Genomic DNA, 72,089 nt, shown 5'->3' with positions numbered 1-72,089 from the left:
GGATTTTAATTGTACTATTAACTATAAAATTGACTCCACCGGGCAAAGTAAACACAAAAGAATGTATAAAGTTAGAACAGCTATTTTAGAATTAGCTAGATTGAATAATGTTAGAGACATATGGAGATCAAAATATCCACTTCAGGCAGGTTATACATATTACTCTGTACCGCATAGATCTTGTTCAAGAATCGATATGATTTGGGCCTCAGAACAAATTTTAGATAATTGCCGGATTGATATTTGCCCTAAAGTTACCTCCGACCACAACCCACTATTACTTGAGGTTATGTTTCAAGACCAAACTAAAGAAACACGCAAATTTACTTTCCCGAGACATTTATTAACAGATACAAGATTTTCAACCTTACTTAAGCAACATATTGAGGAGTTTATCTCTATTAATATTAATACGGCTAACATTAACATGGTATGGGACTCATGTAAATGTAGTATCAGAGGTTTCGCCCAGCAGTATATATATTTAGGCAAAATGCTGAGATTCGCCATGAGAAGAAACAAATAATAGACGAGATACGAAATATGGAAATAAGCTTGGCAGAGGCAACTAAATATGCAAAGAATAACATTGAGAGTATTAGGCTAAAGTTGGCGAAATTACAAGCAGGTTTATTAAAAACATTGAGAGAAAGATACACTTCACAACTACAAAATATAAATTCAGACAATATGAGGGTGGCGATCGCATTGGGAAATTACTGGCCTTTAAAACCGCGGATAGGAAAGCGAAAACAAAAATCAAAGAAATAGTAGGGAATGACTTAAATACATATGACAGAACGGATCAAATATTAAACCAGTTTGTTAAATTTTACCAACAATTGTACACTCCAGAGACATCACCTGCAAAATCAGCAATAACACAATATTTAGAAAAACACTTAACCGCATCCCAAATATTTAGTACTGAAACAATTGAACAACTCAATTCTGTAATAACACTAGACGAAATAAAACGGGCCATAGATAGTTTACCATCTGGGAAAGCGGTCGGAGAAGATAGTTTACCAGGCGAACTTTATAAACTTTGCGCACAAGAATTACTACCTCTATTAGAGAAAGTGATAAACTCAATTAGCTTCTCTAAAAAGGCACCTCCTTCATGGAAAATAGCGAAAATAATATTTTTTTTGAAAAAAGGGAAACCAGAAAAAGAATGTGGGTCTTATCGACCGATTTCCTTACTCAACACTGATGTTAAAATCTTTTCTAAGATACTGGCAAATCGGCTTGCCCCTAGTATGCCTTCTATTGTTAATTTACAACAGCACGGTTTTGTTATGGGAAGGGATACTACTACACACGTTAATACTTCAATAATTGCCTTTGATGTGGCTGAAGGTACACACACCCCACTCGGTATGATTTTGTTAGACGCAGAAAAGGCTTTTGACCGAGTGGGGTGGGATTATCTGTGGGAAGTGTTAATGAAATTGGGGCTTTCCGGGTCTTACCTGGATTGGGTTATGTCCCTTTATGACGAACCTTTAGCTTTGATTAGTTATGGAGATTATGGAGATAAAGAATCAGCGAATTTTAAAATACTAAGAGGCACGAGACAGGGCTGCCCCCTTTCCCCTTTACTTTTTGCCCTATCTTTAGAACCTTTTTTAAACGCATTAAATGACCAAGTAAACATTATTCCAGTGAGTCATGGAGGTACTGTTTTGAAATTAACGGCTTATGCTGATGACATAGCTATCTATACGAGTGATTTTAATAGAGCTATGCCAGAAATTATTAACGAAGCACAAAAATATGGCTCAATCTCAGGTTACAAATTGAACGTGAGTAAAACTCAAATTATAGCTAATTATACTCCTGATATACATATTTATGACACTTGCAGAGAAGCTACTTATTTAGGTATCAAGTTAATGGCTAAAGTAGGGAAAATATTGGAAACAAACTACGATACTTTTCTAAAAGAAACCTCCATAACTCTTAAAAAATGGCACAAAATCCCTCTTAGTCTACTAGGCCGACTAAATTTGATCAAAATGAAAATACTCCCCAAGCTACTCTATTTGTTTAGAGCTATACCATTACAACCGAACCAATTTTTTTTAAAAAAAACTAGACTCTGTCTGTAGCAGCTTTATCTGGGGATACAAAAAGGCACGCAGGGCTATAAAATTTCTGACACTACCAATTTCAAAAGGGGGACTTGTTTTTCCGGACTTTAATTTATATTTTTTGGCAACCTTTTTTTCTCGAATTCGGAGCTTATTAAAGAAAGAGGCTTGCCTATTCTTTTATCAATATTTGCTAGGTACCGACTCTAACCAATTTTTACTCCGCACACACGACCCAAATTACTATAAACGGGTGAAATTTAAGACTGCTAAACATGCTATAAATATTTGGAAGAAAATTATGCACATCAGTCAGACTTCATTTTATAATACGGAACTCAGGCTATGGGACAACCCGGGTCTTCCGGGAACTTTTTCGGATGGGACTGGGTATCGTTGGATTAATTGTGGTCTTAATACACTAGGCGACATATTTGGAAATAACGGTATGGTAGATTTTGAAACCATGAAAATATTAAATGGTGTAACAAACGATATGCTTTATCGATATCGCCAGCTGAGAGACTTTTTTATCAATAAAATGAAAATAACAACAATTACTCAGTCTGAAATTATAGAGTGCATATATTCCGATAAAACTAAATCACTTATAAAGTTGGGATATCAACTTTTAACCAAGGATAAATTCGAAAATACTACTAAAATTGCTACTAAATGGTCTCGCCGGCTAAATCGGGACATAAATTCAGAACAGATTAGTAAAGCTTTAACTCACATAAGTGATGTTGTGCACTCCTCCAACTTAAGACTGCAATCATATAGGACTATTACAGAATTATATTACACTCCAGAGAGAATATCTGCTTGGGCTCAAGGGAACCAAACATCAGACAAAATTAAATGTGTGAAGTGTAACACTTATGCTGCTGATATAGAACATATGCTCTATTCTTGCCCGGCGTATTCTAGCTTCTGGATGGGAATCATAAAACACCTTCAAGATAGTCAGATTAAGTTACCGGATTTATCCCCCCAACTGGTCTTACTTGATATATATGAGACTCACTGTCCCAACCAAGATCTCATAACAATCTTGTTAGCCTGTGCACGATTAACTATAGCAAGAGCTTGGATATCTAAGAACACTCCAACTGTTGCTGAGTGGCTAACATTGGTTATAGAAATCAGAACCATGGAACTTACACTCACAAAATATAGAGGACCAAAAACTCTAGCTAGAAAGGAAAAGATTTGGAAGCAATTTTTTGAGGTATAAAAAAAACGAAAAAAAAAAAAAAAAAAAAAACCCCGGGGTTAGTGAAGATGTATGAAGATATATGTGAACAATAATTAAATCACCATTATTTGTCTTGTGTTTACTACCTTTTTTATTACTAGGGCCGTCCGGAGGCTGTATAATTTAACCCTTGTTCTACTCTCTTCTTCTTTTTTTTTATTTTTTTTATTTACTCTGTTTCCCAATATCCTAACCCTTTAATTATAACCAATGTAAATTTATGCTTTCTAAAGATACTTGAAAATGTATTTATGTATTATGCTTTGCTTTTTTTTCGTCTCCTGCGACAATAAAAATATTTAAAAAAAAAAAAAAAAAAAAAGAGGGTCTGGAACTGTCAAGGAACCCCAATGCGCTAAGAGCACCTGCCGCGCTGCAAACAATGCCATGGCAATCTGCTTACCCCTCAATGATTTCAGTGGGAAAAACTTAGGATGGGAAAGCCCCAGCAGAGTATATTCAGGAGCACGCGGCAATTTAATCTGAAATGCTGCATCAACATCAACGATTGCTGTCCAATAGCGTACCAGTTTCGGACAGTGCCAAAGCAAATGCACCAAGGTACCAGTAAGTCCACACCCCCGCCAGCAGAGGTCTGACTTGGACCTGTCCCAACTCTTAATACGCGCTGGCGTATAATACCAGTAAGTAACCACCTTATATGCAGATTGTGCACTTGCCGTATTGGAAGCAGTGTGATGCGCTCAGTAAAAAATGTGTTCCCACTCTTTATGCGATAAGGGCCTCCCCAGTTCAGCCTCACATCTGATTTGAGCCTTTGTGCGCTGTCTCTTCGGATGTGGAGGGATCATGGAGTAAAGTTCAGATATGAGTTTACGATCATCTTTTTTACACACTAGCCATTTTTCGATGGTCGTCAGGGGGTGAGACATGAGTGCGATGTTCTCTGACCGTGCAACCCAGTGTGCAACCTGTGAGTAGTGGGAGGCATCCAACGCCGGTAGATCATAATCTTTACACAACTGAGGAAAGGGTATCTGAAAGAAACAGGTTAGTGTTAGATTCCTTACCTTAGAATATCCCCAGGCATCAGACTGGATCGGGAAAGTTTTGCGTAGCAGTACCCCTGCGCGTCGGTAGGCGTCGTCGGCGTCTCTGAGACAATAGTCGGCGTTGTTGGCGCCGGGATGACGTCGTCGGAGTACTTAGACGCCGCCCTCTCGCGCTGGCGTCAGTTCTTCTTTTTTCCGTGCCAACAAGCACAGATCCGGAAAAAGCAGTACTTCTTAGTCACTTTTTGATTAACTTTTTTGATCCTTTTTCGAGTCGGTAGACTCTTGGTGCCGATAGGGATGCCTGGGTTCAAACCCTGTGCCGATTGTAGCCGCCTGATGTCGGTTACCGACCCCCACGTCGGTGCCTATATTGTCTTGGGCCGACCACGATGACAAGTCGTGCCCCGAGTTCTGGGCCTTGACGTCGAAGGCTAGGCGGGAGTGGTCCCGTAAGTGTCTCGAGCTCCGGCAGTCGGCCCCGCACCGTTCACGGTCCCGGTCGAGGAGGAGGTCGAAGGACCGGTCACGGGGCCACAGTCATCACAGCTCGGCGAGTCGAGACCATTCGTCGGGCTCCAAATCCTCAGGTAAGAGGCACAAGAAGTCGAAGAGATGACATCGCTCTTCCAACTCCCCCGACGCCCGCGCGATGCGGCCGGGGGTTTAGGTGACACCGCCGGAGGAGATCGATGCCTTCCTCATGTCCATGAGGTCACTCTCTCCTCTGTCCGGTCCCGCTGTGGCGCCTTCGGGGCCCGCGGCCCCGTCTGGGAGCCCAAGCAGGCCAGGGGCTTCGGACACGGTGTCGTCGGGTGCTTCGGCCCTGGCGCCGTCGACGACTTAGGTCCCGACGCCGCAGGGCCCCACTGGATCCGGGTCTGGATCTGGGTCGCCGCTTGTCGACCTTACGACGCCTCCGCCGGCGCCGACCCCCAGGGTGTCACCCTCAATGCCGTCCCCGGACGACGTCGTCCTCGGTCCGGATCCGGCGTCGCTCGCCGCCGCATATGACGCTGAGGGAAGAGCAATTCTTCTATGATCCGCCCCATTCTTTGCACCTGACTCTCAGGAGATGGGAGGCGAGGAGGATTGGGAGGGGTCTAAGGATCCTCTGGCACGTGAGTGCCAGTCGTATCAGGACTGGTAAGTTGAGCTAGGGGAGAGCAGTGGTCTGGACACTTCGCCAGATACTGGATTTGTCTCCCCTCCTACCATGGCTGCAAAGTAGGGGGCTGCTTACAGCGTGGTGTTGACGAGGGTGGCCAAGGCCTTGGCTCTTGAGCTCCCCGTCGTGGCTGTGAGGACTAACCTCCTCACCGAGTTCCTTAAACCGCAGACAAGCTCTTCGGAGCCTCTACTGCCGTTTAATGAGGCCCTTACTGACGTTCTGTGGGGCACCTGGTAGGGGTCCGCTACAGGCCCCCCTGTAGATAGGAACGTGGCCAGGCGCCACCGCCCAGCCCCGGGCGACCCTAGCTTCCTGTCCACTCACCCCACCCCCGAGAGCCTGGTTATCCAGGCCATTAACTCCCAGACCGCACTCCCGACTGCTCCACCTGATCGGGAATCCAAAAGGTATGAGGAATTCGGTAAGAAGCTGTTCTCCTCACTTAGTTTGGGGTTGCGGTCGGTCAACACCGCTAGCCTTTTGGGCCGTCATACCCACTCTCTGTGGGACAAGGTCGTGGACGTGCTGCCGGGTTGCCCGGAGGAGGCCCGGGAAAAACTCGCTCAAGCCCTTGCAGAAGGGCGAGATGCAGCACGGTACTCTATTGGATGTGGGCTGGATACCACGGACTCGCTGGGCAGGGCTATTTCCACGACGGTGGCGGTTCGCTGCCACACCTGGCTGAGGTCCGCCAACTTTTTGGCTGATGTCCAGAACTCACTCATGGACATGCCATTTGATGGCCGTCGCCTCTTTGGCGACAAGGCAGACAGTGCGCTTGAGCATTTCAACGACTCCAGGGCTACGGCCAAGTCCTTGGACCTGTCAGGCCAGCACAAGCAAACTTCTGCCTTTCGCTCCTTTCGTGGCCAAGGAAGGGGCACCCCTTCACATCCTGGCAGCCACGGGCCACAGTCTAACATCCAGCACAGCGACGGACGTGGTAACCACCTTGGTGGTGCCAGGGGACAGCGGCGAGGCCAGTACACATCCACCCCCGCAGCATCCGCCTCAAAGCCTTCCTAGTCCGAGCTTTCAGGCTCATTTGACACCAGTGGGGGGCAGGGTTCGCCATCACCTCCTCCACTGGCGCGCCATCCCATCGGACAGGTTGGTGCTGTAAATCGTCCGAAGGGGCTACTCCCTCCCCTTCGAGGCGACCCCTCCAGCCATGCCACCGCAGTACCACCGCGTGTCGGGGGATCACTTGCAACTTCTGCAAGTGGAAGTTACGGCCCTCTTGGCCAAGGGGGCCATTGAGCGCGTTCCTGGGCCAGAAGTAGGGTGTGGTTGTTACTCCCACTACTTTCTGGTTCCCAAGAAGGGCAAAGGGGGCCTACGCCCTATCTTGGACCTGCGGAACGTCAACGGCTTCCTCCGGAAGGAGAAGTTCAAGATGCTGACTTTGGCTCACTTCTTAGCTGCCCTAGACCCTGGAGACTGGATGGTAGCGTTTGACTTGCAGGACGCATATTTACGCCTATTGTAAATTGATTTATAGATTAGTGACTCCATGATTGGCTGATTTGGTTTACTTGTCAGACCCTAGTACAGTGCACTGTGTGTGCCCAGGGCTTGTAAATCAAATGCTGCTGGTGAGCTTGCAGCACTGGTTGTGCCACCCACAGAAGCAGCTTGTAAAGTGTATCTGTGGCGGTGTGGAAGTAAGGGACCAGAGACCAGGTCTTGGTAGATAAGGTTTTATTTTCTTAAATTCTTTTCTAGGGCGGGTACTGAGTCTTTCTCTCGTAGTCTGAGCCGGATCCATGGTTACAGGAGGGTCCTGGAGCCAGGAGTTTTCCTTTTAGTTCCTCGTCAGGGTTCTTGACCACCGTGGAAGTGGACTCCAGCCAGGAATATATGTAGTGGAGGAGAAAGAGATAGGGTGTCAGAAATGCCGTCCTCAATCAATTTGAAGACCCAGGGAACCGGGTAGTGCGATGATCACCGCTGTACTCTTGTGTATTTACAAATAGTGCTCTTTGTCGAAAAGTGCGCGGGTGAATGGGGGAACGGGTTCAGGAGTAGTTTTCAAGGGAGAATTACACGGGAGTGAGACACCCTGTTAGAAATGGTCCTACACTGCAGGGCTTCCCCGCCTCCCTACCCAGCCCGAGAACCTAGCTCGTACCTGGTGCAGCCACGCTTCTCTGGAAACGTTGCTCGGGGCGCGTGGTGTCGTTGGCCTCCAGACTCTGTCGGGGGTTCTTCAGGAGCCGGTCTTCTTTCCTCCTCGCTGTCTTCTGCTTCTCGTCCTCGATACTCCACACCAAACACTGCTGATACGCCTTCCTCCTGTTCTCCTCCGGTATCATCACACGCCGATTGTTCCTCTTCCTCCTTCTTATCCAATAGAATCGTACTGACGTCGTGAAGGGATGGGGCTTCCTCGTACTGGGAAGCCCAGTTAAAGGCGCTGTCGTTATTTTCTTCATGCCTGTCTGAATAGAGCGGCGTGGTATCCCAGCTACACTCGTCCTGTGGGAAACGGACAGAAGGTGATTGAAGCAGACCACCATTCTTTACTGTTTTGGTCATGTATGGGCTGCGGGCTCTGTCAGTCACACAGTCTCAGGTCTGCCATTGCAGAGCCTGTGTGCAGTCTGGTACTGCCATGTTGACTGGGCAAGTGCACCCACTTGCCAGTCCCTAAATCTTCCATTTTCTGCATATTAGTCACCCCTATTGAAGGCCCAAGGGCGGGGTGCATTGTAGGTAAAAGATAGGACATGCCCTGATGTGTGTGGTATGTCCTAATAGTGAATTACAACCATTTTCGTTTTTCACAATTGCAAGGCTACCTTTTCCCCATAGCCAGAATAGGCAGTTTGATTATAACATCTTATAATCCTAACTGACTCAGGGAACTAGGTAGAAATTTGAGTTTAGTATGCCTGAACTCAGAATGATGAAATACATCTTTTAGTGAAGTTGGTTTTAACATTCTATGTTTGAAAATACATTTTTTAGAAAGTAGGTATTTTCTTGTCTAACCATCCAAGCCTGCCTCCGCTAGGTTGTGTATTCCATGTCAGGAGTTTGAGTGACAGGGGCTGGGGGATTCCAGGAGGTCGGGTCAGTCAGCACAGGGCTGCATAGGGAGATCTGCATGCAGATGGGTGGGAGGAGTGCACCTGGGACCTGAATAGGGCTGTGCCTTCCCTCCGCAATGCTGGCTCCACCTCCTGTGGTGTGTCTGATGTTCCTGACCTGCACTGTGAAAGGAAAGCAGTAGTCATGTCAACAAAGTGCGGCAGGACTGACGAGAACTGGTTTGGACTAGGCAAGGGCCTCTCTGCCTACAGAGAACAAAGAGAAACTGTGTATAAAAAGGGGGACCCAGACCCCAGAGCTTTAGATCACTTTTGGGAAACAAGAAGAAACCTCTCATCTCCCCAAGAGTTCTTTGAAAGTGCCTGCAGTTGTGTTGGGCTTTCTGAGGGACTGCATGTTGAAAGGAGCTGGAAGCACAACTCATGAAGAAGCGTGTCACAGCCGCTGTCGTCGCATCACTGGACAAGAGGATCAACGTCGCATCAGAAGCCACCACATCAACGGAGAAGTGTGTCACCGCTTCTATCACATCGCATCACAAGAAGAGGATCGACGTCGCACCAGACGCCGCCGCGTCTCCAAGATTCACACTGATTGATCAAAGAGAGGAGGGGGATCATCAAATAATATAGACTGAATTATCAAATGATCATTGTTCTCCTGGATAAAAATGACATAATTTGGAGTCCGTACAAAAGGGGGTGGTGATGGACGGAGCATCTGAACCAATCAAACACTCTCACCCAGTCAAAAGATCTGGGTTTAATCCATCACCGTTCTTTAGCCCACTCTGCCACCCCAGTTCAGACATGGCCATATGCAAATCAGTCTGACCCTGTGCCTCATGGGAACAGTCCAGCCCAAACGGCCAAGCCATGCCTTCCCTGGACCGGAAAAAAGCTTCCTAGGACCGGTTTCTGGCATTCCAGCCGTCTTCAGCCAGGCTTGCTTGAATCCAGTGGCAAAGTGAGCAAGGGACTCACGTCTGAGCATACCCTGCCACACTTATGGTGAACAAAGCAGTACAAAAGGGGGTGGTGATGGACGGAGCATCTGAACCAATCAAACACTCTCACCTAGTCAAAAGATCTGGGTTTAATCCATCACCGTTCTTTAGCCCACTCTGCCACCCCATTTCAGACATGGCCATATGCAAATCAGTCTGACCCTGTGCCTCATGGGAACAGTCCAGCCCGAACTGCCAAGCCATGCCTTCCCTGGACCGGAAACAAGCTTCCTAGGACCGGTTTCTGGCATTCCAGCCGTCTTCAGCCAGGCTTGCTTGAATCCAGTGGCAAAGTGAGCAAGGGACTCACGTCTGAGCATACCCTGCCACACTTATGGCAAACAAAGCAGTACAAAAGGGGGTGGTGATGGACGGAGCATCTGAACCAATCAAACACTCTCACCCAGTCCAAATATCTGGGTTTAATCCATCCCCGTTCTTTAGCCCACTCTGCCACCCCAGTTCAGACATGGCCATATGCAAATCAGTCTGACCCTGTGCCTCATGGGAACAGTCCAGCCCGAACTGCCAAGCCATGCCTTCCCTGGACCGGAAACAAGCTTCAAGCTTGTTTTTTGCATAATTTGGAGTCCAGCATGCCACACTCACATGCCAAACAAGCCCATGTAAATCTCTTGGCTGTACAACATTGCTTGGATCAGGATGTTTTCAAAGTATTTGTGCCAGGGTGCTAAATCATGTTGTTTTGCTAACTGTGCTTGATGTCTTTAATCATAATATCCACAATATTTACATTTCTGAAATACTGCTAAGAATGAAATGCAGATTAAAGAAGGGTTTTATGAAATTGCACAATTTCGTCATGTTCTGTGTGCTATAGATTAATCCCATGAAAAGTAGAACCACCAGCAGCAACTCACACGTGTATCACAACAGGGAACATGGTTACACCATCAACGTTCAAGCCTTGTTGATCTTACCTACTATTTACCAACATTGCTAAATATATGAGAAGTGGCCATGACTCCTATATATTTCAGCATTCAACAATTAATCATTGGTTTGAGAATGGCCTAAATAGACATGGGTTTTTGGTTAGTAAATAATTAGATTTTAACAAAAATTAAAAAGTGTCATTTTTTATTAATTCTATATTTGTAAGATATAATATGTATCTTTAAATAATACCGTGTTGCAAAAACTCGTTTTCTGAATCTTTCTTTGCATATATTTAAATAATCACTTTTGTACACAATTATATTCTTTCAACACAATTTCAGAGAGTTTCAATATAGTATTTTATATGATATATTTTTTATTGTCTTATAGAAATGTTTCCAGGATTTTTCCATACTTTTAGTTGACCCAGGTTATACTCTACCACCTCAGCGGATGATACCAATAGTCAACCCCAAAATTTCAGTTGAAATAAATACAATGTTATGCTATAGAAAACTAGGGGCCAGATGTAGGTAATTTCATTTTACCGATTCTTAAATACCGAATTTTACCGATTCGGTATTTAAAAATCGGTAAATGATATGTAGATAAAAAAATCGGTATTTTTTACCGATTCAGTAAAAGTCGGTATCGGACGATCGGAAAATACCGATCGGTATTTACCGATCGGTATCTACCGATCGGTATTTACCGATCGGTATTTCCAATGCATTCCTATGGGCCTTTCGGCCCATAGGAATGCATTGGAAACACCGATCGGTAAATACCGATCGGTAAATACCGATCGGTATTTTCAAAAACGTGCAGCAAAGAAAAGTGAAACTTAACACAACAGCCAATCAGGTGCAACCACCCTCCCCCTTCCTACCAGGAAGTGCCTGCCCAGGCAGCTGCAACTCATTAGAAGGTTCTGGAGGCAGGCAGAGCTGAGCAGAGAGACAGAGCAGCAGGGAGAGATTAGTTTTGAGTGTAATACTGAAAGAATGGCAAGCAGCACAGAGAGCCAGAAGGCTGACAGAAAGAGAAAAATAAAGTTTAGCAACATGGAGCTGCAGGTACTAGTGGAGGAGGTGGTTAGAGTCCACACACAACTATTTGGAAAGCAGTCCCTCACTCTAGCTAAGTCTGCAAAACGCAAGCTCTGGCTACACATTGTTGAAAGGGTGAATGCTGTGGGAGTCACCAGCAGGAGCTTGGAAGATTTAAAGAAAAGGTTCTACGACATCAGGAGCCTCACAAAGAAAAAGATGGCAGAGCTGCACAAACAGGCTGGTCTCACCGGTGGAGGCAGGAACCCAGCACCCCCCCTGACTGACCTGGAGGAGTTGGTGGCATCAACCATCGAGCCAGACAGTGTCGTGGGACTGGGAGACGTGGACAGCTCAGCCAGAGCCAAAGCAAAAGGTAAGATGCATGCGCAGCATAACACCCCATACCAAGCAGCATCCCTTAACCCTTTGTGCACAGGCCAACCCCAGTCCAGTACTGCTAGCACTATACAGGAGCAATGCATTATGGGAAATGTAGTCAGCTAATATTAGACCATGTATAACTGAACAGACATCAGCAAGGCAGTGAAAGTAATGGCGATTAATGAAAGTAAAATGTGTAAAGATTTTATTTTAGTCACTGTGACACAGTAGCACTCAGTTGACATATGCTTATTTACACCTAGGGGCACCATCAGCCAGTCAAGTCACACCGACAACAGGGACTGCAGCATCGAGGGAGGAGAGTGACGAGGCAGGGCCAAGCCATGTCCATGCATCGCAGGATGAGGAGGACACAACTGCCATCACACAGGAAGAGGAGACAGTCCAGACCCCCGAGTTAGCACACTCCCCACACCTTTCCCAATCCCCTGCATTGCAATTCTCTCCTGAGACATCCCCATCAATGTTACAGGCTGCACCAGCAACCCCACCAGCCAGGAGGCGACTCGTGGCCCCACTGCCAATGATGGATGCAGCGGAAGCTGAGGCTCAAGACACTGCACCTATGCCTCATGCTGCACTGCAACCCAACACAGAATCTGACACCATGCGCAGACGTCGCCGCATGCCCAGCAGTGCAGGTGGCTCTGGAGATGGCACTGTCTTCCGTGGGCTGGAGGGAAGCATGGTGCGCATCCAGCGCATGCAGGGCAAATATATACAGGCCTGCCACCGCCAATTCCGTGCCCTAAACCAAATAGTAGGAGAAATGGGGAAGGGCATCAGTGACATTGCACAAAGCAACCGGGACATTGTCAAATCAAATGCAGACCTAGCTGCAGGAATTACTTCTGCAATTATGCAGCTGTGCACAAAACTGGACAACGTAGAGCACACAAGGCGCAGGGACGCCCGAGCAACCAATAGGGCCATGAATCGCCTCGCCACTGCCACAGCACAGCTATGCCGTAGAGGCAATAACATGCAGGAAAGCCTCACCCAGAACACGGCCGAGGTCACCAGGGGCATGGCCAGAATCACCAGTGCCCTAGAGGCAATGATGATTTCTCAAACAGCACACAATCCTGCCCTGGATGTGCCTGAGGGAGAGGACAGCAGTAGCCGCAGTAGCATGGGAAGCGCTGTGGTGCAGCCCCGTAGGAGCAGCAGGCGCCCAGCTGAGCCTGCAGGCCCGGAGGAAGGCAGTGGGGAACATCCCAGTGGCTCTGGGAAGCGCGCGCGAAAATGACTTTGCCAGTGGGTGATGTAACCCAGGACATGTTGTCCCCACCTTTCTTAAATTTAATTTGTTGCACTTAAATGCTTTAACTTCGTGGCTACATAAAATACTTTTGTCACATACACAACCTGTCTGTGTCTCATTACTTACTCAGAAATAGTTGCTTGTTATTTTCTCACGTCTGTACCTGCCATCACTTGGTGTTGTGATTTCAGCAGGTTGTATGTCAGGCACAGCATTGTCGTCGTCATGATCCTCGTAGTCAGACAACTCGACCTCTGTACCCTTCCTCACAGCCAAGTTGTGCAACATGGCACAGGCAGCTATGATCTTGCAGCAGGTGGTGGGGGTATACTGCCTTGCGCCTCCACTCTTGTGAAGGCATCTAAATCTGCTCTTCCAGATGCCAAAGGTCCGTTCTACCACATTGCGTGTACTTTTGTTGGCCCGGTTATACCTCCTTTGGCTGGGTGTGGAGGGGTTGAGGTAGGGAGTCAGGATAAATGAACGTAGGGCATATGCACTGTCTCCTAAAAGGGAAATGGGAATACATTACTCACATGCATACTTGTCATTCTCACTGCAATAGGTGTGGAAGGGGTCGCTGACTCTGTCTTACCTAGGAGGTATCCTTCGCCAAATTCCCCTGCTGACAGCCGTGCATAGATGCCGCTGTTCTGAAATATATAGGAGTCGTGGGTACTTCCTGGGAATTTTGCGACAAGGTCTGTGATGACGTACTTTGCATTGCAAATCACCTGGACGTTGATGGTGTGGCTTGACTTCCTATTGCGGTAAATGTATTCTGTGGCAGCAGGGGGACAAATGGGGATGTGCGTGCCATCAATGCATCCGATGATATGGGGAAATCTTGCCATCTGGTAGAACTCAGATTTTGTTTGTACAAGTTCAGCATGGGTGGATGGAAAAGAAATGTAATGCTCCATCCTATGCAACATGGCGTCAAGGAATTTGTGAAAAAACCTTGAGAGGCTGCTCTGGGTCACCCCTCCCGCCACAGCAACCACGCTCTGGTAGCTCCCTGACGCCAGCAGGTGGAGGCTGCACAGCACCTGTACATGTGTTGGAATTGCATGTGCCCTTGGGGTGGGGTGCTCCAACAGTGGTTTGAGGTTCCTGATGAGCTCCATGATGGTGTCTGGAGCCAACCTGTACCTTTGAAGTATCTCCTCCTCTGTGAGCATGAACAGGGTCACCCTCTGCCTGTAGACCTGCTCCTGTCTCAGCCATTCCCTCTCTCCTTCCTCCCGTAGCCGTAGCCGTCTTGCTATTACATAAAATGCCGCCATTGTGCAAACTGAATTGCATTTTGGGTCCTTTTTTATAGGCTGCACCTGGTTACCACCTGATTTGAATCCATGGTAAATACCGACTCTTAAATACCGATTTTGAGGCAAAATCGGTATTTCAGAGCCTCCCTACATCTCAATGTTCAATTTTACCTATTCTTATTTACCGATTCTGTAAATTTACCGATCGGTAACTATACCGATCGGTAAGTTTACCGATCGGAAAGTTTACCGATCGGTAACTATACCGATCGGTAAATTTACCGATCGGTAATATTACAGATCTGTAAATTTTCATAATCGGTATTTTACCGATCGGTAATTTTACCGAATCGGTAAATTTACCGATTCGGCCTCTTTCCTATCACCTACATACCGAACGCTCAATACCGGTCGGTAACGGACGAAAATTGGTATTTTCGGCCGTTACCGACCGGTATTTGGCCACCTACATCTGGCCCTAGGAGTTTAATTAAAAGATTGTTTGGAATAGCTAAATCAAGATTTTGTTGTCAATCCAAGACGGTTTCCAAAATCAATTGTTGTTTGCACAGCTCTTTGTAACACAGCTGTACATGCATCTGTGGCTTGTCATGAAGAAATTCACAATGTTAATGAGGACATTATTGCTTCAAATTATGTACAACTAGATACAGATACACCAGAGGTGTGATTAAAGCGAAATTAAAACATATTGTTAAAAAAATTTAAGTTATATAAGCCATAAAAAAGTTATTAATTTAAAACAAAAAAATGTATTCTTCTTTCTTTATAAATAATCTCATTATTATCAAATTGTTTGGGGAAAAAAACTAAATTTATTTAAACTCAAGCAAAACTCACAGCCATATTCTAATTGAAAAATGTACACAAACAATTATTTTTTTCTCTTGTAATCGATTCATTATGTTTTAATATGTTTGTGTTTTCAACCGTTTAAGATAATACAAATTTTTAAACATGTTTTAAATAATTTCTTAAATATAATTACATTTAGTATGTATAATATTTGTTCATTTTTATATAATATTCTCACATTTTTTTAGCTAACAGTATATTTGTAATACATTTAATATTCTTAATCTAAACTGAATCTATTCTAAAACCTACAGTAGATGTCTAATATATAAAATATATTATTACCTCATCCCTCACATCAAACTTATAACTCATCCTATAATGACACGCAAACACTGTTACAAATACCACATACTACTACATCAACTCCCTTCCTCATTTCAATACATCTAACATACTAATATATTTACCCAATAAATCCCAAATATAAATATCTACAACTATACTAACATTTTGAAAATAAACTAATATTATGAAGGTAACTACCCTCCCTCATTGCAAACAACAAGCATGTTGGCAAAAAAATAATTATATATAATGTTAACATTTTTGGACTATTAAATAACCTTCCCTACTGTACTCTCTTAAATTAATGAGAACATGCCTCATTTGTCTGTTCAAAATTAGAACTTAGCATTCAATATTTCTCAGTCATCTAAGTTGAGAATGTTGCTGATTTATTCTTTGCATTGTGCCATGTCCTCCATGATGTTCTTAGGGGTGTTCTCATAGTACTGGTGTTGGTGACGGTTGTGCTGCTAATGGAGGAGCACCACTTGACATTGTCTGACTTTTCTGTTCGCCTGCATGTTGGTAGATAGTTGACATCCTACTTAAATATGTTGCCATTGTTTTAAGCTGTGTGTATTGAGCTTGTCTAATGGTCCGGTTCTGGCATTGAGTGTCATCGAAAGTAGCTGATAAGTTAAAAAAAACAAATCAAAATAATGTGTTTAGAAAAATGTTGTCTTTCACTTTAAAATATGTAAATGTATCTTTTAATATTATGTTCATGTTAATTAAATTTTTTCAAACTCTTGTCTTTAAGATACTATTGTTTCAAATAATTATCATTTTCTAGATTTCTTAATGGCTGTTGATGCATTGTTGCTCAGAAATCAAACTCTTTGTTCCAACATAATTTGGGATAACCATTTGAAATAACTGTAAGACTGTGTGGTGCAGTCTAGTGTTTGGTGGGTGGAGCGAAGGGGAGGAACAGGAACAGGAGGAGCTGGGGGACGGTCTAGGGGCAGTTAGAGTAGGGACGAGGCGTGATGCAGACGTACATAATAAAGCTCTTTGAAAACTATAAGTAGTGTCCGCCTGTTCTTGCTAGGGCGACACTACAGCTGGCGACGAGGGTGGGATGCTCGCGCTGTGCCCCCTGCGCGGATCCCTGGAGCTGAATCACCTGTCCCGTGAAGCGCACTGAAGGAGTCGCCGTAGCGACACACGTGCCCTGAATAAGCGCCGCTGGTGAAGTTGAAGCGGACTGCCCCGTGGTAAAGGGCCCGAAGCTCCGTGACCGGTGAGTCACGTGGAGCGCAAATGTGTGAGCGCTGTTGAGCACCGAATGCCAGGAGCTAACCCTTGAAGCGTGGCATTGTGCACGGTCGCGTGGGGTGCATGCAGAACGGGACGTCGGGAGCCTACCCCGGCCCTACCTGCGTGTGAAGGTGTCCGGGGTGAGCAGTTTTCTCAAGGAACCCCTGTGATCATTTGGGTCCGGCCTGGTGCGCCGATGCCTGCAGCCCGGCGTGGTGAGTGAGCACCGGAATACAAAGGGAAAATGCATAGAAAGCAATGAGAGCCCCAAATCTCGTCTAAAACGAGATTTCTAAGTCGGTGGCCATCTTAGAACCAGGCGATTTCCTCCAATCCCCTGTCAGGGACCTGAGTCGGCCATTTTGAAGTCAGGCCAATAGAGTTAAGGGACAAGCATTGATAAATGTAAATGAACAATAAGGAACAATCCTTGGCAAATGCAAAGAAACAAGTATTGGTATATATAAGCCAACAAGCATTGGCAAATGTAAAGGAGCAAACTTTGACAAACATAAAGGAGCAAACAAAAAGAACAAGCATTGGCAAGTGGAAAAGGACAACGTTAGCAAACGTGAAGGAGCAAGCATTGATAAACGTAAGTGAACAAGCAGTGGCAAACGTAATGAAAGAAAACACATCAGCAGATGAAATAAGCACAAGCAAATACAAGAGACGGACAGAGGCAACAGCAAAGACAAACAAGCATCTGCAATGTAAGAGATGAGACAAATAAACAAGCATAAGCAAATGCAAGAAGGGCAAGAGACCAAGCATAAGCAAATGGAAGAGACAAATAAAAACAACAGTGAGCATAAACAAGCGCGAGTACAAGCAACAGGAAGTGAAAGGAACAAAAATGTCAAACACAACAAGCACTGGCAAGTGCAAGAGATACACAGAAAACAAATACAAACAAACACACGCTTCAAGTATAAACAAGCCCGAGCAAATGCAAATCCAGAACGCCACAAGCACGAGCCAACACAAATCCGAACATACCAAGCACGGACGACTACAAGTCCCGAAGTCAGTGAGCACAAGCAAGTGCAAATCCTGAATGCACCAAGCAAAGGCAGATCCCAAATATAACAAACACGAGCAGAGGCAAGTATCAAAGTAATTTTTCAGCACCACGCGAAGATAAATGATCAACAGCAAGAGAAGCTAAGAAATCAAATGATCCAGAAGTATTAGTAAACGAATATCAAGTAAGCCTTCTCTCATCACTTAAGTGACTGGATAACCTGCGCTAGGCCGAAAAGAAACACAAGAACGAGATGTCACTGGTGTCACGTATCATTGCGGAAGAGCCCCAAATCACATGCAGCTAGCAGGCAACCCTAAAGAAAGTGGGGATTTGCTGAACCAGGAGTCACGCATGGTGTAGCTGAGTGGTGGCCATTTCGAACTCAGGAAATCCAAGATTAACTCACTGAGACAGTCGTACTAAGGGTGGACAGAATACAGTAGTCACCCAGGAGTGGCGAACCTTCTCAGAATCAAAGGAAACGACCAGACACAGGATCTGGGCCGAAGAAGGTCAGCAAATAAGACGGGAAGTAAAGTGAACAGTCCTGTGACAGTAGCAGACTAAAACTTTCCTCCCTCATGGCGGTGGGAAAAGCAACCCACCGGTCCAATCCCTGCATTGAAGTACCACCCCTAGTCACGCAGACTGACAGTCAGAGTTTGGGTCTCAAATGGAACCGGTGGCTGGAATCACTGGATGATTTTCTTGACGCAATCGGCGAACGAAGAGATGGAAAATGTCTGATACTACTCCTCCAGCTGGTAGGTCATGAGGACCGACGCTTAGTCAGAACCTTTGCTGAAAAGGACACAGAGACCTATGAAAGACTCCAAGAGAAGCTACGTGCCCATTTCCACGCACAGGCAGACGTGGATCATGATCGCATCGCCTTCAACACAGCAGGGCAGGAACCAGGAGAACCATTGCCAAAATTCATCACCCGATTGCAAAGTCTGGTAAAATGCTGCCATTTCAACACATTCACAAATGAAGAAGCAGTTCATTTCCGGATAATCGAAGGCTGTTCAAATTCCAACACAAAGCGCAAGATCCTTCGAAGGCATTGGTCGCTAAAGGAAATCATCAGAAAGGCCAAAGTTGGAGTGCGGGTCAAAGCAAGAGACATATCAAAAGAATTGCACCCGAAGGCAAGACACAAAGATACCAGGAAAGAGACATCCCTCATGGAGACAAACTAAACTCCTGAGGCGGAAGCCGGGAGATAGCGAAACCTGTGATTTTTTTAAACTGTGTATTTGAACTGTATTTTTAACTCACTTGTTCCCCCTTCTGGGCACTTGCATGGTAAAACTTCCTAGGCTCTAGCAGTCCCGCGCAGCTGATTGTAAGAGCTGCAGCGGTACCATAACATTCTCGCCGTCGCCATTGTCCAGAGGCCACTGGCCACGCCCCCCCTCAAGCAGGCCACGCCCCCCCGCCTAACCTTTAAATCGCGCTGAATGCGAGCGCGCAGTAGAGACAAACTAAACTCCTGAGGCGGAAGCCGGGAGATAGCGAAACCTGTGATTTTTTTAAACTGTGTATTTGAACTGTATTTTTAACTCACTTGTTCCCCCTTCTGGGCACTTGCATGGTAAAACTTCCTAGGCTCTAGCAGTCCCGCGCAGCTGATTGTAAGAGCTGCAGCGGTACCATAACATTCTCGCCGTCGCCATTGTCCAGAGGCCACTGGCCACGCCCCCCCTCAAACAGGCCACGCCCCCCGCCTAACCTTTAAATCGCGCTGAATGCGAGCGCGCAGTAGAGACAAACTAAACTCCTGAGGCGGAAGCCGGGAGATAGCGAAACCTGTGATTTTTTTAAACTGTGTATTTGAACTGTATTTTTAACTCACTTGTTCACCCTTCTGGGCACTTGCATGGTAAAACTTCCTAGGCTCTAGCAGTCCCGCGCAGCTGATTGTAAGAGCTGCAGCGGTACCATAACATTCTCGCCGTCGCCATTGTCCAGAGGCCACTGGCCACGCCCCCCCTCAAACAGGCCACGCCCCGCCTAACCTTTAAATCGCGCTGAATGCGAGCGCGCAGTAGAGACAAACTAAACTCCTGAGGCGGAAGCCGGGAGATTGCGAAACCTGTGATTTGTTTTTAAACTGTGTATTTGAACTGAATTTATAACTCACTTGTTCCCCCTTCTGGGCACTTGCATGGTAAAACTTCCTAGGCTCTAGCAGTCCCGCGCAGCTGATTGTAAGAGCTGCAGCGGTACCATAACATTCTCGCCGTCGCCATTGTCCAGAGGCCACTGGCCATGCCCCCCTCAAGCAGGCCATGCCCCCGCCTAACCTTTAAATCGTGCTGAATGCGAGCGCGCAGTAGAGACAAACTAAACTCCTGAGGCGGAAGCCGGGAGATAGCGAAACCTGTGATTTTTTTAAACTGTGTATTTAAACTGTATTTTTAACTCACTTGTTCCCCCTTCTGGGCACTTGCATGGTAAAACTTCCTAGGCTCTAGCAGTCCGGCGCAGCTGATTGTAAGAGCTGCAGCGGTACCATAACATTCTTGCCGTCGCCATTGTCCAGAGGCCACTGGCCACGCCCCCCCTCAAACAGGCCACGCCCCCCACCTAACCTTTAAATCGCGCTGAATGCGAGCGCGCAGTAGAGACAAACTAAACTCCTAAGGCGGAAGCCGGGAAATAGCGAAACCTGTGATTTTTTTAAACTGTGTATTTGAACTGTATTTTTAACTCACTTGTTCCCCCTTCTGGGCACTTGCATGGTAAAACTTCCTAGGCTCTAGCAGTCCCGCGCAGTTGATTGTAAGAGCTGCAGCGGTACCATAACATTCTCGCCGTCGCCATTGTCCAGAAGCCACTGGCCACGCCCCCCCTCAAACAGGCCACGCCCCCCCTTACCTCCCCTCCTACAAATAATGGCCCACATGCATCAAGCATGTTTGTAGTCGCAAACGGTGCGATTCCTTAAAATCGGCCGTTTGCGAATGGAAAAGTGCTTTTTGGGATGCATGAAGCAATTTTAGAATTCGTAACATGTTTGCGAGTTCTAAAATTGCGGGTGCTTTTAAGAAGTCGCAGATGTGCGATTTCTTAAAAGCAATGCATCATTAAATTTAAAACTGTAAATTCGCAATTAGGGTTTCAAATTTACCGAGTGGTTGAACCACTCGGTAAATTTGGAAAAAGTGTTTAAAATGCTGAAAATGTTTTTTTTCAACATTCATGTTTCACACACACATGTCCTTAGGACATGTGTGTGTGAAACATGATGCGAAAAATACATTTCAGGGGTGCATGGGGGGGTCCTTTGGACCCCCCCTGCACCCATGAAATTTTCAAAGTGCCACTCGCAATTTGCTAATGCCTTCCCATTGACTCCTATGGGCCTTTTGGCCCATAGGAATCAATGGGAATTGCGAAAATTAACTTAAGAATTCGGTATTCATTTGGGATTCGGTAAAAATAGCGATTTTTACCGAATCACAAATGAATACCGAAAATAATGATGCATAGCATTTTGCACTTCTTAATTTGCGATTCCTTATTTTTCGCAAATTAGGAAGTTCAAAATGTCACAATGATGCATGTGGGCCTATGTGCTTTCCCCGTACGCGCAGCGGACGTGCGCAGCGGGCGCGCCGTCAGCGCGCCAAAGGCGCGCCTAAGGCAAGCCCGTCTGCGCCCGTCCGCGCCCTTCCGGGTCCAGGGGCCGCACCCCCTGGTCAAATGGCACCTCCACGACTATGTTACGACGCTGATCAAATTTTCGCTCTTAATCCTATTTTGGACCATCCGACAGCCACTTTCAATCTGCTAGATCAATTCCCACAATGTTGCCCCCACTGCTCCTTCCATCTGGATAATCCACAACGATGCCGCAGTCTAGCCCACCGAGCAGAAACCCTTTCTCCTTCAAGCTACACTTTCCTTAGCTTGAATTGCCGGTCCCTGCCCAAACACAAACGTGAGATTTTTGATCTTCTCACGGATGAATCTCCCGACGCACTTTTTATTACAGAGACGTGGCTCCGTGATAGCTCCGGACCAGATATTGCAGAAGCTCTGCCAGCTCAATATGCGATTGTTAGGCACGATCGCCCCAAGAAAATGGGTGGCGGTGTTGCAATAATATTTAAAAATATCTATCAAATCCATCTGGATCCTGCTCCATTAAACGGCTGTGAGGCAGCGTTCTTTAAGATTGCTCTCCAACCTAAAATTACCCTTTCAGGCTTACTGGTGTATCGCCCGCCAGGTCTTAGCAACGCCTGGCTATCTCAACTTTCTGAAATTATAGCCCCGGCTGTATCTATATCCAGCAATTTTGTAGTCATCGGTGATCTGAATGTACATCTTGACGATCAGAATGACAATTTGGCCTCCAACCTTATTGCAGATCTTGCTTCTATGAATCTCAGCCTATCTAACAAGGGCTCCACTCATAAAGGCGGTCACCTTTTAGACCCAATTTTTTCAAATTGTATCCACGTAAAGTGTTCCATGGCTGTGCCACTCATCTGGTCTGACCATTTTCTAATTAAATTCACCGTCACAAATTATGTAAATACACCCACTCACAAACCAGATATCTATTCACAGAAAAGGAACTGGAAAAAGTTTGATCCTGATGTTTTTAATGTAATTCTATCTGATCTTAAACCAGAGAACTTATTTACGTCTAATGATATGGATATGATGGCCAGTTCTGTAAACAATTGGCTCTCGGAAGCCTTAAATATCTATCTCCCCACTACTCGTAAGAAAGGGACTATTCACAAAGCACCTGCCCCCTGGTACAATGAGTCGCTTCGCTTGCACAAATCAAAGTGCAAGAAATTGGAACGTTTATGGAGGAAAGATTACTCTCTCTCATCCTGTGCCGCCTATAAAACTGAGCTGAAATGCTATCACAAGGCGTGCGCTACAACCAGAGCCATCCACGTCAATAAATCCATAAATGAAGCAATAAATAAATCAAAAACCCTATTTACTGTGGTGAAGGAGCTCGCTGGCTCTCAGACCACAGCTACACTTCCCCAACTATCCAATGCGAAATGCGATGAGCATGCCCAGTATTTCACTTCTAAAATCACGATTATACATCAGGATATCCTTGCTCAAATCAAATTACCTGTTCCCCCCACCTCCCCTCAGATTAGGAACGTGCCCTCCAACTCTTCTGGGTCCCCTTTGCCACTATTGCTGTCGTGGCCTGATCTCTGCTCGGAAACTCGTTTGGAAACACTGAGCAAAGTTAAATCAGGTTCCCCGCTGGACCCACTGCCCGCCCCTATTCTCCGTTCTTTGAACTCCTCACATCTATCCACTATCTGTAAGATGCTAAACCATTCATTTGATACGGCCACTGTTCCTAGTTGTTGGAAACATGCCATGGTCACCCCGTTATTTAAGAAACCACAGGCTGATCCAAAAATATCCGCCAATTACCGTCCCATTTCTTTATTACCGGCATTCTCGAAAGTTTTGGAACGACACATTCACTTCCATCTTTCAAAATTTGTGACAGACAATAATCTGTTACACCCTTCTCAATCGGGATTCCGCCCCGGTTTCTCTACAGAGACGACCCTGTTGGGCATTACAGATAACTTGCGTCTGCTTTTGGATCGAGGAGAAACAGTTGCGCTGATCTTGCTCGATCTCAGCGCAGCTTTTGATACTGTGTCACACAGTATCCTTCTCAAATCTCTTGCTGCCTTGGCATTGGCAACAAAGCATTGGACTGCCTTGCAGCTTTTTTGTCTGACCGCACCTTTCAAATGTTTTCTAAGTTATCATCCTCTAAGAGTCACTCCTCCCCCCATGGGGTACCCCAAGGGTCTATCCTTAGCCCTCTGCTTTTTAATTTGTATGTTACACCTTTGGCTTATGTTGCACAATGTTCGGGACTAAATCTTTTTTCATATGCCGATGATTCACAAATTGTTTTTTCACTCTCCCAAACTGATCCCATGGCCCCCTCCCCTTTGCAAACTGGACTCATCAAGATAGCTGAATGGATGAACAACAACCTACTCAAGTTAAACGGCGGGAAGACGGAGGTCCTGATTCTTGGTAACAAACCCGATCTCTGGAACCTGACTCATTGGCCTACTTCCATGGGTCCCCTTCCAACTCCATCTGAACTAGTGCAAAACTTGGGAGTAACTATCGACAGAGGTCTTACCATGAATGATCAGGTCAACAGAGTTACAGCCATCTGTTTTACCATCCTACGATGGCTGCGTAAAATCTTCTGGATGATCCCTAAAAACACCCAGAGATCTGTCGTGAACGCCTTGGTGACCTCGAGATTGGATTACGACAACGTGCTCTATCTGGGGTCTCCAAAGGCCGTCATACGTCGCCTTCAGCTAGTCCAAAATGCTGCAGCTCGGCTCCTCTGTGGCTGTCATAAAGGTGATCACATCACAGAACGTTTGCGAGAGCTACACTGGCTTTGTGTTGAAAACCAGATCAAGTTTAAAGCGTTGTGCTTTATGCACAAGATCAAAGCCGGATCAGCACCCCTCTACCTTCAAGCCCTTCTCAGCCCTTACCTCCCAGCTCGCTCTCTTCGTTCCTCATCTCACCATCTTTTTAATGTACCTAGGTTTAAACTTACCAGAATGGGCGGTAGCTCCTTCTCGAACTTAGGTCCCAGACTGTGGAATTCACTTCCACTGGCCCTACGGATGGGAAATAGTCACACACGATTTCGCAGAGCAGTGAAGACCTGGCTCTTTGACCTCTAATTCTTCTGTCTTATGTTGTTGATCTGTCTCCTAGCGCCGGGAAACCCTTACGGGTAGCTGTCGCGCTCAACAAAATCAATTATTAAATAAAAATAAATAAATAAAATGTCTGGGAACAAAGCCCAAGAAACAAACAAAACCAGAAAGAGGGAGGGTGAAGGCAGACCAGAGATAAGACAGAGGGAGAGACAAAGTGACATGGAATACTCCGAGTCCACAATACAAAAGACCGGGACAATCCAGGATTGTGACAGTCTCACTGACACAACCTCAAGGAGGTATTCAACCTCAAGGAGTCATTCAAAGTATAGCACAAACTATTCTGAAGAGGATGAAGTGTCAAGTGGGACAGATCGCACCCATGGACAAGATGGCAGCCTGCCCAACAAGCAGGCAAGAAAGACAAACTACAGAAGATGGGACCAATCATGTCAACACTGGAAATCAGCACACAAACACCCCCGGGCATCCTCCCACTATTTGCCAAATTCTGTAGATGAGTCCGAGGAAGCATCAAGCAGTGGGACACATTACCCCAATGGCACGGATGTCAGGGCACCAAACAAACGAGAAGAAGAAGCAAACCACACAAGGCAGAGTGATTCACTCAGACACCGGAGAGGCGAAGACAAACGCACTCATGACACCCGAGACAACAAGGAAACTGAGAGGAGGCCATTATCATCATTCGAGAGAGGCAGAGATGAAGTACCTTGGGATCAAACACAAGAAATAAACATGTGGTTATCAAACAACCTCTCCAGTGAGATGATACCGAAGCCACTTCGAGAAAGGTACCCAGAGAAATATCCCAAAGAAACCTCCGACGCTAGGAGCAGCCCGTCACGGCCTACCTGTTTCAGAAATCTACCATTCAAGACACACTCACAGGAACGTTCTCAAAGGAAATCAACAAAAGACTCCTCTGATTCAGAAAGCACGTCTGCTCGATCCCTTGAGTCGACCGAGTCATGGTCCCGACAACGGCCATGGCGTCAACCACCCGAACACACCATAGAACTAAAGGACATTCTTCCCATCAAGAGCAACATGTCTCACACCAATGTCTCCGAACACTCAATCACTCCACAAGACAACCTGTCAGGTCAGTCACAGGTATATCAAGACATAGCTAATACACCGTCACCCCTGATGGGGTCAGTGAGGCTGACTCAAAGGGCCTACAGAAGGAAAACAGATATAGTAGACATTACTCACCGGATGGGAAGGGACCAGCCAGTCACTCTGCACGGAAAGCCAGACGTGTCAATAGAGACAGATCATCATCGGATGAGAGAGAAACATGCATATGCACAGATAGTCCAAGGGTTCACCGGTACATCCAGGGGCAGAGCCAGCACAGGACGAGGAGACTCTCTAGCACACGGCTCGGGCTTAGATATAATCCAGGCACCCTGAGGACGAACTTAATCCCTTAAAGCAAGGAATCAAAAGTATTAGTTCAGTCAAGTGTTGAGAATTTACACACTTTTGAAAACTACACAAACGGTGTAAGTACTTACCTGTTATCTTGTATGTCCTGACGAATGCTCTACAGACCCGGCTGGGCAACAAAGAGCAGAAACATGTCGACCGTTCCTTAGAAGATATGAGGTGATCCAGTAACTTGATTGACCACAATATCCAAATTCATTTTTTAATAACATTACCTTTCCTTTTTATATTATAGTTTCGTTTGGAGAGGCATTGTTTTTTAAACAAAGATTTTTTCTTGTTTTTTCTGCACCTTCCCTCTGGGGGTGTCCTTTACTCTCTAGACACTGCTATCCAGACCAGAGGTTGCCTCAGGATGAGGCTGGCATATAGCACGAAATTGGATACCCGATGACTATGTCATAATGCTGATAGTAGGCGGATAACAGATATACACTGCAATTAATATCGCAGCGGTTATGAGGGTGCTCAATTATAACCAATGGTTATGAAGCTACAAGTGTCCATTCTCCTTTTTGATTAAATTAACCTGTCATGTCAGTCACAGGTATATCAAGACATAGCTATACACCGTCACCCCTGATGGGGTCAGTGAGGCTGACTCAAAGGGCCTACAGAAGGAAAACAGATATAGTAGACATTACTCACCGGATGGGAAGGGACCAGCCAGTCACTCTGCAAGGAAAGCCGGACGTGTCAATAGAGACAGATCATCATCGGATGAGAGAGAAAAATGCATATGCACAGATAGTCCAAGGGTTCACCAGTCCCAAACGCGAGCGGGAGTGGATGAGACAACCAGAGGCAGTGAATGAGTCCCCGAACCAAGCCAAGACGATCTCTTCAGATAGTACCTTACCGTCTGGTATACATGACTCTGAACAGGAGGGCAGTGTTGCCCTCGACTGGACAAGACAAAAAGAAGTAAAAGTAGATGCGGGTGCACGGAAGAGAACAAGAGCAACATCCCCTCATAAAGGAGATCGAGCGTCAATCGAACATGAGCCACAAAGGAAGACAGACTGCCGATATCAAGCCGAGCCTTTCACAGTCACCTCAGAAACTGAAGGTGAGTGGATCACCCAGAAGCTGATTGAAAATCACCACAAATCTGAGCATACACAGATCACACAAGACGTCTCGCAATTGCAAAGATGTACTCCTGCAGTAAAGGATGCTCTCGTCAAGGCGACAGAAAGCCATACAACGGAAACGAAGATGCGTCTCCATAGCTCAAACGGACGGCCCACGGACCTGTGTGGCTGATTGAGGAACTATGAACATGTTGGACGCTAAGTTTATTTTGTTAACAAAGGGGGAGATGTAAGACTGTGTGGTGCAGTCTAGTGTTTGGTGGGTGGAGCGAAGGGGAGGAACAGGAACGGGAGGAGCTAGGGGACGGTCTAGGGCCAGTTAGAGTAGGGACTAGGCGTGATGCAGACGTACATAATAAAGCTCTTTGAAAACTATAAGTAGTGTCCGCCTGTTCTTGCTAAGGCGACACTACAATAACAAAGTTCAATATGGGTAATTTAGCTTTGTTTTTCTGCACCACATTTTGTGAAAAATGTGTAAATCTCTCCTTGTGTTTCTTAAACTCTGCAATACACAATAAGTAAATCTTTGATCCAGGAGCTTGTGGGTTATGCTGAATAGTTTAGTATGATTGTGTTGATTACACACAGTATTGTTATCTATATAGGTCTGTACATCTGAGGGATTTAATTAATACCACATGGCTAGACTAACAGACATTTTAAAACATCAGTGAATTATTGTAAATCTTTGTTTAAGGTTGTGTATTCACAACCTTTTACACAAGGTTAGGGACCTGAGTGGGAACCCTAGGAGAGTAGAGAGGTCCTCAATGAAGAGGTTTGAAGGGATACATCTTCCCTGACATATACTCAAAAACATATAAGTATCCCCTCTGGAACCTGGATGGCTCCTTTGGAAACAGTGAAGAAATGGGGGGTAGTCAGTATGCCGGGTGGCATCACTCCCACTATTGTGGGTGGAAAGGAAAAGTGACCCATTTCTTTATACAACCCTTACTCAGTCTAGTAGTGACATACTTCATCATCGGGTTCACCCCAACTCCTAAAGTTCGGGATGGGCTCAACCATATTCCAGGGAGCACTTATGAAGAATGGGTGTGTGGGGTCGTAACTTAAAGATACAATTCCTCACCTGATACAAAGGTATCCTTTATTCGTGGGGTGGGAGGGAACGGCTTAAAAATTATATATAGGGCTTAAGGACGTAATGGTCCCATGACCCTAGAACACCTAGGGGTCTATTACGATGTCGGGCGGACTTCGTAATGGTAAATGGGACCGCCCACTATATGTGCGGCGGTCCCTCGATGCCAATTAGGATGCACCCGCCAGACTGGAAGGCGCATCCCGCATTTTTCACATTGCGGCGGGCGGTGCTGTAAGCAGCACCCACCTCAATGTGAAAATTGCATGTTGTGCATTCGCATGCACAACGTGGCAGGCACCGCGCGGTGCCTGCCAACTTGTGCATACAAATGCCATGTGCCCCCATCCCCAACATCCTGGGGGCCCGCAAAGGGACCCCAACTGCAAACACCGCAAGCCTTTCCGTGGCGGCAACACCACCACAGAAAGGCTGCTCTCCGCCTGTAGTGTAATATGGATGGCGGTGTCTTTCAGACACCGCCACCATATCCAACCCCTTTTTCGCCCGGTCGATGGGCGTAAACGCAGCTGCTGGTCTGCCGGTCGCCGCGGTACCCCAGCCATCATAATATGGCTGGGGGTAAAAAGCATGCGGGCGGTGTGTTATGGCGGGCGGATCGCCACCGCAGTTTGGACGGCGGCGATCCGCCCGCTATACTAATAGACCCCCTAGCATTCTAGGGTTAGAGGACCATTACATCCTTGGCATGCATCGTACTGACTACCCCCCCCCCCCCATTTCTTCCCTGTTTCCAAATGAGCCATCCAGGTTCCAGAGGGGCTACTTTTGTGTTTTTGTGTGTATGCACAACACCATACTTTTCATGTCAACATTCCTGTAAAGTTACACTTGTCATTAACTCACCTTAAGTAGTTAACAAACCATGAAGGTTTATTTTAGCTTGTAAAAATGCTATTTGGTCTAACGTCTCACTCAGAGATGCTTTGAAGAGCAATTAAAGTATTTTTCAGGAGTATAAAAGGGGATGGATTCTTTAAATGGTGTTATTGTTCAATGATAGAAAGTAACATGATTATTATCAAAAATAGTATTGCAAATATTGGATAAGTCCCTGTTTTGTGATGAAGTAATAGAGGAGGCATTATGGACAGAATAAAATCAATAATTGAGTTTATTTCTTGGAATGACAGAGCATTTTGGAAATGTTAAGATACACGTTTCACCAAGGGGGCTGCGTTTCAAATTTAGTAAGAATGGCACATTATGTACAACAATTACAAGCACATGTTTTGGTAGAAAAAATCATAACTTGTATTGTGAAGTTGGTGGTGAAAAATTAATTGTATGTGAAAGATGGCAATCTAAATTTGAATAATGCAAACACTTAGGTGCTATTCAGCTGCACAATAAAAAAGTGCATTGATTAGTATGTCATACCTCACATATATTTAGTGATACAAAAAATATTTGGTCACAAAATATTGACAGATTAGGAACACATTCAGTATTTGGTAGGGATACCTACAACACACCCCTTCAATATACTTAATCAATATCCCTAATAAATTCTACTTTAGGAGTCCGAAAAATGTTTGTTACTCATAAAAAGGGATATTTATGTAATACAAATAATTTTAATGGGTACAAACACCGAATTGGAGCATTTGTGACGGTTACAATTCTTTGTACATCTGACTGTTATGCGAGTGTCTAGCACAGATACCCTTGCCCCTATTACTGGAACAAAAACTGCCCTTCCTAGTTCCACACACACCTTTATTTCACAGTGAAAAATTGTGTAAATGATGCCTCCCATATATTAGTATTATAAGTGTAACCTTTCATTAAAATGATAGCGTTTTGTTGACTACTCTGCTGTTTTATCCATTGGTGTCTGCTCAATTATCTTGCTTTAAAAGTTTGGCTCTTTTAAAGTTTACTTCTTCATTTTTACATATGATTTTCTGCACTATCTGCCCTTTATGCCAGTATTTTTTATAGCTAAGTTATTCTTATAAAATAAGCTGTTACTTGTTTCAAGGATTTTTATATTGTGAGTGGAGGGAGACTGTGTTCTTATTTTGCGACATGTACTGTCTGGTCATTTTTCCCTTTTGATTTACCACATAGAGACTCCCTTTTTAACTTTAGTGCTATTGACCCAAGGAAAAAAAAACAGAGCCCTTGAAAACAGGTGCTCGGATGCGCCATTTGTAAAGTTTTGTTTGTTACTCTGCTGTTTGGCCCATTCGTATCTGGTCAATTAACTTCTTTTAAAAGCTCTTCTCCTTTAAAGTCATTTTTTTCTTTTTTTCACATGTGCTCAATTGAAATATTTGCCGAGTCACAAATGCACCAAAGAAAAGACCATGGGGCAGATTTATGAAGGCCTTGCGCCGCTGGTGCATCATTTTTAACATGGGAAAAAGTGACGCACCGGCGGCGCAAGGCCTTCTTAAATCTGGCCCCATGTGCTTCTGGCTGCACCCCTTCCTTGGCGAGCACAAGTCATGCAGCTCAATTTGCAGCAGTACCACATATAACTTCAGTCAAAAGATGTTGGTGGCTAGGAGACAGGGTGAATTCACTGGTAAAATATCTTCCCAAGTCGTGATGGGGCCGGCTTCCTATATCCAATTAGGACACCTATTTTTATTTACTCTGTGGCTTGACAAAGTAATGAATAATTGTGATGCAACCATGACTCTACAGCAAGACACAGATCTCATTTCCTTCCTATGATTCAAAGCATACCTCATTAACGTGCATTCTCTCCCCAGATACTCATTAGAAATGAACAGTTCTCTCATCAATAGAAAATAAGAGTTTATGTTTGTTACAGATTCATGGGTTAACAAGTCCTCTAACCGGGATATTGCCCTTGCATTCCTCCTGGATACTCTTTATCAACGGACCTAGGTTAAAACCCTGTAAATTGTAATAGGGGAGTAAAAGCACAGTTGAGACCCTGAGAAACAAGGTGAGTGTTCAAATGAGATGCAAATAAATCTGTTGAGAGAGGACCCTATCTGGAAAGAAAGCATTTTCGAATATGGTAGATAGAACAGATGCCAATCAGCTGTTGTGTTGAGATTTAGTGCAAGATATTTTGATTGTAAAAGAGTTTTCCCTCTGGCAAAACTCCCAAAACATTTAACCAGTTACGCCGGAGGTCTGGTCTTCTTTCAAATAAATTATTGATCTGTATGACTGCTAGAAGGTTTGACATGCACAGAAGTATGAAACCTTATTTTAGGCAAACAAGTCTGCAAGCATATCTAAACACTTTATATGCAGACATGACCCTCAATTGGGCCGCAAGTCGAGAACTTGTCTCGTCTAGCACCCCATCAAGACAGACTTGCATCAAATTCTAATACTAGATTCTGGGTAGAAGAGAAAATTGGCCATCACTTCCAGGCATACTAGTGGTCCAGCCACCACTGAGGTAACCCTCAACACTGGTGGCATGTCTTCATTGTTCGAAGTCCGGCGAAACAATGCTTGGATGGACGAGGCTAGTAACCCTAACCGATGTCCCCAGATTTTCTGATACATCATGGAACTGTGGAGAACTTGAAGGAGTTGGATTGGATTGGATTGGATTTATATTTGTATAGCGCGATAGCTACCCGCAGGCGTCGTAGCGCTAAAGAGTAACAGGTGTATATGGCAGGGACTGGTTATCTACTAAAAAGAAGGGTTTTTAATTTTTTCCGGAAGATCAGGAGGTTGGGTTCTGATCGGAGGGGGATTGGAAGGGAGTTCCAGAGTTTTGCCGCATTTACTGAAAACATCCTGCCTCCGCTCCTCTCTCTTCTGATCCTGGGAATGGTAGCTTGGAAGGTCTGGGCTGACCTAAGCTGTCTGTTAGGATGGTAGGGGGTGATCAGGGTATGGTTTAGATTTGCTCCTTTCCTCCAGTAGGCACGATAGGCAATGCACATGCTTTTGAAGTTGATTCTTTCCCTCACTGGCAACCAGTGGAGATCTTTTAGTTCGGATTTCACGGATTGGCGGCGGGGGATGCGCAACAGAGTGCGGGCCGCACAGTTTTGAATAAACTGGAGTTTTCTTAGAGTTAGTTGAGGGGCTCCTAGGTAGATGGCGTTCCCGAAATCAAGCCGGGAGAGAATCAGGCCCTGGGCCATGATCTGTCTGGCTTTAAACGGTAGGAGCGGAAGGATCTTCCGGATGAGTCTCAGGATGCCCATGCAGGTGGCAGATAGTTTGGTTGCCTGGTAGCCGAGAGTCAGTGTATTATCCATTCAGATTCCTAGGCTCTTGATGGTATCTTTAGCTAGAGGTGCAGGGCCCAGAGCTGGTGGCCACATGGAGTCAATGGATTTCTGTGGGGGGTTACCCAGCACCATTAGCTCTGTCTTATCTCCGTTTAGTTTGAGATATGACTGGGTCATCCAAACACATACTGCCTCCATACATCCCCTCAAATCACTTGGTTGAGAAGAGGGGTGATTCAGAGTCACCACCAGCTGAGTTTCGTCAGCGTAGGACACAATTTGAACGCCAAACGGGCGAACTATCTCAGCAAGGGGGCGCATGTATATGTTAAACAGTGTGGGGCTCAGGGAGGCCGTTCACCGTAATAATTGCCACCTTGAATTAAGTTAACTGAAGGATAGCTTTTTCCAAAACCAACCAGTAACTCCAGAAATCCATCTATTTGAAAAGAACACAACTGAAACTTTGGTGGTTAAGAACAAAACCTAGATTCAGAATTACCAGAATTGCTATTGATAAATACTTCTATAGCAACATTTTATCTTGATCTTGAGCCAGAAGTTGAATGTCATCCATATAAACTATTACCCCAATTTGCTACGTTCACTAGGTTGATATAATTGGCCTCATGACATTCGAAAAGCACCACAGTGCTGATGAAAGGCCAAGCTGTGGGCATGTGAAATTATAAAATGTGTTGTTCCACAGAAATTGAAGGCTCTTCTAGCAAGATTTGTGAAGGAGAATTCTTATAAAAAGCATCCAGAAAATCTAGGCAGGCCATTGGATTCTTACACATGGATTTGCGTTTCCACCTTGAACTATGGCAAATCACTAATCAGTTTAATGATTTGAGATTGATAACTGGTTGTAACTTTGTTTTCCTTTTGTGGTACAACATGAGGGTTGAAATGAGTTTGCTCCATGTCAGCTTTTTGGAGAAGACCCTGGACCTTCTGAGACACTAGGGCCTGTAACCTGAGTACTCGAGCCCAACCCCTGCTTCTTATGTAACACTACAAATCAAAACCAGCAGACTCTTTTGGGAGTAAAGGTAACAGTTTAGTCAACAATCAATCGTACCTGATTCGCTCTCAGGTGAAACAGTCACGGTTGTATCTATTTGATTATTCAGGTGCAACAGTTATTACCTCCTTCTTTTCGATGTGGCTCCTGTATCCCCATCCTGAGGAGGTTCAGTTTGTTACCATGTTCGTCATGTGACCAGCCAACAGGCAGGCAAGGTCTTCTGCCAATTCCCATTTTGAATGTCATACAGCTACCGCCCTGCCGTCAGGCAATCCAAGGTGATCAGATACCTTCTTGCCTCCTCTCAATGGATTGCACATTTGTATTATCCACCTTTTGCCTTCCTAACTGTGACATTTCTTATGTTTATTTTGGGTGTGGGTGGGTGGGTATGTCCAAACCCCACTCCTTCCTGCGGTGCCAGGTAAGCGGCCCGCACTGCACCTTAAATCCCCCTTTCGGCCCCCCTTTTTAGGTCAAGCCTAGGTAGCGCATGCACTGTCTCTCAACATGCTGTAATATGCTCTAGGGACTTCAACCATGCCCATCGCTTTTGATGGGTCCCTTTTCTGGCCCTGCATAAATCAATGCTTGAAACAGGTGCATCTGGTTCATTTGTCCCACCTTGTGGTGGTTTGTTCCCTCCCATGGCGACTGCCCAAATTACATGTGGTCCTCCCCTTACCTGCATTTATGTGGTTTGGTGCACTATTTTCTCTATTCACTTTCCGCTCCCTTGCTGGCTCTCGTGCTCTGAAGGCACGGTCATTTGTTCCGGCTGCTTCCTCTTGGGCTCTGAGGGCAAAGTCATTTGTTCTCCCTTTCAATTTTTGGGTCTCTCACCTCTATTGATTTACTTTGACAACATTCAGTTTTTTTTTGGTCAGCATAGAGCACTGCACTTTAACTTTAATCATGGAGGTCGCTTGTTCTTGTTCTGCGCGGCTCACCCACCTTTATTTACTATGGTAACATGTATGCAGCTGCCCTGCTCATGCTGCTTCCGAAAGACAACAACCTTACCACTATTTACTGCCGTCCATCCCAAACTGCCTGACAGCGGCAGCCACCAACTAAAAAATGAAGACAATGTTTACACACTGCAGAGGCACGTACAGTCTCTGCAGCCAAAGAGCTCTTCAAAATGTAGTGCAAACTGCTAGCATTGGTTGAGATATCCTTTTTTCAGGTGTTTCACATAACTTGATACGTAGGTATCAGAGCGCTTTACATGAGCACATTCATTTTTTTAATTAGGCACCCGGAGATTAAGTGATTTGCCAGAATCAAGGGTGTTGAACGTCGCTGCCGAGACTCGAACCCGGTTCCCCAGATTTGAGATCGAATGCCCTAGCTGTTAGGCCACATCCAATCCTAAATCATTGTATGTAATTCTAGCCCCAACCATTCAGAAATTATGTTCTACCATTGGATTTGGCTGGCTCGAGCACCGGAAGATTTTAGATTCGCACCTTAAGTCATGTGTTTATAATATAAACTAAAACTGACAAGGCTGTATTCACGGGCTTCCCGGGTAGAGAGCACTGAGGTGATTTTTTGGCCGTTTTACTTTTCGGTGCCCTTACTCATTTGAATTATTACTGAGTTTGGAGGGTACTTTCAGGGCTCTCTTCCATAACCCCATATTTAAATCTTTTTTGTTGAGCGTGCACCTGTCATAGGCTGGTAGCCAGAGCACTTTGGTGAAAATTTAAATATTGCAGGATGGTGTGGGTGGGGCCTCCGGTGTCTTTGTGAGCACTAATTTTCTCAGTGTTGTATATATTGGTTGAGTGGTGTGGTGAGATTCAATTTAGTCGCAAAATCGTAGATTTTTTATACGTGGGCTACGCACATGAGCGAAACCCAACTCCGAGCTCATTATGATAGGGTTTGCCCTTACTTGGTCCTTTGTTAGGAGCTATGGAGACTGGTGCATTCTACGGTACCTTATAGTAGTCAAACGATGTAACAATCATGATTTGACCAAAGCCATCAAATAAACTCCGAGTAAGGGGGTGCAATTTACCATTATGACTTTGCAGGTCACATGCACTTGGGGACACTTGACGTTTGTTAGTATGGCCAGGGACTGCCAGAAACACCCCCCCTTCCTCAATCAAACATTATTAATACGACATGAGAGGGATTTCTTTGGAGGCCGGGGTTGTACAACCCCCGGCCGTATTTATTAAACATACAAATAAAACAAAATTTAAATAAACAATATTTACACGATTACGCAGAAAATGTTCCGTGACATTGATTACAATTGATATATACAGATATCAGATGGCTAATCTTAACATAATTCTAGTACAAGGTATTTCCTATCCGAATCTAACATATGAACCATAATCATACAGTAATTACTTTTCTGCGTTTCCTATTTGGGCCTACGGCAAGGTCACTAACTGGTGTCAGATCCTTATCAATTAACCACGCCCTCCAGTCGGAGTGTGCATGCGCAGAGGACCCGTTTACCATGAGGGTACTTCCCTCCCCCGGTTACCCCCGTACGCTCTATTAACCACGCCTTCCCACCAGAGTGCACATGCGCAAAGGGCCCGTTTACCATGAGGGTACTCCCCCCGGGTTACCCCCGTAAGCTCTATTAACTTCATTAAAGCGGGCCCTTGCATCTCTGCGTCGTTTGCTGGTGCCATTGTGCATTTGTGCATTTGCGGGGGGGCAGCCAGCCTAGAGAAAGCGTGACTTCCTCCTCCCCCGCAGTCATCTAGCCAACAGGCTGTAACTGCCCCTGGAGTTCTAGGAGAGACCACTTGTCCCTCCCCTTAGGCGACCCCATTCAAGAATAGCGCCGCCCTCTAAGGACCTTAAATTTACTGCTCACCAACCATGACCTTACTGCCTGACCAAGGAATAGCAATAACTACGACGATTGATGACCTGTAAACGGGATAAAGTTCTAAGGAACAAAGCATATTAGTAGGACACACTTGTTCTTTATTTACATTTGGAACACACCTGTGAAAGACAACAAAGCAAAACCTTCATAAAACAAAATACCAATCATCTGCTTCAGGGGATGGTGGGTGGTTTAAAAATAATTACAGCATCTCTAGAGGCTGGAGGGGCAGGCCGTGGAGAGCAGAGTCATAGAGGCAGACTCCACGCTCCCCGGCCTTTTAACCCCTCACTTGCGAGGCTGGTTCTCACCGGCCTGGCCTTTACTCCCTGGTGATCCAGAAGTGATTCAATCCCTTCCGGGTCACTGGGAGACCCGGGGTCGAATCAGTGTTATGGAGCACATGCCGCGTCATTGTGACGCAACCGTGCTTGCTCCAACACCAAGAGCGGGTGGGGGCCGGTGCGCCCGCCATACTTGCGGTGGGGCTGATGCCGGCCCAGCCTTTCTTGGAGCTAAGGGCAGAGTTGCTGGGTACATTTTTGGATTGAATTCATTGCATGACCACCTTCTGTAAATCAGGTAATCTTAAAATGTAACTCAGACAGATATTAAGCATATTGCTTATGAATATCAAGTCATACTGTGTTTAGCTGGCATATGTTTACCACATTGAGTTAACCATGCCTGCTCGTTGATGGTATTTTCGAAATAAGTTTACAAAAAAAACAAATTGGTTATCCACTTGAAGTGAAATTGTCATAAACTTTAAAACACCAATGGTAAATTTTAGTTTTCACTTTATACTCCTCTGTAACCACCTACTGCATCAAAACACAAAGAAAAAGTTCATAACATTTACTCAGGTCTTTTTCTCATTATTAGAAAATATTGGGGGAACTTAGAAACGTGCGCAATACAGAGTGACTACAATAATCATATATGGACTGGCCCTACTGCAAGGTGGGTACACAAACGAAACAGATATGGTCCAGTAGGTTCATTTTAACCACGGAAGTACAGCACTTGACATCTAATGTAGATACGTCTGGCGCCATTGTATATACTAGTATGTCTGAGTATTGTCTATGTATCTTACGAGTGATCATGATGTAAAGTGCTCTGATACCTTCAGGTCTGGCCAGCGCTATATAAAACACCTAAATAAATAATCTCAGTTTGACAAATATGCCTCCTTTGCTGGAAATGAACACTTCTATAGCTTGGGATGTCAAACAATGCGGTGTCATTTCTCTGTCACCTGTCAAGAGTAGTCCCTTAAGCTTGCCATTAGGATCACTTTTACAACAGTTGTGATTTAGTGGGTTAGTTGGAAACTGTGCAACCGGTAGGCATAATATTTAATCCTGGCCTCTCCACTAGGAATCGTGTGCCCTTGAGCAATCACTTTTTAATTTATGCCTTAGCTTCCTTTCTGTCAAGATAGAGGTTATTAAGATTAGAATATTTTTAAATACAACTAGTAAGCATGTAATTAAAAAGAAACTGGACTGGTTATTACCCTGAGGTGGACAGTGGTTTATGGACCAAAAGGCAATATGGTGGTACATATATATCGTCATAATGTATAACATTTGCAGTAAGTAGTAGTGTGTTGCTGGCTCAGGTCTCCTACTGTAGCAAACTGTTTAAGCTTGGGCAAATCATGTATTTCCCTGTGTCTCTGGCCGCTAATGTGACAATACAGAAGCTCTCTGAAACTGGCTTAATGACCAAATATACACCAAAGGCATATTTCCTGTACTTGACCCCAGAATGGTTTAAATTCACACATTGAGGCTGTTTTACAGCAGGTAGTGACATTCTCTATTTGCATTATTGCAGTTGAACATTCTCCTGAAGCTGCATTGTACAGGATCCCAGAGATCAGATTCAAGTTCTAGAATCATCCCTTACAACTTGGCATAACCACCGGCCTCGTGCCACTACACACGGAGCAACAATCCTCTTATGCCACAGGTTTTCCCTCTCTGCCACTCATAAGCACCTGTTTTGAAGTATATAAAGCAGCAGAAATAGTGTGAGTTGGATAGTCTTGCAGGCTATTCAAGGTGTCCTGCATGGCAGCTCCAATTCTTCTCCTCTTGCTTCACCTCTGAGTGCCAAAAGGTGGGACAGATGGTAGCCGCAGCTGCTCACTGTGAGCAATAGTGTAAATTTGCAGAAAATGGCCGGTTGACCACCCTACCTCTGAACTACCAGCTGGGCATTGGGTTGTCCTTGTGTGCAGTGCTGACTTCACCTACCCTGTCCAGCAACAACGCAGCAATGATGAGTGCACTAAAGATGAGTGCTACCTTGCTGTACCTCTCCATCCTTTTGCCTCCTGATGCTCTTCTCCTCAGCCTCCTTTTGTGAGTCTCACACTGCTCTTCTCCTCAGTGTCCTTCAGTGTGCGTCATGGTGCTCTTCACCTCAATCTCTTTTCTTGTGCCTCATGCTGCTCTTCTCCTCCCCAGTCTCCTTCCTTGTGCCTAATGCTGCTCTTCTCCTCCTCAGCCTCCTTCCTTGCGCCTCATGCTGCTGTTCTCCTCAGTCTCCTTCCTTCTGCCTCATGCTGCTCTTCTCTCAGTCTCTTTCATTCTGCTTCATGCTGCTCTTCTCCTGCTCATACTTCTTCCTTCTGCCTCATGCTGCTCTTCTCCTCTTCACTCTTCTTCCTTGTGCCTCATTCTGCTTTTCTCCTTACTCTTTGTCCTTTTGCCTCACGCTGTTCTTCTCAGTCTCCTTCTGTGTGCCTCATGCTGCTCTTCTTAGTCTCCTTCAGTGTGCCTCACGCTGCTCTTCTCAGTCTCCACCCATGTGCCTCATGCTGCTCTTTTCAGTCTCCTTCCTTGTGCCTCATGCTGCTCTTCTCTTTTGTCTCCTTCCTTGTGCCTCATGCTGCTCTTCTCAGTCTCATCCTATGTGCCTTACACTGCTCTTCTCAGTCTCTTTCCTTGTGCCTCATGCTGCTCTTCTCAGTCTCCTTCCTTGTGCCTCATGCTGCTCTTCTCAGTCTCATCCTATGTGCCTTACACTGCTCTTCTCAGTCTCGTTCCTTGTGCCTCATGCTGCTCTTCTCAGTCTACTTCCTTGTGCCTCACGCTGCTCTTCTCAGTCTCATCCTATGTGCCTTACACTGCTCTTCTCAGTCTCCTTCCTTGTGCCTCATGCTGGTCTTCTCAGTCTCCTTCAGTGTGCCTCAAGCAGCTCTTCTTATCCTCACTCTCCTTCCTTGTGCCTCACACTGCTTCTCTTCTCTTCACTTCTGTTAGAATTGGGGGTCTCTGGTTGGCGCAGTGCAGCACTGGCGACAAGCAGGGACCCTCTCCTCTAAGTCAGGGCAAAGGATTACTCCCAGAAATAACCCCTGCTCACCCTCTAGATAGTGTGGCGCAAGCAGTCTAGGCTAAACTCTGGAGTACATAGGGTTAAACATTTGCAGTATCACAAACAATAACCACCAACCCACCACACAATGACACCAAACTGTATTTTAGTAAAAAAATATATCTTTATATAAGTTTCTTCACGCAGGCTTGTAAATACAGTCTTGGTTATTCAATAGCGGTTCCAGTTACTTGTAAATAGGCTTTGTAGATTTTAAAGGGGCCACAGTTCTTTAAAATGCAAGGTTTGGGGCCTTCTGCCCAGTTTTGATAAGGTACAGTACTTTCCTGCGCTTCTGTGTGCTGCCCCACGCCTCCGTTCGCTTCTGGTGAGGAAATCGGGCCCGGTCTGCCAAAGCTCACGCTTCTCGCGTGAGCGGCGAAGGGCACGACCGGGGCTGGCTCTCAGAATGAGTCGCACTTCTGTGGGGGACTCGCTGCAGAGGGGGCGCCGGCCACATGGAATGTCAGGGGGGGCCTCGGGGGCCAGGAGCGGTGCGAGCCTCACTGAAGAGGGGAGGCTCGTGCCAAGGTGCAGACTGCAGCTGCCGGGCTCCGGGGCACACAAGGTCACAGAGGGCGGTGCGAGCTTGGCAGGCAGGACGCTCGCACCGCGGGGGCACACAGTACCTTAGAGATCCTTGAAGAGGGTCGAGGCGGCAAGGTCAAGGTCGGCTCGGTGTCCTGCGTCGCGGTGTCTTCCTTCCTGGGCCAATCACAGCGGCGGCTCGGGCTTGAAGGTAGGCGTTGCGGCGCGGGCCGGGTCAGAAAGATAAAGCGCCTCGAGTCCTGGAAAGAGGGGGCGGCGCCCCGGGCAGCAAAGTGAGGCAAAAGTAAGCCTTGGCAAAGCACAGGGAGTGCTCCTTCTCTCCCCACGCCGCTGCTGCACACGAACGGCGGCGGCTGGGGCTTCAAGGCACTCTCTCCTTCAGGAACAGGTTGGCAAAAGGCAGAGTCCGGTCATGCGGTGCAGTCCGCAGTTAGGCAGGCGACAGGCACGGTGCTGGGGCCAGAGAGGCTGGTCCTGGCGATGTTATCTGGGGCCTGCCAGGAAGCAGATGCGTGGGGACGGGGGTGCCAAGGTCCTCTCAGAGGGCACAGTGATTCCTTCACAGCGCACTCCACGTTTCCTCAGGAGGGTTTACCAGGCAGATGCAGATCTCACGGCAGCTTCTCTTTCCAGGGGGGGGTAGCGCCCACTGTTCCTGGGGCGCAGTTCAGGGGGCAAGTTCCACAGCAAGCCCTTGGAGATCTTGGTAAAAGTTTGGCACAAGTTGAATAAAAGCAAAGTCTTTCAGTCTTTCTTCTCCTTCTCTCCTTCAGCAGCAAGGCACCCACCACAGGCCAGTCTCTTGGGGTCAGAGTCAGTACTTCTCCATGCAGCTTCCAGGGTCCTTCTCTTCAGGCAGAACTTCTTCTTTGCGCAAACAGGATCTAATTTACAAGGAGCAGGGCTCCTACTTTTATACACCAGTTTCTTTGTCTTTTCAGGCCAGGGGGGCCTCTGCATAATTCTTTTCAGTCTCTGAGCACTTGTTGGGTGTACTCTGGCTGTTGCTTTCAGTGTGAGGGCAGGCACATCAGACGCTCCCCAGGGGGGCGGAGCCAGCATTGTGGGGACAGGGGCTGCCAGGAGTACCTTGTTGACAGTGCTTCGCCCTTCCTGGGCCAGGTGCAGGCTGAGTCATCAGTCGCCCCCCAGGGGGGCGGAGCCAGCATTGTGGTGGCAGAGCACAGGTAGCCTTACAATAGTGAAAAACGAATTTGGCTGTAATTCACTATTAGGACATGCCACACACATCAGAGCATGTCCTACCTTACACTTACAATGCACCCTGCCCTTGGGCCTACCATAGGGGTGACTAATATGAGGTTAAGGGAAGGTTTAGGGGCTGGCAAGTGTGTGCACTTGCCCAGCCAGCATGACAGTACCAGACTGCACCCAGGTTCTGCAATGGCAGACCCTAGACACATTTTAAGGCTGCTTCTGTGGGTGGCGCAACCAGCGCTGCAGGCCCACTAGCAGTATTGGCATTCACAAGCCCTGGCACTCCTGGTGCACTTTACTGGGGACTGACAGTAAATCCAATGAGCCAATCATGGAAATCAATCACATATACACTTTACATTGGGAGAGCATATGTACTTTAGCACTGGTCAGCAGTGGTAAAGTGCCCAGAGTCATTAAACCAACAAAAACAGGTCAGAGGAAATATAGGAGGAAAAAGGCAAAAAGTTTAGGGATGACCCAGCAGGAAGGGCCAAGTCCAACAACTTCCATCCTTGTGCCTCATGCTTCTCCTCACTCTCCTTCAATGTGCCTCATGCCACACTTCATCTTTAAGTATAACAGCTGCACCTTTCTTTTGTTCAGAGCAGCACCACCTCAGCACCAGCGCAGCACCACCTCAACATCAGCACAGCACCACCTCCGCATCAGTGCACCACTACCAGCTCAGCCCCACCTCAGCAACAGTGAAGCGCCACCTCTGCATCAGTACAGCATCACCTCAGCACTGTACCAACTCAGGATCTCCCAGTACCACCAGAGCACCAGTGCAGCAACACCACCTCAACATCACTCATCACTACCTGAGTGTCATTCAGCATCACCTAAGCATCATCTCTGCACAAGAACACCACCACCTCAGCATCACTCAGCACCACCTCAGTCTGCCCTTAGAATCTGGTATTTGTTGATTCTCCTCTGTGTCTGTCCGCTATTCGTAATTCAGGGACAATTTCCCAACCTCCACTCTCCTGTTGTTTTCTTGGTTATATTTAAGAGAACTAAAAATGCTTATAACACTTTTTTATTATAACTTTTCAACATGCTACACAGCAGCCAAAGTGCTCTACAACACAGCTCAAAGACATTGGCAAAGCCAATAGCTCTGACTATACACTTATGAGGTCCCAAAGGCAAGACCTATTGGCTATGCCAATGCTTGTTAATTCTTACACATCCACTGGTTTGGCGCTTTGCGCTCTTTTATGAAAATTAGCAATTCTTCTGCTTGTGCATTGTGTCTTTCAGCTATGTATTGTGGGCAGAGCAGCGCTAGCCTCTTAGTATTCATCCACCATGTTGAGGCTCCGCTCCCGTGGCCTCTCCCATGTTACCTTTTGGTCTCTCAACTTCCCCCGTTGTTCATTTTAAAAATGTATAGGATTTGGAAGAGTGTCCTGCAAAGAAGAAGAGCAAAGTCCTATGAAATACAACAAAGCAGTACTTAAAAACCAAGAATCTGCTATGATGAACGACCAGGCTGGAAGAAAGAAATCTAAAGCCAGATGAAGAACTTACTAAATCTTCACCCTTTGTGGGGAAACTCTGGTTGTAGTAGAACCTCTGAATTTGGAGTTCAGTTTTGAATAATAGCAGCAGGCAAAGTGGCTCCATCCTCACAAGATCTAAAAAGTCTTCCAAGGGAGAATTGGGCCTTATCAAGGGAAACAAAAGAAGAAATATGTTTTCTTAGTTATTTTATGAAATTGTTGCCCAATAGTAGCTCATTATTTTAAAGCCCTCTGTCCCTTGCTACCATAGTTACCTTGCTTGGAATTGATCTTCCATAAGATCGTTTTTTTTATCGTTTTTAGGCAGTATCAGTGTTAGCATTAATAGGAATGCAAATTACATTCTGAGTCCAATTTGATAAAATGGTGGATTAATGTCAGTGTCCCTCAGACTTGCCTCTTCTGAAATATCTAGTGTTCTTGTAAGTGGACAAATGACATTTAATAGCTTATCCTGCCAATGTGTCAGGATCCAACCCACCTTTTTTTTGGGGATCGTTCCCAAATTTGGTGAAGAAAAGCAATATGCTAGTGTGACTACAAGGCGTTGCTGGGATGTTATTGAATAGAGATGGACATGGACATTCTGAATGCAGCCTATTGAGCTTTTGCTTGTCCAAAGCTAGCCTTAGTCAGTTCACGTTATAGCAAGCTCATGGTTAGATGGCACCCAGTATGTAAAATGTGGGTGATAAATCAATGCTGGATCCAATATTGGGATTCAAGTAGCATTCATATACAAGATCTGAAAGGTATATAACATCATTTGGAGAGAGAGGGTTAACTTACACCTCTACCAGAGACCCAAAAAAAGTGTTTGTCATCTGGATTACCAGAACCTTCATAATCATTATTGGCATCACAAGTAGCTTTGTCATCACCAGTATCATTGAGCTGTACAATCCATCAGAGATTGAACCTATTAGCCACATTATATACCTATTGGTTGGTGAAGATTGAACTTATTAGCCAATTGCAGACCCTATTAGCTAAAAGGATAAGGAGGATCAAAATCCATTGCAAAAGTGACTGCCTAAAGACAAATCAACGTCCCAGAATTAGAAGAGGCTGATAACTTCATATGTCTGCTTATAGGCCACTGACCCTCTTTAGCATTGTCCGATACTAAATATAGATTTTTTTGTTGTATTTGATGGGGTTTCCAAGCATTGCTAAAGTTTCCTGTTATCAGCCCCAGGTGTGTCAATGGCAGACATTTTTGTTAGAATTCTTTGACAGAGCCTTATAGATTAGAAATGTCCTTCATTTAAGAAGACACGGCTTGGTGAATAGTTTGTAAGCATTGAGATTATTTCAAAATTCCGGATCTTCTTTTCCTGTGAATGAAAGGAAATAGAGTTCTTTGAATACATAATTGCGCTAGAAATTAAATGATAAATGAAAAAAACAATAATGCTAATTTTGAATACGGTGGCTAGTCGGAAGGGATGAAATTTGAACCCAGTTTAAGAAATCCTTTATCAAAAGTGTTATGTAGGAGAGCAATGGAAAGCTTTTCAGCTGTGCTCGTCCTTGGTAGACATTCAAGCTTTGTTAAAAACATCAGCGTCATAACAGCTCGCCTTGTCTTTGCTCTGTCGTAGGGTGACCAACCATCCAAAAATTTCACCGACCATCTGTAATTTTACCTCACATTTGTTGTCCGTGACAGTCCCTTTTACGGACGCCTTTTGTCCGTAATTTTGGGCATTGAGAAACCTCAACTCCCTGATGGGGCCCGTTCACACTCCTCTGATCACACGAACAGTCCCACCCCGTCCATTGTCATTCTGTATGCTGGCTGATTGTCACAAGAAGAATGATAATGGGTCAGCCGGGGCTGTTAAAGCATGTGGTGGCCTCCACCAGCCTCGGTCTAGGGCAGGGCATTCTGTCAGATGGAAGAAATGTACAAAACAAATGTACAAAAACGTCCATGCTGCTATGTGCCAGTTCACTAAAAGAAGCCCGCGAAAGAAGTTAAAAAGAAGAGGTTATAATTCTTTCACAGTCTCAGCATTTCAGAGCTGAAGCATTTTCAATATTTTATACAACTAGGCCATAGTTGCTGCTTTTTTATTTTATACACCTAACACTCACTGGCAAAGCCAATAGTCATGGCTTGTTGTAGTGTAATGTTTCTGGATGCAATGACAGAAACAGCAAAATACCACTCGGAGCACACTATGCTAAGCACACATTTGTAGCTTAGGTGTTTTAAGCCACGCCCTTAATTACATCAAACACGCTTCTTGGAGAGAACCCCCAGTTTTTTCATCCCACTTAAAGCCCTAGAAACAACACCATGTCACGGTCACCTCACGTCCTGGCACTGTGCATGATGCATTACTCATGACTTCCAAGTTTTCAGATTGCCTATGTGCAGGGGTATAGTGAACCCTCCTCTCACCCAACCCGCCCCCTGCTTTAGGAACTACAGCAAGGGTTGAGTTCTTGATGGGCCTCTTCTATCTGCAGCTCAGTAGCCAGAGGCTCAACTCGTAACTAATGTGAAAAGGTGGGTGAGTGAGTAAGTGAAGGAATGGATGAATGGCTCAATGGATTATTGAAAGGATGGATGGATGAGTGAGTGGAAGGATGGATGGATGAGGGCAAATAGTTGTATGTATGTGTGGAAGGATAGATGGATTGGTAAAAGGTGGATGGATGAGTGAAAGGGTGTACGGATGAGTGAAAGGAAAGGGTGGATGATGGGTGAGTGAATGGGTGGATGGATGAGTGAAATGATGGATGGATTGATAAATTGATAGGTGAAAGGGTGGATGGATAGATGAGTGAAAGGGTAGATGTAAGGATGGATGAGTGAGTGAAAGGGAGGGTAGATGGACAAAAGGATGGATAGATGAGTGAAGGGGTGGATGGATGAGACAAAGGATGATGGATGAGTGAAATGATTGATGAGTGATAGGGTCAATGGATGGATTCATGAGTGGATAAATAGATCGTAAGGTGGGTGGATGGGTGAAGGGTGGATGGAAGGATGGGTGACTAAGTGTAAGGAGAATGGCGCAAGAAAGGGAGGATGTATGGATGAGTGAATGTATCGATAGGTAATTTGCAGAATGGATGGGCGAATGGGAGCATTGAAAAGTGAAAATAAGAATGTACAGATGGATGAGTGAAAGAATGCATAGATGAGTGAAAGGGAGGGTGGAGAGATGGATTAAAGGATGGATGGATGTGTGAAAGGGTGATTGTGTGGACGGATGAGTGACTGGGTGAATGGATGAGTAAGTGAAAGGATGACTGGATGGGTGAAAGGGTAAATGGTTGGATGGATGAGTAAATGGATGGATGGGTGGAAGAGTGGATGGATGAGTGAAAGGATGGATTGGGTGAAAGGGTGGCTGGATGGATGATGGCGGGATGAGTGAAAGGGTGGATGGAGGGATGGATGAGTGAAATGATGGATGGAAGGCTACATGATGGATAAGTTTGAAAATGGTTGGACAGAATTAATGGTCAAAGACTGAAAGATGGATGAAAGAAATAATGGATGACAGAATGTAAATGTAAATGTGAAATGGTGGTTATCAGGGGTTTAATGGAAGGATGTATGGCTAGATCCTTGGACAAGAGAGCTCTTCTGGGGAGGGTTTGATGACTTACTTTAATTTCTTGGTGCCATAAGAGATTTAGTTCAAAATGGGAGGTATTTTAATTTTCTGGCTACTCTCTTGCCTATGTTTTCTGTATTTGCTGTGTGCTTGTGTGTGGGATTTATACATCATTCATATGACATTTTGAGTGTCACCCAACTGCTACGTGAATGTTACACTAGTAATTGTAAATATTTGCCTGTTTTGTTTTAGGTGTAAGGTTTTAGGGAGAGCCTCATAGTGCCATGAACTGTGCTTGAGATGTATATTGTGTTTTAAGCAATAGGCAAAAATAAACTATGTAATAGTGTATCGACAATGCCTTCTTTAAGAAAGCTGCAGGGAAAAGCACCTTTGTGACTTCCGCCGGCTAGTGCAGCTCTCTGCTAAGCCCCCATAAGCAAAGTCAGATTCAATATTTTAAGTTCCACTTGCTAAAATACCCATAATGCTTTCCCTATAGTGGGTTCATCACGGTAATCCTCCCTTTAATTCACCCATGCGTGCCGCTTTACATCTCATAATAGCACTCAGATATGAGATGCTAGTAACAAAGTCTATCCGAGCAGATCTTCCCGACCACTTCTCTCACCAAACATGCTTGCTCAAGACCATGAATTGTAAACAAGATATCAGACTGTACAACCTAGTGCAGTACCCATATAAATGCATTATTATCATATGAAATACCACAAAAAGACCTGCACAGTTACTCAAACCTGCTCACATATGGAAAACCATGAAGTGCATGATTGTCTCAATCTAATATAAACTTTTTTTTACTTGTATCTAAGTGGTTGTCTATTTTCTCACTTATATACCATTGCGCAACCTCCTCTGATGTGTCTGTAAAACGTAACTTTTGTCCTGATGTTTTGTTCTGAATTTTGACCTTTTGTCCTGAATTTTTGTCCTGAATTTTGATACTTTATCCTGAATTTTTACTCATACTGTCCTAATTTAGAACCTATACCAGTTGGTCACCCTACTCAGTCGTCGTAGGGGCAGCCTAGGCTGGTGAGGGGAAGAGACAGTTCTCAGTTTACAATGCATGCAGAGTCTAAGCCACACATCTCGCTGGGACAATGGTGTAGCTAGCCCTATGGGGGCCCGTGACGGTCTCTGCATTTGCCGCCCCATGGCGGCCGCAGTGAAGAGCAGGGGGGTGGGTGCTGGAGAGTATTTTCTACCTTTACCGCCCTCTCGCTGCAAACGCATTGAGGAGTTGGGGGGTTTCCGCCCGAGATGGCCGCTGCCCCCAAAACTGGTGCCGCCAGGGCCCGACCGTCCGCCCGGGCCCCCTAGCTATGCCACTGCTCTGTGAGTAAGCAAGTTTGTAGGGTTAGCAGACCCGTCGTTGCAGTGGCGTCACTAGGGGGTGCGGGGGTGCGGACAGCACCGGGTGACACCAGCGCATAGGGTGAGACCAATGAGCGGCGAGCGGTGTAGATGCCATGTGAAACTCTAATTATTGTAATCACCAATGCAGACTGTCACGCACGGCATTAGTTTACTTTCAATAAATCCTGCTGGCAATCATTATAGTCATGTACGGTCTGTGTTCTTAATAGCAGACTCTGCCTGCCCCTTGTGAACCCTGCAGTGACTGTGACGTCTTGAGTGCCTGTGGCCATGCATGGGCTGATTGGCCAGAGGCAGACACAGGCGGGCGGCAATTTTGTTTCTCCTTTCCACGCATGCAGGCGTCAAAGCGGCGCCATTCTTCCAGGTCTCATCTTATGCCCGCCGGGGCCTGTGGCTGTCCCTGTTTGGAGTCAGTGCTTGCCCGGCCTCCTCCTCCCACGCACTTGTCACCAGGTCACTAGGCATCGGAAGATTCATGCCGTGTGTGTGTGTGTGTGCTGCTAACACGGACTCCTCATGGTCCGTGACTGGCTACCCACCCCTCCCAGCTTCCCAAACCGCACCTTGAAGGATTGACATAAGCAAGTCGTCTTTGGAAGGCAGGGGGTCAGGAACCCCCCGGCCGTATTTATTATACAAAACAATAAAAGTATGAATAACAACATTACATTAATATGTTAGAAAAACAAAATTTGACATTAGATTACAGTATTGAAGACAAATATCAAAGGCTAACCTTAACAAAAGTCTAATACAGCGTGTTTCCTATCCGAATCTAACATCCTGTCTGAATTTTGCATTCTAACATTTCTGGCCCGACGACAAGGTCGCTAACCGATGACAAGTCCTACTAGCCACGCCCCTACCTACAGGTGCGCATGCACGACAGGGGACCGCCTACCCCGTCGGTATCGTGAACTCCATTTAACCAACAAGGAGGGCCCTTACACTCTGCGTCATTTGCTGAAGTCATGATGTATGTGCGGGGTGGCTACTGGCCTAAGGAAAGCGTGACTCCCTCCCCCGCATTTTTTAGCAGCTAGCGGATATTCCTGCCCCTGAAGTTCTAGGAGGGGCCAGTGGCCCCTCCCCCTGGGCCGCCCCCTCCCTGGATGGTGACGCCCCCCCTAGGACCTTAAATTGCTGCTCACCGATCATGACCTTACCGCCTGACCAACCCTAATAAATACGACGATGAACCTAGAGAAAAAGGAGAACCTCACTAAAAGATAACTATACTCAACTAAAACCGAACCATAGTAATCCAACGCATGCTGCGCTAGTGGGAAAAAAGGCCTAAGCACACATAATATCACATTTTAATGACAACATAATCACAGCTAGAACGGGAAAAAGGCCTAAGCATACACAACCATAATTAATCACAACAAATCACATGCTATAAACGGGAAAAAAGGCCTAAGTTCATACAATCATGTCAAACTTCCTACATATTAACGGGAAAAAGGCCTAAGTTCAAACTTACATAGTACCTACGACTAGCATTGTTTAGTAGCTTGTTTTCTAGGGCTGGTGGGTGGGGAAAATTACACGCCCCGAGCGTGGGGCACACGAGGTATGCGGGGAGCGAGCCAGGCACAAAGAGGGCGCCCAGCTCGCTCCCCGGGCCTCTTAAGGGGCTACCACACCAGGGGTTTGCCGGCCCCGCCGGCCCGCCCCCCAGTCAACCCGCCCCCCTGCCCAGAAAGCTGTCCAACTGCTTCCGGGTCACGGGGGAGGCATCAGCCCATCAGTGGTGGGGGCGCGCCGCGCGTGTCATCAACCCGTGACACACCCCCACCACGAGAGGCCGGCCGAGGGGGGGGCGCCGCACCACCATGTGGGCGGGAGAGCCGAGCGGCCCCCCCTTTTCACATGGTCCGTGACTGGCTACCCGCCCCTCCCAGCTTCCCACACCGCACTTTGAAGGATTGACATAAGCAAGTCGTCTTTGGAAGGCGGGGGGTCAGGGACCCCCAGGCCGTATTTATTATACAAAACAATAAAAGTATGAATAACAACATTATATCAATATGTTAGAAAAACAAAATTCGACATTAGATTACAGTATTGAAGACAAATATCAAAGGCTAACCTTAACAAAAGTCTAATACAGCGTGTTTCCTATCCGAATCTAACATCCTGTCTGAATTTTGCATTCTAACATTTCTGGCCCGACGGCAAGGTCGCTAACCGGTGTCAAGTCCTACTAGCCACGCCCCTACCTACAGGTGCACATGCGCGACAGGGGACCGCCTACCCCATCGGCATCGTGAACTCCATTTAACCAACAAGGAGGGCCCTTACACTCTGCGTCATTTGCTGACATCATGATGTATGTGCGGGGTGGCTACGGGCCTAAGGAAAGCGTGACTCCCTCCCCCGCATTTTTTAGCAGCTAGCGGATATTCCTGCCCCTGAAGTTCTAGGAGGGACCAGTGGCCCCTCCCCCTGGGCCGCCCCCTCTGTGGATGGTGACGCCCCCCCTAGGACCTTAAATTGCTGCTCACCAATCATGACCTTACCGCCACAGGCCAGCATTGTTTCCCGACGATCTGGCCTCCCCACAACTCCTGCCTGAAGGTCATCCCTACCTCACAAAGCCCTTCAACCAAGCTAGGATATTGTCGCACCATATTGCATTCCCTGCCTCAGTCAAATGGACCCCATCTTGTAAGTACAAATCATCCCCCCAAATGGTCCCATATGGGATGGTCTGTAAGTGTGTGGTTCGGAAAAGTTTTTCTAACTTGGTATTGATCCTCTTTACCGAGTGATTCAATGCCCTGACGGAATCACCCCCACGCCACTGCAGCCGTGGTATCAGCTGAGACCAAACTACAGTGCAGTCAGGGCAAACCCTCCGTACCCAACCCGCTGCTGAGATGATCTCTTCTAGGAGGACCCTTCTATCCAGTCTAGCAAGGTCATTCCCTCCCAGGTGAAGAATTACCACCGCCGGCGGTGTTGGATGTTGGGCGACCAATTCTGCAAAGAATCCCTGAAATTGGCTGAGGCAGAGACCCCTCCTCCCAAAGAAGGAGATGGACAATCCTTTGTGCTCTAGCTCCCTTCTACCCTTGCCTGTAAAAAAGACATGTTTAGCACGATTCACATATGAATGACCAACAATCCAAACCCTGCCTGACTGCGTCCTGTGTTCCTGATTGTCCACGCCGCGATGAGTTGCCGATGAACCTTGATGATGACCCGAAGCGAGTCCTCCGCCTGCGTCACAGAGCGAAGAAACTGCAAAAAAACAGAAAAACAACCTAATGTCAGCAAAGGTCTAGGTACTTTACAACATGTGTACCCGCACATAACGTTTGTAGCAATTGGATGACCATCTCCCAATTCTCTTAACACTGTTCACCTGCAGACCCCTTGTGGTTGCCTCAGTGGCTGCGCCTATCCTAAAGGAGTGTGTGCCAAATTCCTTCGGGTCAAGGCCCACCCTGGTAATAGTCAACTCCATGACTCTTCTGAACTGGTATTTAGTTAAAGGGGTGCCGTCGGCGTGCAATAAGAGCGGCCAACCCAACAATCCACCTCGCTGCTTGACGAAAGTCTCCACATGGTGTACCGGGCAGCAAGGATTGGCTCTTGCCCTGTGCAGAACCACAGTCTCCCCCCGCGCCTCCTGATCAGTTTTTGATCTCAAAATTGTCACCCACAATGTGTCTCCCTGTATTGTTGTGTTCAGGAACTGAATACCCCCTTGCCTATCTGCCTCGGAGGCTGCAACCAACTCGCTCAGTCTCAGAGCTCCATAGAAGGCCAATGTGAAGGCTGCTTTGAACAATTGTATCTCCCAGTCTGAACTACAGATGTCATGTAATGCAGGCAATAATGCCGTAAACCTCCCCAAGCCTATTTGTTTCCTAGTGTCAGCTGTGCTGACCTGTAGGCGGCTCCAACCCCTCAGGCCCTTACGTACCACAAAGCTATTAGTTGAGTCTTTTACTCCCTTTGCCTGTGCATAGAAGGAGACAGCTGCCCTATGCCTGTTAGCTGTTACCACTGAGCGACCCTCCTGGTGCAATCTACCCAAATAATCTGCAAAACTATTCTCCAGAGCCCATTTGGATTCCCAGTCTCGCCCTAAGAAAGCACAATATGAACCAAACGCCCCTTCATACGCTGTTCTTGTCCTGGGGGCTAAGCTAGCAGCCACGAGGTCCTGTAATTTGGGGCACCAATCAGCCAGAGTGTTGACGGGAAGTGTGTCGGTGTAGGTTCTGCTGTTGGAATATGTTCCCTGAATACCTGCAATTTTTGTCGAGAGAGTGCATCAGCTGCATTATTAAGGACACCTGGCACATGTTTTGCCCTGAATATAACATTCAATTTCAAGCATCTGAACACAATCTCCTTCAAGAGGCGGAGTATGAACCTACAGTGTGCCGCTTGCTGATTAATACACTCCACCACCGTCATGTTGTCTCACCAGAATATCACTGATTTGTTGCGCAGATGCTCTGGCCAGACCATCAATGAAACCCATATGGGGAACAGCTCCAGAAAGCCAATGTTTGTTGTCAACTCACTGTACACCCAGTCGTCCGGCCACCTGTGGGTGACCCACTTGTTTCCAAGGATGGCACCAAACCCAACACTTCCAGCAGCATCAGTCCATAAACCTAACTCTGCTGAAGTAGTGGGGGGCCCAGACCACACAACCCTGCCATTGAAGCCCTCCAGAAATGCCATCCATATTTGCATATCCTGGCGAACCTCAAGTGACAGTCTAGTGTGGTGGTGTTTTTCGCGCAGACCTTTCATCGCCTGCGCAATTGAGCGAGAAAAGGGGGGAGCCATTGGTATCACTCTCAACGCGAAATTCAATTGGCCTACCGTTTCCTGGAGCTGTTGTAAAGAGACTTTCTCTCTGGCCAGGCACGCGCGTAGTGCCGACTTGAATTTTGTCACCTTCTCCTTTGGGAGCCTGAAACAACCATCCACAGAGTCTATTTCAATGCCCAGAAATTCTAAGCGAGTGGCTGGCCCCACTGTCTTTCCTGGCACCAGCGGGACCCCAAGAGCCCGCATGAGCACGCAAAATTCCTGCAGTGCCCGCGCACACTCCTGAGACCCAGCCTTGCCAAGGAAGAGAAAGTCATCCAGGTAGTGCATGACCTGTTGATGCCCGGTTGCCTGCCTCATTACCCATTCCAAGAAGGAACTGAACATCTCAAAATAGGCACAAGAGATAGAACAACCAATCGGCATGCATTTGTCCATGTAATACTTCCCATCAAACTTGAAACCCAGAAGGTGGTGATCACCCTGATGCACCGGGAGAAGACGAAATGCCAACTCTATGTCAGACTTGGCCATCAATGCCCCTGGACCCAGGCCCCTAAGCAACTCCACCGCTTGGTCAAAGGAGGCATATTTTACACTGCAGACATTTTCATCTATAGCATCATTCAAGGATGCCCCCCTTGGGGCTGAGAGATTATGAATGAGTCTAAACTCGCCTTTCACTTTTTTGGGGACAACACCAAGTGGGGAACAAACAAAGTTGAGCACTGGCACTTCATCATAGGGTCCTGCTATCCTACCCAGGCGTAATTCTTTCTCAATTTGTGCAGCCACTACACCTGGGTTATGCTTCACCGACAGTTGGTTCCTACACTCACTCTTACCTATGTACCCTCCTGCAGGTATCCTGAAACCCTGAGAAAATCCCTCCTGAAGTAGTCTAGCCGCTGCGTGATCTGGGTATTTGTTCAGCCAAGGAATCATTGCCATGACATCAATGGGAGTGTGTGATACTAAACCCCCCTCCTGTTTATTCAGGTTTCCTTCTCCCCCTGGTCCCCTGGTTGCCACCCTTAAATCTGCAGGAAGTCTCGGGGTGTGAGGGATGCCCACACAAGGCACAGGCGTGTTTAAACTTACATGTGCCCGCTACCCTAGTGCAGGACCGTTTGTTGAAATCCCAACATACGCCCTTTTTATCCCCCTAACCCTTACCCTTTCCTGGTACCTCACTTCCTTGCGCATGCCGAAAGGGCTGTTGGGGCTTTGATGGGTATATTTTCTGTGCCCCAGTTGCCCCCATCGCTGCTGACCCCCCAGTTATCTGGCTGTACCATAACAGGGAATCTACCATATCCCATGTTAAGGAGGGATTGAATTCTTTAGCTTTCCTGAACGAAATGTCATATTCCTTCCACCCATCCCCCACGTGTTTCTCGCTCCACATGGCAATCCTGCTCTGGTAGCAGGCCATTTCTGCGTGGACATTGGGTGACTCTTCAGCAGTAATGGCACTGAACACGGAAAAGGCCCTCATCCAGTTAATAAATATCTCCTCTACTCTGAACTTAACCAATTCTGTTCTCCATTCACTGGGCAACATCCATTCCTTTTGTGACTTGGCATATTCAAGTTCCCTATTATCAATTAGCAAAGAGAAAATGTTGATATATTTGCCTGCCCAGATCATCTCTTTCACAGCCTGAGACACATGTTGTGCCAAATTCTCCCTCCTTGAGGGCATAGCACCATCCTCTAGTAATGGCAAGGCCACCTCCTTACCACTATCACTGAATTGCGATGTAGCACCATCCTTCTTAGCCGTCTGCTCGCTGGAGGAACCTGTGTGGGAAGGAATTGGTGCCAATGGTGCCCCTTCACCCGCCCTGGCCAACTTAATTATCTCAACCAGTTTCAAGGCTTCCGCCGAGTGATCTTGGGAAGATGGCAACACCCCCCAACTGTAACCAGGGTAAAACGGCGGCTATCTGGGATGCCAGTTCAGCCGGGACAGCGCTGGTCGGTGGTGTTGGGACCCCGGCGGGGATGGGGGTAATGGTCACGGGGGTGACAGGGGTAATGACCCCGAGTGGGGCCACCGGCACTGCTGGAATAACAGGAGCTGGGACCGCCGGTGCAATTGGGGGCATTAAGGGAGTTTCCATAGGCACTACTACTGGCATTCCCTCCCCCTCAGCGGTGTTCCTGGGCACTGTGCCTACACTTTTCTTGGACTTGCCCATCTTAGGAGGGGTGACAAAATCACCTCTGGGCAATGGCGGATTAATAATCCTTCTCGGCCTGACTTGTGGTCCCGTAGGGCCATCCAACCTCTGATTAATTTCAGCCACACTCCTACCTAACTCGTCTATTTTACCGAGGCGCCTATCCATCGCGGTCATCTTGCGCATCATAGTCTGCATCATTAGCTCTATGTGGGCACTCTTATTGACTGCACTCTTATTAACTCGTGGGCCTGCCATTCTAACACAATACCCAGTGCACTCTAGTCCTAGCCTAAACAAGTCTTTTAGTGCACGTGTGCACTTGTACCTTCTTTTTAGATGGGGGATGTGAAGATGGCCGTAAGCACCATGCAACTGTGACCGCAAACACACTAGCTAGTCTTAGCGTGTGGGCGAGCGCCAACCCCTTGTAGGAAGGGCTCAAGCCCGGCGGCCCTCCAGAAGCAATGAAGTGCAGGCCCGCCTCACTCCCCTTACCACCGATCTCCTGCGTGTCTCCTGTCCGATGCCGTCCTCAGCGCCCGCGATCTGTTGACTGCACAGGAAGAAGCACCCGAATCAAGAAGCACCAGAATCAAGCTTGCTAGGGGGAAACAAATGTTAATATAATGCACAAGCTTTGTATCAAAGATGCTCCAAGGGCACTAAGCACACAGTAGCGGGGCTCCGCCCCCTAGAAACACGAAACAACAAGGTCTTAAACTTATCCAGGCCCAATAAGTATGTCAGAACCTACAACAAAGGCTTTACAATATTTAAACCTTACAATACACTTTTCATTAGATCTTCAGTCTAACGCTCTCCCAACTGAGCTATTTCGTGTAAAAATCGCTTTAAAAAACGGTACAAAACATGCAGTTCCTTTTTTTGTCTCCCATCCAATGTCTGCCCTGCTGGATCCTGCTTCGCCCCCCTTTGCTTTCCCCACTTTTAACTCAATAAAGCGTGTTAGCAGAAGCTCGAGCGCGCGCTAGCCTGAATCCTCACGACCGCGTTACCAGGAGGTTTGTCCATGTAATACAATTCACGATCGCATCCACAGCCGGTCCCTCAATGAAAACGGACATTGCGATCCCTTAGCGGTGCAGCGCGCTCCTCCTGCACCGACTGCCGCCCGAGCCCCGCCCCGCAAAATACCTCGGTCTTTTGCCTGCCGACCCCCGTAGTAGAACGCCCGATAGCCACTTACAGGCACTTCCTGGGTACACTGCGGTGAAGCTGAGGTCCGATTCTCCTTCCGTCCCCCAGGATCCGTCAACTGCCGCTTCAAAGCCACGAGGGCCGGGACCTAGAATAGAAAGAAGAAAATTACACGCCCCGAGCGTGGGGCACACGAGGTATGCGGGGAGCGAGCCAGGGACAAAGAGGGCACCCAGCTCGCTCCCCGGGCCTCTTAAGGGGCTACCACACCAGGGGGTCGCCGCCCCCGCCGGCCTGCCCCCAGTCAACCCGCCCCCCTGCCCCGGAAGCTGTCCAACTGCTTCCGGGTCACGGGGGAGGCATCAGCCAATCGGTGGTGGGGGCGCGCCGCGCGTGTCATCAACCCGCAACACTCCCCCACCACCGAGAGGCCGGAGATGGGGGGGCACCGCACCGCCATGTGGACGGGAGGGCCGAGCGGCCCCCCCCTTTTCAATCACTGATCCAAGCAAGGCAGTGTTTCATCACAGAATGTGCTGTGTGGTAAGTACAGTGCTCAGTGCTGTTCATATTATCCGAAACAATTGCGTGATTGAGTCTGGTGCTTGCATTTTGTTTGTGGTGGTGACGTACGCACCAAAATGTAAAACAAGTGTTGCTTCTAGAAAAATGAAAGTTTCCTGTGCTGATAAAAGGAGCACAAGTACGAGTTAATTTTTATGCGAATCAATCTGTTGGACGTGCACCTCTTTTGGAAGCACAAATCTGTTAACAACACTTTTCCCGAAGTAACGTGAATTGTGAGGTCTCGCTAATTCGTTTTTTCAAGCCAAATGAACAAGTTATGCAAACTTTGTGTAGTTCCTTTTAATATTCCCACAGATGGAGTCTGTACTGAAAAAACAGTATTTTATTCTATATGGTGTCAATATTACAGTTTGGGCCAGTGATATTTTCTCTCAGTTACTAGCGTATTTTAGTATCTACATACATATCTGTTTTTAACGGTGGGACTGCTGAGCCTTTAAACATTCACTTTAACTACAAATATATTTAGTATTAAGGTGCATTCTCAGAGTCTGTGTGACCCTCAAGCCCCCATGAGTTGGTCCCCTGCAAGACTGTGGAGTAGTAACAAAATGTGAGTGTGCAAGACCATTAATAAATATCTTGGACTGAGTTCAGCAGTGGACCATAACTGAAGCTGTTTACTTTATGAAATATTGTTTTGCCCATAAAGTTTTGATTCATTTCAGATTAGTAAATTGAGTTGGTGTCAATAATCTGTGCAGCTGGATTGCAAGAAGTCTCCTGTTAGCGCCCTTCCATTTCTGGGCCTTTGTCGCAGTTTTAAGATCTCCTTAGAGTTTTTCATTGCTCATACGGTGTAATTTCTGATATCTATATGTTTCCCTTGCCTTCATTGCTAGATTTTGCTCGCGAGAAAGTGTCACTCATAGTCGTTGAAATGTCACTCATAACCACCTTGGAATTCTGAAAATGTCACACATAGCATTCTGAAACCTTGGCAGCTATGATCTGGTTACGCTGTGTTGGCTGCTGGCCAAATTTTGCAGCCTCGCCTCTGCCATTAAATGGGCCCTCCAGTCCTTTCAGTATTACCTTCTGGGACACTCCTTGTGGTGGACTCTTGGCCCGATCGGCCAAGCCTGGTAGGGGAGTACTGTAAGAAAAAGGCTTTGGGGGCTTGTGGCAGGAGCCCCTGGGGCACCAAGGAGTCCTGCTTCCTGGTCTCCTCCTCTGTTGCCGGTGTAATACTTCCGGTGCAAGGGGGAGGAGGGACTTTATATTCCGATGGCCCGGAACTGCGGAGGGGAACTCTGATGCAAGGAGGTGAAAGCAGGAGAGCAGAGGAGAACAACACAAAGAAGGACATGGTAGCAGACGCTACGGAGGAGAAAGCGGTGGGAGAACAACCAGCGTGACCAGAGGCCGGCAGATCCAGAAGGGATACCCTGACCAAGGATGTGGACGAACGGGAGGTCTGCAGGAGCCAGGATGACCGCGGGGAAGACATGCCGGACGAGGCGGCCTTGGCTCTGTCACAGAGGAGGTCCATGGGGTAAGTCGTGAGGGGGTGACACCATGAGTTACCCGCACTGGGTGACACCAACCCTAGTGACGCCACTGCGTCGTTGCCCTTGAGCAAACTGAGACGGGAACTATCGGCCTTCACTGCTATCAGGACCAGCGCTGTGCACCTCTGAAAATATAAGGACAGAGAGGGTCGAAAACCTAAGTCCTGCATCACAATTGTGAGGCTGCAACTGGAATACTAAATGCGAAAGCACCCTAAGAAAACACTCCAAGGTCAGCATGAACAACAACTTTGTGATGCTAAATGATAATAATGATGACATAACCGACAACCGCCACAAGAATAAGAAATTAGCAAAAAGTAGTACTTAGCTTGCATATTAAGAGCATGCGCTTATGTGATAAAATCTTAAAATGCATTTTGTTTTCATTGGCGCTCAGAAAAATATTTCTTTGTGCAGAGATGAGCAAAAAACGCACAATACAAGTGAGCTTTTAACACCTAGCCTGACAATTACCCCTGTTCTACACCTATTTTGCTTAACAGAGCTCCAAAGTGCTGACAATTTCTTGCGTTGCAAGGTATAATATTGTCGAGTGGAAGGTACAATGACAACGAACAGGAGTGAGGAAAACAAACTTCTCAGGTGAGAGAAATACAGCTGGCATTGACTTTAGAAGTCTCATCAGAGGGCTAACAGTACCAACGCCTATATGTCTTCCATGAATAAATAAACTTACACATTTCTCACCCAAATCTAGGTGAAACAAGGAAACGACTCAGGATTATTTGCCATGTAGCTGAAAATTAATCACAGTTGACTCTGGAATCATAGCCCACATCTACATACCTGTCGTTTTTGAAGTACAAACGACGTGTGTGTAAAATGGAATCCGAGCAGAGCTACCCCCAGCCCTCAAACACAGAGGGGAAGAAGAAAGAGGCAATACAAACGAAGAGGAAGAGACTTGTTTTGAGTATGGAGAACATCGTTGCCTTCAAATTATTTTATAAGCAATTCAAATTCCAAGGACTTGCATTTATAAACTACTAACAATAAGCACGCTAAGCGAAGCACCGTCACAACATTATCGTTACCGCTGTAATAAACATCTGCACACTGCAGACAAGGACTCTCACACAAAAGAATATTGTGTTTATTGTTCTGTTACAGCATAAAAATGAAAGGCATCAAGGCTAAATACCTCTTTACCTACGAATCCAGGATCTTAAATGGCATTCTGGCATATCTATGAGGTCTACACATAACCTGCTCTAATTTAGGGAACAGCTGAATAAACAACACAAAAAAGAACCATAAATTACAGCATAGTGTCAGTCTACGTCCCCGCCCAGAAAGCAGCTATGGCTATCTCTTGCTTAGTGTATCTTTGCATTTCATCCTATTCAGTGACATCTGTCATTCCAATAGGTTCCCATTTAGGGCCTGACTGGCTGTAGTGGGAACTGGGTATTTCCCCGGTGGACCGGAAGGGTGGGGGACAGTTTTCGACCAGTGGGGGCCGTTTTTTAGGTCGAGGACCGTCGCACTGCGTAGCAATGGGCGGAGCCCAAGATTTATTGTTTCTTAGAGGGGGCTTGGAACCCGCCCCTCTCCTCCATTGGCTGGCCTAGTAAATGCTGGCCAGCCATTGGAGGAGAGGGGTGTCACTCCCTTCAAGCCCCGCCTTTTTCAGATTCGGGGGCGTGTTTTTTGCGTTCTTTCTATCTGTGACGTCATCCGTCACTCAGCAAAAAACACGTCCCCGATTCCGAAAATTTCGGAGCTTTGCGGCAGCCATTTTTTGTTGTTGTTGTTGTTGTCAGGAACAGCCCGGCTGCCACTCCAGGTAAGTTGATGCCCCCTCCGGTTTCAGTTTTGCTGCCGCCCGGTCTCTGGACACTAGTCTGCCTTCCATGTACACCCTCCCTTTTCTTTTTACTGTGTTACTCCTGATCGTCTGTCTTCCTAATTATTTTTTTTCATCGCCTCTTTCTTTCCTGCGTGTCTCTTTTTCTTTCCTTGGTTCTCCTCTTCCCATGTGCTCTCGCCCCGGCTCTGATCCCTCCTTCCCTCTCTAGTTTCAGTGGTTCTCCACTTACCCTCTAGTACGTCCTCGGGGATGTCGACGGGCTGGTGTTCGGTGAACAGGTCGGGATGGTGTATATCCCTTGATACATCAAGGCGGCGGTCACCGGGTGGAACAGCATCTCTGCGGGTGTGGGGGTCCCAGTCTAGGCGCTCTGCTTTCATGAAGTGTGGAGACCCAAGCAGGGAACAGAAACGGGACCTACCGAGGGGACCGGGCCCTGCTGCTATGTGCCCTGCCTTCATTGTACCCCATCCCTTTTCTTTTTACTGTGTTACTCCTGATCATCTGTTTTCCTTATTATGATTTTTTTTCATCGCCTCTTTCTTTCCTGCGTGTCTCTTTTTCTTTCCTTGGTTCTCCTCTTCCCCTGTGCTCTCGCCTCGGCTCTGATCCCTTCTTCCCTCTCCAGTTTCAGTGGTTCTCCACTTACCCTCGAGTCCGTCCTCGGGGATGTCGACGGGCTGGTGGTCGGTGAACAGGTCGGGGATGGTGTATATCCCTCGATACATCAAGGCGGCGGTCACCGGGTGGAACGGCATCTCTGCGGGTGTGGGGGTCCCAGTCTAGGCGCTCTGCTCTCATGAAGTGTGGAGACCCAAGCAGGGGACGGAAACGGGACCAACCGGGTGGACCGGGCCCTTCTGCTATGTGCCCGAGCCCCACCATAGAAGCCTCTATTTCATGTGCTGGTCTTTGGAGACGGTAGTGTCACCCCCTCCAAAAGTGGCTTCTGGTGGACCTTTGTAAAGAGGTGATTTCAACCTGCTCTCGAGCTGCAGACTTTTTGTACCTTCTCCTCTCCCAGCCTGGCAGTCAGTCACGTACCCAGTGATGGTGACCTCTATGACCCGGTGTCTTGCAGAACCGTTTTACCGAGGGGCTTTCTACCTGATTTATATCTATTCACTTTATGTTGTGTTGACTCCCCCTCCAGTCTTGTGGTACATAGGTTCTTTGTTTTGTGGGGTTTCCTGGCGGCAAATCACTTAATGCTGACCAACCCTTTGATCTTGTTTCTCGCTGTGTTACCCGGCTGGTTCCACCTGATCTGTAACAGTAGAGTGTTGTGTTTTCCACCCTTTCACAGCCATGTTCTCATCAAGTGCCAAAATATAGCCAATCCTTTGACCTGGCCTGATCTGCATCTGTTGTCTTTAGTATCTTCCACTATAACCCTGGTTTAGTACTCAAGCAAGCATTATAATTTGACACTACCTTTGACCTGATTGCTTCTGATCGTTTTTACAGAGCTAAAGGAGTCCTATAACTGACTGAATTGAATGGGAAAAGCTAGACTGGCTCAGTTATTCGTGGCCCTGTCTGTGTGTGTGCGTGGCTCTGTCTGTGTGTGTGTGTGGCTCTGTTTGTGTGTGTGTGCGTGGCTCTGTCTGTGTGTGTGAGTGCGTGTCTCTGTCTGTGTGTGTGTGTGCGTGACTCTGTCTGTGTGTGTGTTTGCGTGGCTCTGTCTGTGTGTGTGTGCGTGGCTCTGTCTGTCTGTGTGTGTGTGTGCGTGGCTCTGTCTGTCTGTGTGTGTGTGTGTGCGTGGCTCTGTCTCTGTGTGTGCGTGGCTCTGTCTGTGTGTGTGTGTCTGTCTGTGTGTGCGTGTGTGGCTCTGTGAGTGTGTGTGGCTCTGTGTGTGTGTGGCTCTGTGTGTGTGTGTGGCTCTGTGTGTGTATGTGTGTGTGGGTAGCTTTGTGTGTGTGGCTCTGTGTGGGTGTAAATGCAATAGGTCATGCATTTGCGAGCAATTAAGCTATTGGCAATTTAAATGACAATGCCATTTATTTATGATTTAAAAAAAAAAAGATGTCATGAGCAATGCCAATAGCTCTACCTTTAATAATGCCGAGACCATTGCATTGTAAATGCTTGTTGTTACTGAGGTCCGGTTTTGCAGCAGTGCTGGATAGTTGGCCCCTTGTAACAAAAGCACAGCAGCAGTGATCCTACCAGCTCCACCCTCCCCTCCCCGGGACTGGTCGGACGTAATTGCAAGGACATTTTAGCTATCCCAGTCCGGCCCCGTTCCCATTACACAGTTACCATGGACGTATACGCAGAACAAAAGTATGAACAGTAGGCATTTGACTGAGAAGTGGTTGACGTGAGAGGGATCTATTGGAATGACATGCCCAAAACTGTTACCCCTACTTTATGACAAAAACAACTGTCCTAAAACTACTAATTGTGACAGCAGTGGCACCTCGATTGAAAGGAAAAGGGAGGACCTCTATTCTGCTGTGAAGTCAAGGGAAGGAACAGTGAGCTAAAGAAGAAACAAACCTTGCCAGGATGCTTGCTACTTGAAAGAAATATAAATGTGTGCAATTGGTTATTCGGAAATGGAAAGGCTGCTTGGCAGCATGTACTGGCTTTAAGTGATGGAGTCACTTGAAGCTTTAGGGTAACAAAATAGAAACTTTTTGAGAGGCAATGCAGGAGTGTTACCTCCTGAGTTCTGGAGTGCGTCCTTCTAATGGAAACGTATACAAAAGGTTTGTTCCCCGATTGTGTATTACTGAAACCGATATTTTGAAAGCATGTTTTGTCCTAAACTTAAACCTTTATGCTATTTTAAAATAATGACTTACATATTCACAATGCTTTCTGTCACAGGTTGGGACCTCATAGCATAAAAATACACAAGTCACTTCACCACCTGGATACACTTATGTGGCTCTCGGTTATACACGCAGACATCCACAGTGAATGCGTTAATTAATAAAGGTTTCATAACCTAAAATAGTGTGTTTGCCAGCATTTCCTGCTGATTGTCTAACGTGTATTTATATTTCATTGAAGGTGTGTAGGTTATTTTATAGGCAACTGCCTGAAAGACAACAAAATAGTCACAGAATATGTTCTTCTTTGTAGACACGCCTCTCACCCTGCCCTCATTGTATTCAGGATCAGAGCCAGCCGCGACCTGTGGAGGGAGTTGCGGTGGGGTAGGCAGGCGGGGGAGGGGCAGGGTGGGGGGTGATAAACACCGGAATCTGGATGATGGCAGGTAAGTAAACAATTAAATTAATTAAACAAATTTTGTTCTGTGCCCTGCATCGCAAAATGCGATGCAGGGTGCGCTACAACATTTGTTTTATTAATTTAATTGTTTACTTACCTGCAATCATCCAGATTCCGTTGTTTATCACCCCCCACCCTGCCCCTCCCCGCCCCGCCTGCCTGCCCCACCGCAACTCCCTCCACGAGCAGCGGCTGATCAGAGCTCTCACTTTGCAGGTGTTTCCTAAAATATGGAGAGATGCGTTCAAGGTAGAGGTGTTGGTTTAACATGTCCCAACATCAGAGGCCCTGGACCACATGATCTGCCTCAGTGTTTTTGTCGCCTGTACAATAACTAATGGATCTGGTGATAGAAGGCTCGTCACAAGTCTACTGGTCAGCAGGCCATTTGAACCAGGAGACCTTGTGACTGATGCAGAGTATGATACACATGATCCTGCGAGCCAGTGGATTCACTATCAGCTGACGTTGCTTGATCCTTTCTGCTCAAGCAGTTGATGAGTTTCTTGGAGAGGCGAGCAAGATGGTTGGTTTAGAGGACAGTTAAATGTTGACAAACATGACCACTGCACTTTGGAAAAATGTGTAGGCAGTCCCCATTCACTCTGCACCATAAAGTAGAGAAAGTTCAGAAACGGAAAAACCTCTAATTGAGGTACACAACTCGCCATAAGAAGCATTAACAACTTTTGAATGAGAAATGCCATGCTCCCACTGTGTGACCACAAATACAGTTTGAGTTTGGGAGTAGGGTGCTGGGTGCACTCTTTACACAGCCCATTCCTTCCTGCTCACCTAAACTGGTTATTAATAACTTGACACAGGACCCACTCATTGAAGATTCATAGCCTGGTGGGTATTAATATATTCAGTAGCTGCGTCCAAAGAGGTGGAAAGGGATTACAAGAAGGTTCAAAGTCAAGTTAGAGATTCTACAGAAGAGCCCAGTAAGTACAAAACTATGATGATTAGTAGGGGCCATTGAGGATCATTTAGGATGAATGTTAACAAATTGGCTGTTCACCGATTAGAGACTGGAGTACCCTGTTCTCTGACTCTGCCTTTATTTCAGGAGGGTCAGACCCAGGGTAAAGTTTAAGGTGTAACTACTGGATCTCAGTGGACCATGACCTGCGAGTGGGTGGACTTACACCCAGTGATCTTCACAGGAAAGGACTGCAATGGGTAATATGTAAGTGCCAGTGTCAGAGGTTGGGTCCAAGCTACAGAGAATTCCATGGTTAGAGACTCTTCAATCGGATGCCTGCCAAGCACTTCATGTTCACCTACAACCTTTCTAGAGTGCCTCTTAGCTGCAAAATAATTTCCAACTGAAGCCAATGGTCGCTGAGGCTGCCTCCCTTTCCTAAGTCATTGCAAGGTTCATAGTTTGTGAAGCTCAATAAGTTAAAAAACTAAATTGTGAAGCTGTGAACCGTCGGTCATCTGAACTTCACACAGCCCTGATCAGACAGTCTTATTATACCTTTGAATGGAAGACATTATAATACTTTTATAAAAAATGTTATAACAGTGGTTGCTACCGGATTGAGAATTTCAGTTGTAAACGTATTTGAAAGTAGACTGAAAATCTAAAGTTTCATACATGATTAACCCCAGAATAGGATTTCTTTCGAAATACACATCACTCAATAAAATATTTCAATCCATGGAGCGTGGAAACTCACAACCAGTGCTGAACGAGATTTTTTTGTCTATGTATGGATTGAGGCATTAAGTAGCAAATTCTGCATGATTCACATCCGCCTAATGGGCACCAAACAACTGGGGCGGAACAGCAAGTAGTAATATTGTGGTTGTCAAAAGATGACTGGGAAACGACCTTCCAGAACGGTTCTAACACGTAGCCCCATCCATCCATCGGTCCATGTGTCAGGACCATTCCAATTGCTGCTAACAGTCAATTAAATCTCTCTGGGCAGCATTGAAAGCCAGAGGATATTCATTTTTGGGATTAAGCAAGAAAGCAGTATCCCATATGAACTGCTCATGCGGACAGAAGATTCTGACCTTACCCACCTCAATGGAGCACAACACTGGTTTCCAGAAGCAGAATAATCTTTCTGAGTGTTTCAAGAAGGAGAAAGCAGATGACAGCCACTTTACTGACTTGGAGTGCAACCTGAAGGATTAATTAAATAAAGTTCGAATTATTGAGCTTGTGGCAGGAGTGTTGGTTGCCCCCAAGAAAGGAGGCCACCATGATATCATCAACATTTAGTGGGTATCTTCTACAACCAGTACCTCACTTTATAGAATTCAGATTAGGATTGTTCTCTACAATTGAATAAACAATTGATAGAATACAGTTATAGAGCACGATTATGATGTCCTTTAAATTGCTTTGCCAGGGAATGTGAATATAAAACAAAAATGTGAATACCAGTGTACAGATGTAGGCCACAAGAGAAGTCATATATGCACTGAACAGGGTTGAGTTCATAGACAATTCCAGAGTAGCATTGCATGTCAGAGGAAGTATTTCGGGACAAAACAGGGATAAGACGACTGCATGTGAATGATACCAAAGAAAGTACTGAATCGAGCAAAGTACCAGAAATCTAATACTCTTACTCAGAAGATGGACGAAAGGAAAAAAAGATTTCTCAGCCTTTCCAATCACACTATTATTTTTAAGTTGCATGATTGTGGGACACTTGTGAGTCCCGCAAACCCAACCATCCAGTTGTATAACGTTTTTGAACTTTAATGTCTCAAAAACTACTGAGCATATTTAGCTCAGATAACAAAAAGCACGCTTTCTGGACCACCATATAGCTTACAGGCAAATTTGATATAATTCCATTCAGCCATTTACACACTATCCCTGCTCGATTTTCCTAATGAAAATGCGTTTTCAATCAATCAATCAATCAATCACGACATTTGTATAGCGCGCTACTCACCCGGGCGGGTCTCAAGGCGCTGGGGGAGGGGTGGGTCACTGCTCGAACAGCCAGGTCTTGAGCTGCTTCCTGAAGGAGAGATGGTCTTGGGTTCGCCGAAGGTGGGTGGGGAGGGAGTTCCAAGTCTTGGCTGCCAGGTAGGAGAAGGATCTTCCTCCGGCAGTGGCTTTGCGGATGCGTGGTACGGTGGCGAGTGCGTGGCTGGTCGATCGTAGCTGGCGGGTGGGCTTGTAGAAGGTCATGCGGTCGTTGAGGTACTTGGGGCCCAGGTTGTGGAGAGCCTTGTGTGCGTGGGTGAGGAGTCTGAACGTGATTCTCTTGCTGACGGGGAGCCAGTGCAGGTCTCTCAGGTGTCCGGTTATGTGGCTGTGTTGGGGGATGTCGAGGATGAGTCGTGCGGAGGCGTTCTGGATGCGTTGGAGTCTTTTTCGGAGTTTGGCGGTGGTTCCGGCGTAGAGGGTGTTCCCGTAGTCTAGTCGGCTGGTGACGAGTGCTTGGGTGACGGTCTTCCTGGTTTCCGTGGGGATCCATCTGAAGATCTTGCGAAACATGCGCAGGGTGTTGAAGCACGAGGATGAGACGGCGTTGACTTGTCTGGTCATTGACAGGGAGGAGTCCAGGATGAAGCCCAGGTTTCGTGCGTGGTCCGTTGGTTTGGGAGCGGTGCCCAGGGCCGGGGACCACCAGGAGTCATCCCAGGCGGAGGGTGATGATCCCAGGATGAGGACTTCCGTCTTGTCTGAGTTCAGTTTAAGGCAGCTGCTTCTCATCCAGTCGGCGACGTCTTTCATCCCTTCCTGTAGGTTGGCTCTGGCGGTGGTGGGGTCATTGGTGAGGGAGAGGATGAGCTGGGTGTCGTCGTCGTAGGAGATGATGTTGAGGTTGTGCTGGCGTGCGATGGCAGCGAGGGGGCTCATGTAGACGTTGAAGAGGGTTGGGCTGAGTGAGGACCCTTGTGGTACGCCGCAGATGACTTCGGTGGCCTCGGATCTGAACGGGGGGAGGCGGACTCTCTGGGTTCTTCCGGTGAGGAACGAGATGATCCATTCCAGCGCTTTCTCTCGGATTCCGACGTTGTTGAGGCGCTTCACTAGTGTGCGGTGGCAGACGGTGTCGAATGCCGCGGAGAGGTCCAGGAGGATGAGGGCCGCTGTTTCCCCGTTGTCGATCAGGGTTCTGATGTCGTCGGTGGCGGCGATGAGGGCGGTCTCGGTGCTGTGGTTAGCCCGAAACCCGGACTGTGAGGGGTCGAGGGATCCGTTCGTCTCGAGGAAGGCGGCAAGCTGTTTGTTGACGGTCTTCTCGATGACTTTGGCCGGAAACGGGAGGAGTGAGATGGGACGGTAGTTCTTGAGGTCGGTGGGGTCCGCCGTTGGTTTCTTCAGGAGTGCGGTCAGCTCGGCGTGCTCCCAGCTCTCCTGGAAGGTGGCGGTGTGGAAGGAGGAGTTGATGGTGTCTCTGAGATGGGGTGCGATGGTGGCGTCGGCTTTGTTGAAGACGTGGTGTGGGCACGGGTCGGTTGGTGATCCGGAGTGAATGGTGTTCATCGTGCGGGTGGTGTCTTCGGTGCTGATCGGGGTCCAGTTGCAGAGAGTGGTGGTGGCGGGCTCTGGATCGGTGGTAGGGTGCGTGGTCTGTGCTTCGTAGCTGTTGTGTATGTCGGCGATCTTGCGGTGGAAGAACGAGGCGAGTGAGTTGCAGAGGTCTTGCGAGGGAGTGATGTCGTTGTTTCCGGCGCCGGGGTTGGAGAACTCTTTGACGATGTTGATGAGTTCCTTGCTGTCGTGGGTGTTGTTGTCCAGTCGTTCTTTGAGTGCCTTCTTCTTGGTGGTGTGGATCAGCTGATGGTGTTTGCGGATGGCGTGCTTGAGGGCGGTCCTGTTGTCTGTGGTGTGGTTGAGCCGCCACGCTTTCTCGAGGGTGCGGCAGTTCTTCTTGGATTCCTTGAGTTCGTCGGTGAACCAGGGGGTTTTCTTGCTGCCGGGTCTGCTGGGAGGGTTCTTTAGTGGTGCGAGGTCATCGGCGCAGGCGGTCAGCCACTTGGTCAGGTTGTTGGCTGCTTTGTGGGGTCCGTTGTGCTGGTTGGAGTGTTCTGGCTGAGGGAGGCGGTGAGCTGCCCGGAGGTGATCTTGCTCCAGCATCGGCGGGGGACCTGTTGTGGGTGGTGGTGGGTCGTAGTTCTTCTGAAGCTGAAGTGGACGCAGCTGTGGTCTGTCCAGTGGAGTCCGGTGGCTTGGCTGAAGGAGATATGCTTGCTGGATGAGAAGACGGGGTCAAGCGTGTGGCCGGCGTAGTGGGTGGGGGTGTTCACCAGTTGCTTGAGGCCGAGGTTGGCGAGGTTGTCCAGCAGGGCGGTGGTGTTTCTGTCGTTGTTGTTCTCCAGGTGAAAGTTGAGGTCCCCTAGGAGGATGTAGTCGGCGGAGGGAAGGGCGTGTGGGCTGATGAAGTCTGCGATGTCTTCGCTGAATTGTGTGCGTGGTCCCAGTGGTCTGTAGATGAGGGTGCCTCTGAGGGTGGTCTTGGGGTCGGTGTGTATCTGGAAGTGCAGGTGTTCTGCGGTGGTGAGGATTTCGTCGGAGTTAGTCGAGATGCGGATGGTGTTCTTGTGTACGATGGCGACGCCTCCTCCCGTCTGGTTGACGCGGTCCCTTCGGGTGATCTTGTAGCCGTCCGGGATGGCTATGGCGATGTCGGGCGCTGAGGAGGCGTTCATCCAGGTTTCGGTGAGGAAGGCGACGTCAGGTGCTGTCGCGTCGAGCAGGTCCCAGAGTTCTACGGCGTGCCTGTGGACGGAGCGGGTGTTGAGCAGGATGCATTTCAGGTGCTTGCTGTTGGTGTTGGACTCGGTGGGGGTGGTGCAGGTCCGGTAGCAGGTGAATCGGCAGGCTCTGCAGGCGAAGGGTCCGTGGGTGCGCCTCGGGGTGGCGCGGTAGCAGGCAGGGTTCCGACCGGCATTGAGTGCGTGGAGAGTTGCGGCGTCGTAGGTCTGTCGTGTAGTCTTGCCTTGGCGGTGGGGGCCAGGGGTTCCGGCGCTGGGCGCGGTCCAGGCGCGGACGGGCGTAGACGGGCTTGCCTTTGGCGCACCTTCGGCGCACAATTGGCGCGTCCGCTGCGCGTGACCGCTGCGCGTGCGGGGAGGCATCATAAGAAGGGAGCTGGGAGGGAGGGTCCTCTGGGAGGCGGGAGCGGGGTGCCCAATCGGCTGGCGGGGGGCGGGGCCGCAGGGAAGGCAGCGGCAGGAAAGCAGGGACGCGAGTGCGGGTGGCTCAGCAGCGGCTGGGTCGCCTGCAGCGGTAGAAATGCAGGAGGAAGCGCCTGAAGGTCACAGGAGGCACAGGAGGCAGGAACGAGCAGCAGTAGGAGCGTGGGGGCGGCCTGGCCTAGGAAGGCACAATGGTCCCCTTCCTCCTTGTTTTCTCAGCCCCTGCTTGACAGATTACCCTCAAAGGAGCCTAGGTGGACGAACTTTTTGTGCGACAGTTTAATGAAGATTGATCTAACGGCACCAAAGCCCCATAAATGTATAATTTATGCACCACATTCAAATTAGTATAACTGGCACACCTCCATACAAAGTGTTGTGAACTCACTAGCCAGAGTACATCAACTATAACTCTCCATGTACAGTGTTCTCACAGATGATGTCATTTGAGATGTCATAAGTGTATCATAAATGAGCGATTTATAGTTATTACACGCTGGCTAGCGAGTTGACAACAGTGTGTATGGAGGTACGCGAGTTAAACTAATTTGAAGGTGGTGCATTAAATAAATATTTAAGGCATGACTATAACTTTAAAAATGTTAATATTTAAGATGGTTACGTTTGGTTTGTATACAAAGAATAAATAAAGTTATAGTAACTTGAGGGTGGTGCATACATTTTACATTTAAGCTATGACTATAATTTTTAAATTTCTATTGTTTGTGAAGTTTAAGTTTGGGTTTATAGAAATAATAAATAAAGTTATCCTAAAATAAAATGAAGTTTTAACTTTTGCTTTTGTTATTGAATTTCATTGTCCTTTTAAAATAAAAAAGTGTGTAAAATCATAGATTGGATTGTTATTAAGTGGAGTGTCATTAAGTGGAGTGTTATATAGTACAGTGGAAGAAAGTGTCGCACAGTTGTGTGTCATAGATTTGAGTACAGTGGGGTGTTGCAGAGTGGAATGACAGAGTGGAGTAGCATAGAGTAGAGTGACGTAGAGTGGCATAAAGTGAAGTCATGTACAGTGGAGTGGAACACAGGGGAGCGGCGAAGAGCAGATGGGCGTACAGTGGAATAATGTAGAGTAGAGTGGCACAGAGTGGAGTGGCATACAGTTAATTGGTGAAGAGTAAAGTGGCGTAGACTGGAGTGGTGTAGAGTGAAGTGGCATGGCGTGGCATAGGCTGTATTTGTATAGAGTGGCATGGGGTAGAGTGGAATAGAGTAGAGTGCCGTACAGTGGAGTGGAATAGAGTTGACTGGCATACAGTGGAGTGGGGTAGAGTGGAATAGCGTAAAGTGAAGTGGTATAGAGAGGAGTGCATTGAGTGGAATAGCATAGAGTGGAGTGGGGTAAAGTGGAATAGCATTGAGTGGGGTGGTGTATAGTGGAGTGGCATACATTAGAGTGCCGTAGAGTGAAATGGCCTACAGTGGAATTGTGTAGAGTGGAGTGGAGTAGAGTTGAGTGGTATAGAGTGGAGCAGCGTAGATTGACATTCAGTTGAGTGGCCTAGACTGGAATAACGTTGAATGGAGTGGTGTACAATACAGTGGCGTACAGCGGAATGGCATAAAGTGGAATGGCAATGAGTGTAATTGCATACAGATGTGTGGAGTAGAGTGTAGTAGCTTATAATGTGGTGGCATAGAGTGCAGTGGGTAGAGTGCAGTGGTGTGAAGCGGCATAGATTGGAATGGCATAAAGTGGAGTGGCATAGAGTGGAGTGGCACAAAGTGAAGTGGCATACACCAGGGTGGCATAGAGTGGAGTAGTATAGTGGTGTAGAGTGGAGTGGCATATGAGTTGAGCAGTGTAGAGTGGAGTGGTGTAAAGTGGAATAGCATAGAATAGGGTGGCATAGAGTGGAGTGGTGTAGAGTGGAATAGCCTAGAGTTGAGTGGTGTGCAATAACATGGTGTACATTGGAGTGGCATATAGTGGAGTGGCATACCGTGGAATATCATAGAGTTGAGTGGTGTAGAGCTGAGTGGTGTACAGTAGAATAGGGAGAGTGAAGTGGCATGGAGTGGTGTACAGTGGAGTGGCACACAGTACAGTGGTGTACAGTGGAGTGGATTTGAGTAGAATAGCGTAGAGTGAAGTTGCGTAAAGTTGAGTGACGGTGAATGGATTGGCATTGAGTGGAGTGGTGTGGGGTGGGGTGGCGTAGAGTGCTGTTGCATAAAATGGTTTGGTGTAGACTGGAGTGGTGTACAGTAGAGTGGCATAAAGTCAAGTGGCATAGAGTGGAATAGCTTAGAGTGGAGTGGTGTGGAGTTGTGTTGAGTGGAGTGGCATACAGTTGAGTGCTGTCGAGTGAAGTGGCATTGCGAGGAATAGAGTAGAGTGGAGTGGTGTACCAAAGTATGGCATAGAGTGGAGTGGCATAGAATGGAGTGGCATAAAGCGGGGTGGCATAGAGTATATTATTCTACAGTGGAGTGGTGTACCCTGTGGAATGCTGTAGAGTGAAACAGAGTGGAGTGGCGTAGAGTAGAGTGCAGAAAG

Source organism: Lissotriton helveticus, chromosome 11 (assembly GCF_964261635.1).
Source record: "Lissotriton helveticus chromosome 11, aLisHel1.1, whole genome shotgun sequence".
Lineage (NCBI taxonomy): Eukaryota > Metazoa > Chordata > Amphibia > Caudata > Salamandridae > Lissotriton > Lissotriton helveticus.
The sequence above is the reverse complement of the archived record's forward strand: the minus strand, read 5'-3'. Positions refer to the sequence as shown.